This window comes from Peromyscus leucopus, chromosome 1 (genome assembly GCF_004664715.2).
Source record: "Peromyscus leucopus breed LL Stock chromosome 1, UCI_PerLeu_2.1, whole genome shotgun sequence".
Classification (NCBI taxonomy): domain Eukaryota; kingdom Metazoa; phylum Chordata; class Mammalia; order Rodentia; family Cricetidae; genus Peromyscus; species Peromyscus leucopus.
The window spans coordinates 74836128-74906052 of record NC_051063.1 but is presented as its reverse complement, the minus strand read 5'-3'; the positions used below and the strand labels follow the sequence as shown (position 1 = coordinate 74906052).

At 47.8% G+C, this 69925-nt stretch overlaps 2 long non-coding RNA genes across 2 annotated transcripts; both read left to right on the top strand.

Moving 5' to 3' along the window:
• Positions 1–9755: 9755 nt before the first annotated feature.
• Positions 9756–12452, top strand: LOC119088857. The gene is made up of 2 exons (XR_005092593.1): positions 9756–11026; positions 12299–12452. It is a non-coding gene; the product is annotated as an uncharacterized LOC119088857 (long non-coding RNA).
• Positions 12453–38247: 25795 nt separating this feature from the next.
• LOC119088856 lies at positions 38248–43951 on the top strand. Its single transcript, XR_005092592.1, has 2 exons — positions 38248–38904; positions 42293–43951. It is a non-coding gene; the product is annotated as an uncharacterized LOC119088856 (long non-coding RNA).
• Positions 43952–69925: the final 25974 nt, after the last annotated feature.

Here is a 69925-nt window from a genome sequence, read left to right as displayed (position 1 = left end):
GGAACTCTCTTTGTATCCAAACTCCAACCTACACTTTTTTTTTAAAAGGAAAAGAATGGCTTCCTGGTGGGCCTTTGGATGAGCCAGGTTTCGGCCCCATGCTCCACCTTCCTTTCCCACTGCCATTTACAGCGGCCACACTGCTCTGCCAGGCGTTTATCCTGGGGCCCAAGAATCATGGAAAGCAACTGTTCCAGACTCACACCCGAGGGTCCAGTTTGTCAAAACCTCTGGAGCCATAACAGTGGCTGGAAAAATCCAGTCTCTGGCCTCAAGCTTTCCAAACTTCTGGATCCAAGAATGCCTTTTGCCAATGTGGATATCCCAATCTGTGTTCCTTGGGATCACGACATCCTGTGAGATATTAGCAAACATTTTAAAAGTAACATGGCCAAATAAATTTAGGAAATGCCAAAGTAAAATTCAGTAAGTTTCTTTCCAGCAGACCCTTTTAGTGCCTTTATCATGCAAATAATTCATCCCCCCTCCCCAAGAAAACACATGACATTAGATATTCTGGGACTCTTGGTCCATTGAACAGGTTTTTGGCTTTTGCCCCCCACCCCCATTCTGCCGCCTTCTGTCTGTGATTGTCTGAACTTCCTCAGTGAAGATGTCTCTTTCTTCCTTTTCTCCTAAGCATTAGGGAAATCACCTGCTCCCTCTATCTGCCTTATACTCCGTGGAATAATGCAGTTCCTCAGCCAGCATCAAACCCAGCAGCAAGCTTAGTGTTTTTTGTTTGTTTTGTTTTTGAGGTGGGATCTCATGTATCCCAGGTTGGCCTCAAACTCACTATGTAGAAAGTTGTGAACTGCCATGTATGTGCTGGGACTCGAACCTAGGTCCTCTGGGAGAACAGCAAGTGCTCTTAACCACTGAGCCATCTCCCCTACCTCACAAGTTCACTTTTTAGGGGTATGAATGGCTTCTGTAATCCAGGTCCAGGCCACTCCTCTCTGGGATGCGGCTGTCACATCCCCCCCCCTGCACCCCCCATCCCCTCACCCCCTGTGATGGGGGTCAGTCAGCAACACCTGTGCTTCTGAGTATGCAGTAGTCATGTGTTGCTCTTGCTGCCGGTATACCTTTCCTTCTGTGTGCTGTGAAAGCTGGCACCCATGCCCTGAACTCCTCACCCCCCCCACCCCCTCCCTGCTTCTAGACCAAGAGCACCACACAGCTGACCCAACACCACAGTCATATGTAAACAGATGTTTCTGTCTGGCCAGCAACTCCCAAATACCTGGCAGCCACTTTCTAAATTACCACACAGAAACTTATAGTAATTATAAATGCTTGGCCAATAGCTCAGGCTTATATTAATTAGCTCTTATATTAAATTAACCCATTTCTATTAATCTATGTATTTCCATGTGGCCTGTGGCTTACCAGTCCCTCAGCATCCTGCCTCTTGGGCGGCTGGAGTGTCTGTCCCGACTCCATCCCCCTCACTTCTAGTTTGAGTCTTCAACCTAACTTTATCCTGTCTTGCCATAGGCTAAAACAATTTTATTGTCAACCAATGAGAGCAACACACATTCAAAACGTACAGGAGGATCTTCCCACAGCAGCAATGGACCAGTCAATGGGCTCCAAGCCCTGTGGCATCTCTGGCACTTCCCCTAGGCACCTGATCTTGACTCTATGAGCTAGAGTGTAGGACATGCCCAGACCATGCTGAACTAGAGCCTGAGGCTGATCCAGAGACAAGACTCCCGGGCCTAGGCACCACTGACTTCCACACCTTTTGCTCCTGCGCTGCTTAGTTAGCGTGAGGAAACTATTTCCCCCGGGCGTGCATCGTTTATGCTTCCCCTTCCTTTGCTTCGTGGAGTTACGTGTCTTCTACTTCGCACCTAGCGAGGTCCCTCCGTTGTCCTCTGCAGGCCTTTTATAAGCTTCAGTGCCATATGTGCTTCAGTGTGAATCTAACTTGTTCTCTGCATTCTGTTTCACCCCCCTTTCTGGTCCCTTTTGATTGGCATTTTTATTATCCCGGTTCCCTGCTCATTATGTTGTCTCTAGTATCCTTTCCTCCTTATGTACCTATTACCTGTAAGTTGACACCACTGTCCTTGCCTTGTCACACTCTCAGGTAAATTAGTGCTTTGCCCATTATCCAGAGAGCACAAAGGCCCTTAGAGAGCCCTGCTCCCACTCACCCCTCTTTTAGTTTACGCGTTGTTTTCACGTTTGTTCCTTCTTGGCCTCCGTCAGGACATCTGCCATGCTGCCAATAACTCACCCGGGTCGGCCAGTGCCTGAGTCCATCCCCTGGCTTTGAGATTTGAAAGACTTGCGCCTCTTGCAGTTCATTCCCTGCTTGTGCTTGAAGATATGAACTTGCAGTTTCCTGCTCCCACGGTGCCCCCCTGCCATGGTGGACTCCTCTCCCTCCCTCGGGCAGATACATCGTCTCCTCAGCCGTGGTGTTTACCACAACAGAAAGTAACCAACCGATGCACACACATATTCCCAAAGCAGCTTTTGAGCTCTGCTAGCTCTCTGTCACCTTTTGAAGGGTCCGCTTCAGTGCTCCGCCTCTCCTCGTCACTTTAAAACCCAATGAAGCCCACCTGACCACTTCCTGCTACGGGAGCCAATACAGGAGCCAAGATAACAGAGGCCCGGAGCTCACCTGGCGGCCCACAGCTGTGCTGTGCTCCTCCTGGACTTGCCAAATGAACATCCTCCTCCAAGTTGAGCAGAAATAGCAAGTCTTCTACAGACACACCAGAGGTTTTCACACTTCTCTAGTGAACGGGGCACTTGGAGACAGACAATGATGTTGCGGTCAACAGTTTTGTTTTTTTTTTTCCTACATCCGTTTAATGGTTAGCATGACTGTGAAAACAAAAGCATACAGTATCTCTGTTTTTTTAGCGGGGTGGCTGGTGTGGCTTGGCTAGCTCCTGGGATAGAAGGAGTTCACCGTCAGCTCTCCAATCTGCTGATTTTGAATCTGGCGATACCAACCACAGATGGGAAATACTTGAAAACAGCGGCATGCTGTTGCTTGGCATGTCCTGGTCAGTCAGGCACACGACAGTTGAGTCTACACGGGCACACTTTCTTGTCCAGGGTACTGTTCTCTGAAGGACATAGGCTGTGGATGTTTGCACAGCATTCACCGTGTGTGGGTATTGTAAGGACTGTAGAAGTGATTAAAAAGTCTACAGGGGTGGGATCCAGAAATGGCTCAGTAGAAAGAATTTGTGGGACAAGTATGAGGACCGAGTTTAGGGCACTAGAATCGACACTTTAAAAAAAGCAGGAGCAGCAGTGCACACCTATAATCCCAGCACTGGGGAGGTGGAGACAGGAGGGTCTCCAGCATGCTGGCCAGCCAGTCCAGTTGAATGGGTAAGCTCCAAGTTCAGTGAGAATACTGTCCTAAAGGAAAACATGGTGAGGATTGTTTGAAGAAGATACCTAACATCCACCTCTGCCCTCCACATGCATGTACATGTATGTGCACATGTAACTATACCTCTGACCACACATACAGAGAGAGAGAGAGAGAGAGAGAGAGGGAGGGAGGGAGGGAGGGAGGGAGGGAGGGAGGGAGGGAGGAAGGAAGGAATGAAGGAAGGAAGGAAGGAAAGAAGGATAGAATGAGAGAAAGAAAAAGAAAATCTGTGGGAAGAAGTGGATTAGTTGTATGACTGTGACGTCCATGACTTCTGTGTCTTGAAATCAGTCTCTTTGAAGCCTAGGGTTCATACCAGTGGTATCACACAGAACCGTGAACTTGATTTCTGTTGCCTTAGTAAGGTGCACACAAGGTTTCAATGGATCCAAACTCTTCCTTTTATGGAGAACTATACTTCGAAGGCTCCAGGGCCAGTGAGAAAATCAAGGGCTTGCAGAGGAGAGCAGGCCTAGTGTGCAGGGCATGGCAAAGGTGTAACACCTCTTCCCTTCCTGTGTGAGGGATAATCCCTGGGCTCTGGAAGGAAGGCCAGCAACAGCCAGCCACGCTGCTCCAGCTGACAGCACAGAAAAATTGGAGACCCCTGGTGTCAGATCTTTTGATCTTTCAAAGGGGCCTGGAAGTTCAAAGGACGATGCGCTCTATCAGATTTTTGAATACTGGCTTGACTAAAAAGAATCCACTGCAAGCCAAACAAAATACATCTCTGAGCCAAGATCAGCCTCGCGTGGACAATTTGTGCCTCCTGTGATCATAAAAGTCAGAAAGCATAGACACCAGGCTTCATCTTGCATCCCCAGGCTGCTCTACTCGGAGAAGCAAAGCATGCTAATACTCGGCAGTTTGCTGTCGCTGTGCATTCTGAGCACACGAGGGCTTCTCCTCGTGGCCACCTGAACTGAACCAGGTTTTATTTGTTTAGCTAAAGTCATGAGATTTACACCTTAGACTCTGGGGTTTATATAGTTCCCCCACATTGTCTTCATGGGCAGCCATGATGAAGTTTTTGTTTGTGTTCCACCTTTATTCCCATCAGCATGATAACGATCAAGGGCTGGTGTGTGCCTGCCTGGTGGCTGCCTCAAAGGCCATGGTGGCTGAGAGAAGATCATCTTCCTTGCAGAGGTCTGCAGACTCCCTGGCTCACACTTCGGACCCATCTCGGGGACAAGAGATAGGACAGCAGTCTGTCACCAAGTCCTCCTCCTGTCCGTCCCTTGCTGACTAGGTTGGACATTTCCCAACTTGAGCTGTACCTCTGCATCTTCTCGGAGAACGAAAAGCAAAATTCCACAAGCGGATTGTCTCCGTTTTTGTTATGGGATGCCCGACCAAAGCAATTTAAGGAAGAAAAAGTTTGTTCTGGCGGGCATTTTGAGGGTACTGTCCATCATCATGGGGTGCGGGGGGGACGGTTTAGTAGCAGGAGCTTGAGGCAGCCAGTCACTTCGAATCTGCATTTGGGAAGCAGAGGGATTGATGGTGCTCAGCTGATTCTTTTTTACTCGATTCAGAACCCCCACTCATGGAATGGTGCTGCGCACAGTGTGGATCTTTCCATCTGAATTAGCCCTGTATGAAACTTCCTCATAGACATGTCCAGAAATTTTTCTCCCAGTGACTCTAGATCCTGTCTAGCTGCCAATCAATGCTAGCCCTCACAGAACTGGTAAAGCATTGTTTTCTGGTTGTTCCTGGTGTCCACGTCTCTATGAGTGCTTAAAGGGATCTCTTGCTCCTCTAGAAAATATTGGCCCCATCTGATTCAAGCAGCCCTGGCCCTGAACTCTTCAACCTTAGGGCAGGCTCTCTCCCTACCTCTTTCCCTTCACGGGGTCACCAGAGCTTACAGAGGGCACCGTTAACCCCAACGTTGAGCCCTGGGGCCAGGTTTATTATAGAACATGGAGCTAGCACCTGACTCTGGGTGCTTACTACCATAGTGTGTAGAAAGGATTCTTTGAAGCCCAGTGTGGTGCTTATAGCTATAATTCCTGCATGAGGAAGGCTGAAGCTGGAGGATTATTGTGAATTTGAAGTCATCCTAGGCTATAGATTGAGTTCCAGGCCAACCTGGGCCATTGAGTGGGATCCTGTCTCATTAAAAAAAAAAAAGAGTCAGCTGGGCGATTGGTGGTGCCACACGCCTTTAATCCCGCACTCGGGAGGCAGAGGCAGGTGGATCTTTGTGAGTTCAAGGCCAGCCTGGTCTACAGAGTGAGTTCCAGGAAAGATGCCAAAGCTACACAGAGAAACCCTGTCTTGAATCCCCCGCCCTGAAAAAAGTCACTGGTCCTTGCTGTTGATGTGAACCCATTACACATCTTGTCCAATAGGTAGCAAGAGCTATAGCCCAGGCCCATCGCTCCCTGTCAGGGCCACAGATGGCTCTGGTCCACACTGTGTTCACACACCATCTCCTTGCTCCTCTTGGGTTAGGCTGTACCCACATAGGAGCCTTGTCTTCCTTCCTTCTGCCTCGAGTGTCCAAGTCACAAGGTGATGCCATCCTGGTCCTTGGGACTCCATAAGTGCACAGAAAATCTCTGGGAGCTAATGTTCACGTGGTTTGACTGGATTGAGACACTTGGGGATTAGTAAAATGACATTTCTGGATGTGTCTGTTGGTGTTTGTAGAGGATTAACTAAGGTGGAAGGTGAGCCCTGAATGTAGGTAGCATCAGCGTGCAGGCAGGGGACCAGAAGAGCTAAAAGGACAGAAAGAGTGAAAGCGCTAGAGCATCATCCTCTCTCTGCTTCCTGAGCAGCCCCTGCTGTATCCTCCCGAGACCCTCATAGTCTGCCTCAATCTCCTGCCGTAAGCAACGGATCTAGCTAACCTTGGACTCAAATCTCAGAACCTGGGAGCCAGAATAAAGTCTTTCCTAAACTATTTATGTCAGGAATTTTTTTTTCCACAGTGACAAAAATACCAAAATAAAGTTCAAGAATATTGCTACTGTCTTCTTAAAGTAGCCATATTATTCCTAAGGAAAGTCCCTCCCAGGGATCCTCTAGATCACAGAGTATGTTTACGGGCACGGAGCAGCCCAGAGGGATGAGAAAAGAGATAGATACCAGTGTGCAGTCCCTGCCCTTCCTGCCATACCTTGCATATCCCTTTTTACTGTCTAGTTAGAGGCTCTACCGATCATCTGCCCAATCCGGGCACCAGAAGCGGCTTCCACTTCTAGAGCAAGCAGGTAAGTATCTCTTAGTTGCCCCTGTCCTGCCTCCAACTCCACGGCTGTCTTTTCTCTTTGACTGGGGCTCAGCCTCGAAGTGTGCTATTCCTGCCCCTAACTACTATTACTACTACAACTACTAATACTACTATTACTACAACAACTACTACTGCAGCAACTACAACTGCTACTACTATAACAATTACTACTACTACAACTATACAATTACTACTACAACAACTACTACAATTTACTACTACTACTATAACAACTACAACAACAACTACTACTATTACAACAGCTACTACTACGGCTACTAACACTACTGTAACAATTACTTCTGTGACAAGAGCTACTACTGCCATCCCTAATCCTGCTCCCTCCTCCGTCTTATGTGTGTTCTGAACATGGAACTCAGTCTTCATGTTTGCACAGAAAACACTTTTTTATTGACTGAGCTCTCTCTTAAAACCTATATGAAGTCTATCAGTAAAACTATCCCATAATAAATGGATTTAACTCTAGTTGTAAAGGACTCCGCTTCCAGGGCCCCAGTCTTTGGAAGCGCCTCACAGGACCGCAGCTCGTCTGGAAAGGGTGAACACTGGGGGGGTCCTCATGCTGTCCAGAATCCACTCCCTGTCCATGCCCTCTTGTGTGTCAGAGCACCCAGAAAACACCTCCACCCGTTACAGTCACGGCTTGTTTGATGAAGCCAATTCATTTAAAGTGAGATTCCATCTTGGCCTGGGTTAGCGTTCCAGCGAGGCACATAGCAAGCCCCCAAGTGAAATGTTGCTGTCGGTACAAACGTAACTAACTCCTAGCTGAGGAGGAAGCCGGAGCAGGGCTGCTTCGGAGCGGTGAAGGAAGTCCCTGCCTACTGTGGGCACCAGGCTCTCCTCAGCACGGCTGTGTCGGAGATGCACGGAGCCTGTGTCCTAGCCAGCCGTGGACAGCAGAGGGCAGCAGAGATCAGGACATGGAGTTTAATCAGCACCTCACTTCCCAGAAGGAGAATTCAAGTCCACTAACCTGTCTTGTTGGGACCCCTGCTGGGCAGCTCAGCACTCCAGAACCATTAGCCAAAGCAGCAAGACATTCCCTAATCTCCACTTGCTTGCTTTTGTGACCAGGGTAGCCTTCCACAGGGTCTTGCTTCTGGGAGTTAGTTTTAAATCAACTGCAGAGCCTCTCTGTCTATATGGAAATGAAGGCCTGGAGAGGGAAAATGTGTCCCGTGGTCACATGCGGGTGGCAGGCTCAGGACAGGGCACAGAACTCCTCATGCTACCCCTTTCTAAGTTCACTTCTTGTCAGAGGGAAGTGGGTCAGTGCCTGGGGGTGAGAGTCCCTCTGGGGGAACTTGGGGGCATGGGAGAAGTTCAGGGTGCATGGAGAACAATAGTGAGCCCCCATGTGGGTCTCAGGAATTTCTCTCCATAGGCAGCTAGAAAAAGAGCCCTTTACAGAACTAAACAGTGATGATTCCCAGGCAGCACCTTCTGGTCTTCACACCGTGCAGTCTGGGGTGGTATTTTGTGTAAGCTCTAACAAATAAAGCTTGCCTGAAGATCAGAGGGCAAAGCCAGCCACTAGTTAACCATAGAGACCAGGCAGTGGTGGTGCACACCTTTAATCCCAGCACTTGGGATCTCATGCCTTTGCTCCCAGTCCTTGGGAAGCACACACGCCTTTAATCCCAGCTAGGGAGGTGGAGACAGGAAGTGATATGGCTGGGCGGAGAAAAGGAATATAAGGTGGGAGGAGACAGGAGCTCAACCCCTTTCAGGCTGAGGAGTTGGTGAGGTGAGAGGTGGCTGTGGCTTGTTCCTTTGTCTCTGATCTTCCAGCATTTACCCTGATACCTGGCTCTGGGTTTTTATTAAGACCAATTAGGATTTGTGCTACAGAAGTCGGCATTCATGAAGCCTCTGCACTTCTCCTGGAGTCATGGTCTCCATCCCTCCCAGTTCTGGAGTCACATGACCAAATAATCAGCTTCCCTGGTGCCATCTGCAGCCCCCCACAGCTGGTCTCATTGGCTCTGGAATCTATGCGTTCAGTCCCCTGAGATACAAGGATGGTGTCCTCCTGTGTGTGCCTATCAGGCCCCATTGCCCAAGTTTTGTGCCCCCCTGTGATGGTTAATTTTTGCTGTCAACTGGATTTGAAATTACTTGGGAGACAGTCCTTGGGTATGTCGCTGAGGGTAGGTCTGGGGTTTAGCTGAGGTGAGAAAATCCATTTTGAAAGTAGATAGCAGGATTGTGTGGGCTGACATCTCAGAGTCTCAAAGAGAAGGCAAGCTGAGCACCAGCGTTCATCTCTCTCTCTCTCTGTTTTCTGGCTGTGGCAATGTGGTACCCTCCTAACTCCGCTTCAGGCCTTCCCCAGCAGGAAGGACTGTGTCCCCTCAGACAGTGAGTCAGAATAAACCTTATCATGGCAATGTACAGCCTCCAGCCTGCCACCGCCATCACACACACACACACACACACACACACACACACACACACACGGCTGACAGTCACCCCAGGATATTGAAGGGAGCCAGGAAGAGGCACACAGACCTGAGGTTATGTAGGTGCCCCATGTGAGTTCCAGATAAAGGGGCACGTCCTGGTCTGGAGTCCCCCACAAACAGCAAGGCCCCAGGAAACGACACAGTCCCTACCACTCTCTGCGGCTCTGCTGACTCCCCCTGCCCTAAGATCTGGTGGCTCTGCATTGATAGCTGTGACCCTTGCAGGGTCCTACAGCCCCCAAGGACTGTGTTCATGTGTGCTGTGGTCCAGCTGGGACTCACACCTGTGACAGACGTGGACCATGGATGGGGGCGTGGGGCTGCAGCTGACTCCTGCGGGCTGAGTCTCTGCTCCTTCACCGAGGGCACATAGAGTATGCGGGAGGAGGGAGGGACTGTCACCCTGGGCCTTGGCAGATAATCTAGAAGGGGTACAGGTTGGGCAGGGTTGCTCATCAGCTACCCAGCTGCTCTGACTCTGGCCTCTCTCCAGTCAGACAGCAGCAGTTTGGGGCCCGGTGGCCTGCTTGGAGATGGGGCATGAGAGGGGTCTCATGATGAAAGGGGAGGGGGTGCCTATGGGATAGAAAACCTGCTCAGATGGCATTTTCTGGGCCCAGTGCCACCCTTTAGAATCAGTAGAGGCAGGCATCTCCATTTTAGCAACGCCGGCCCCATGCGTGACGCCCAGTGTTACGCTGTGCGTGAGTAACACAATTTAGAAATAATCTTTCATTCTTGCAATGGACAGGTTATGTACAAAGCACTTCCTTCCTCGGCCCTGTCCCGTGCCTGCCCCTGACACTGTGTGTGGCTCTGAGGCAGCTCTCCCAGAATTCCTCCCGCAGGTCTCAACTCCACTTTCACTTCCTTCTTTGGAGTCATCTTCCTTTCCAAAATGGCTGCCACCTTCAAGTTGCCTCTCCCACAGTCCCTTCTTGGATCCTTTCCCACAAACACGCATGAGCTTCGCCGCCGGGCTTTTAGTCGTGGATATAAGCCCCTCCAAGGCCTGTGGTGCTGAGATCACCTGTTTATCCTCAGGGCTGCTGGGATGTAAACTGCTCGAGAAGTGCTAGCTTGTCGAATAATAAGAGGGGCCACTCTGATACTCAGTGGTCGATTTTTCTTTTCCCATCATGGGACAAGGGGGCAGGCACCTTTTGGAGAGAAGAGGATATTTGAGAGGAAGGGGGTCACTGGGAGGAAGCTTCCAAACGCCAAGACCTGGCATGGTGGGCTGCCCACCCCTGTCTGTGAGAAGAGGAGCCCCTAGGAAAAAGCAGAGAGAAGGCCAGAGGTAGCCCACCTGGAGCGCCCTCTTTGATGAGGAAGGCCCCCGTGAGGAGACGAGCATTCTTCCTAGAGCTGCATCTGTCTGGACAGGTAGAAAGGAGGCCCCGGTGGGTTCCCGGAACCTCTGCAGAGCATGCCTGTATGTACTCGCTCTGCTGGCACGCCATGAATTGTTTTGGGGCTGTCTTGTTAGGAGATTAAGTTTTCTTTTAAAAAGATGAAGAAAGAATCTCTAGCAGGGGCCTGAGTGGAGCTGACCTCTGAGGAGGAGATGGCGGCAGAGGCTGGCTGACTGGCACTGCGTTTGTCTAATTAATCTTCTTGTCAACAGAGTTGTTCTTTGCTGGTGCCAGCCCTGACATCATCCTGCAAGCTTGTCACACCGGTTTCTATCCAGCTACAAAGGCTGCCTCTCCGTGCTCCCTGCTCTCACCAACCACCTCAGCGTGGCCTGGGGTATGGCGGTGTGGCACTGTGGCTGGGCTGGAACCCCTCTGGGGTGGAGGTGAGAGGGACCTTCCTTCCCCAGCCTCTGACTTAGAGGGTCACAGCTGATAGGAAAGCTGGTCAGAGACCAGTAAGGTAAGGAGCCCTACATACTGGAAGGAGCCTGGTCTCCATGAGGAGCTAAGCGCTGGCCTGTCGGCAGGGTTAGACTTGGGGGGCGGGCAGAACTGTGAGGTACAAAGCACACTGCTCTGGACTTCACTGCATTGCCCCAGCAGGAGCCCTGGAAAATCTGGGCGGCAGAGCGACAACATGGTGCCTTTAAGGGCGTTGGGATGTCAATGAGGCTGACCCAGGCTTCCCTGGTTGGGGGACACTGATCACTGTGTAAGTTTAGGGCCTTGAATTCAGGGCTTAGGTTTGCACCAAGACTGTAGGGCTCCTATGCTGAGTGGGGCCCCCGGGGTGGCCATGTGGTACCCTGCGGGGACTTCTTAAAGTCAAAGGCAGTAACACAAGCCCTTCCCTGTTGGTGTCATTGCTGGTGTCTAACTTGATGTCCCTCAAGCACGTGGCACCACCACATGGCTACTTGTGTACATGTACTTGTGTACATGTCTGCTCATTTACCAGGTAGTGGCAGCATCAGAGGTCCCTCTTTTCTCCTCCTTTCTCCTCCTCTCTCCTCTCTCTTCCTCTCTCCTCCTCTCTCCTCCTCCATTGCTCTCTTCTTCCCCTCTTCTTTTTTTTTAACCTCTTCTTCCTCTCCTTTTCCTCCCCCATCCTCCGCAGTTCTGGGACTTGACTCCAGGGCCTCCTGCATCAGATCCCCATTCTGTCACTGAGATACAACTCATGGCCCCTTTGTATTTTGATTTTGTGACAGAGTCACTAGATTACCCACATTTGCAAACCTCCGCCTCGGCCTCCCAAATGGTTGGAATTTCAAGCCTGCACCACCATGCCTGGTTCCACCAGGCTTCTTAACGGAGGAGGGCTGCAGAGACAGAGAAAGGGAGGAGGCCCTGTGAACTTGAACAGAAAAACACAACATCGTTGTTTTCCCTCACCTCTAACTGAAGTTTAGCATTTGATTCAATTACAATCTAGGCAGAGTGCCCTGGAGTATTAGCAGCGCCTGAGATGTTTTCTTTCCGCCAGCAGAAATCACAGCTACTTTCCTGTCAGATTACAGTTGAGCATTTATCTCAAAACATCATCTGGACTCATCACGATTTTGAGACAACTGGAGTTAACAGACGCGTCTTCAGATCTCGTTAACTCATATTCTAAAAAAGAACATATATGACGATTTCACAATTTAGAAACATTTGAAAACTGTACTGAGTGTCGTGGGTGTGCTTTGCATCCCTCCTGTCTTAAAAATGATTTTTTTTTTTTTTGCAGACATTCTGAGTAACCTCAGGACTTACCAGATTGGCGAGGGGGCTCATCTAACAGCAAGTTGTCTCTTGTTCTCTTCCCTGACATCAGCGCACATTTCCCCACCTGAAAGTAGGTGCTCGATAGTCTGTTGACTGAATAAATGAATGGAGGCTAGTGTCTTAGCCTGTCTTTGTTCAGGGTCAGGGGACCGCGTCTCTTCGCAGAAGCAGCAGATTCTCAGCGCGCTTTACTACCTGTTGGGTTCAGGGTGCACAGTAGAGAAGCACCATCCAGCCCACGAGCCCAGGCCTGATCGAAGCTGTCTGCTAAGCAAGACCTAATTGGCCCATTCCCTTGACTGATGTGACCACCCAGGCTTCCAACTCCTCTCGCTACAGACTGGGGGCGTTCTCTACCCTGGATGTTTCAGTGATACCAGGCTCACAGGGTCCCCTGGGAAGATTGGAGGCGCGGCCCCAGTGCGCTGCCCATTATGGCCACGCGATGGCGCCGTGCGCTCGGCCAAGGCCTTGGCAGTCCCCAGCCAAGAGAGCTGCATCTCTGGGAACCTGGCTTCGGACTTCAGGCTCCCGCGGGATTGTGTTCAGTTTCCATCTCTGTGGCCACTGGGGTCATGGCCTCGGGCCTCACTGCAGCCCCACTATGGTTAATCAGCAGCTGGCCGGTTATCCATCAATTATCCATCGGTTACCCATCAGTTACTCTCCAGGGCGGAGGTTAGAGAACGCTTGGGGTGAAGCCCCAGGATTCCCCCTTTTGAGTCACGAATTCAACACCCACACCCTTCTCATTTCCTCATATTGGGGCTCAGTGTGCCAGATGATGGTCACCAGATAGACTCAAGTTCTAATTCACCCATGTCTTAATGACGTCATTTTGTCTTTTGCGAAAAGTGGGTAAAAATGCCCCGAGCAACCCACAGATTTGAAGGTGCCAGTGCTTCTGCAGACCAAAAACACTTTCGTTAGCCCTGTGCGGCATGCTCGCCAAATGCCCCAGGCGAGTTACTGTCTGTGGTATTGATTTCCGCAATGCCAGCCTCACTGTCTGTCACCCGGAGAGGACAATGTTCACCCCCCCACCCCACCCTTGTTCGTCGGATTGTTGTGGAATGAACGCCCACATTTCTGTTCCCAGCTTGGCACTATGCAAATGATCAAATGCAGGTCAACCCTTGTACAGCTTCTCCCGTACAGGGACTGGAGTGGGCAGTTTAACAACTTCCCCCCAACCCCCCACTCCCACCCCACCCCCGGCCCCCAGCCTCCTCCGGCTGCTCTAATGTGTCCCCGTCCCAGGTCCCAGAGGATGATGGCAGGGGGAGGGGCCCATGCTGTGCCCGAGTCTTCGTGCTTTAGATGAAACCTGAGCAGGAAAGAGAGAGTCATCCTTGGAGGGTGGTTGAACATTCGCCCTTAATTCCGTTGAGATGACAAACTGACCCTTGGTGAGTGAGGCAAATCCTGGATTCTCAAGCTGAGACGGCTCCCGGACACGCTGCCTGCTTGCAGAGAACACAGAGGCTGTCTCACCACCCCCGCCCCCCCCCCCCCCGCCCCTCACACACCCCACACCCCACCTCCCGCCCCCAGCCTGCATCTATCCCTGGATCCCTTATCATGTCTCTGGCGCACCTGCTTTCTGGCCTTGTGCCAGGGTCCCCTGGTCACTGGGGTGTGGAGGCCTCAGGCAGGCCCTGTGAGATGGCCAGGGGGTCAGGGTGCCCATAATTAAGACACTCCACCACGAAGGTAGATTCCTGTGGTTCTCAAGCCAGGCAGAGTTCCCTGGGTGTCTGGAGACAATTGCCTGCCGTGGGGCTCTGAGAGAGCCAGTGTTGCCGTTTAAAGTGTTATCAGTTTAATGAACTGCTTACGAAGTGTTAAATGCGTGCCAGTGAAAGCACAGCATCTGGGCCTGTTTTTATTTGTAGACTTCAAGCTGGACTCTTAGTGTTTGAAAAATGCCAATTAATGCTGCAAAACTGGAATTTCAAATGAGGACCAAGGAAACTCTGTAGTCTTTCCTGGGCTATCCCAAAAGGCATCAGAGACACAGACAAGCACAATGCAACCACCGAGACCTCAGAGGTTATAGTCATTATTTGAATAAAAGAGGAGGATTTGGGCGGGGAGGTGGCTGTTCTCTGTGGCATGATTTGGTCGATTTCTTTTTCTTTTTTCCTCCTAGAGGAAAGAACCAAGAGTTGCCATTGCCATGAATTTTCCAGAGTTGATCTAGGAAATTTGTTGTTCCTACCCATTTGTTCTGGGTCAGAAAATAGATTGTGTGGAGGAATGTTTTCTGGGCTTCCATGAGGGAACTTTCTGAGCCACCCTGGAATCCAAGGAACCAAAACAAGCTGGATTTAGGGCAACTGGAAACATTCTAGAATTGCTCCCTCTCTCCCAAAGTTTGTAGTTCCTCTTACTTATGTGAAGTCAGTCACGCTCATCAGCAGCCATGTTTTCGCCTCATAGACTCAGCAGAATTTTCACCTGGCAACGGCGTTCCAAATCAAACCCTTCAGTTTCCAGGGAAAGTGTAGCACATGTTGAAATCAGTCGAAGTTAAACTAATGAGAGGAAGGGAGAAAAGAAATCCCCAACTTTCTTCTTGCCTTGTACAGACACTGCTTTTAATCTGCTTCATGCTTTGGGGACCCTTTTATCCCCATCTTGAAAGGGCTTCACAAAGCAAGGAAGCTCCTCAAACGCAGCGGTGTCTGTGGTGCTGTAAGAGCTCCGCAAACGCGCTTGGAAGGGAAACAAAGGCCGGCTTGGAGGATTTTTGCCTCCAGATTCAGACGGAGCTGCCTGCAACCTGCCTTAGAGCTAGAAGGTGCCCGGGACAGATGCTTCATTCTGCAGATGGGGTGCCAGCAGCGCACTCCAGATAACTCACTGGGAAAGCAGTGAGGAGAACCCGTTCCTAGGTACCTGACAGGTCTTTAATGAGCAGTTACTAGTCTTGTATACGGGCATTCCCCTGCCTAGCCACAGTGAAGATGACTACATGAGAATCGGCACTTTCAGGCCAGTACCCAAGGGTCTGCTTTCTAAAAGGAGGGTGACTGCACAAATTAATTTTTGACCAAGGCAGCCTTGCAAGGTTGGGCTTCTTCCCTTACGCTGCTCTTGATGCCCCCTCCATCTTAAAGCACCAGGCCAGGCTGAACAGGGGCAGAATATCAAAGGAATAGTTTCTGGAAGACCCTATTATCATGGTAGGAAGTGCGAGTCGGCTGTCTTGGGTCAACAAGAATTCTATGCAGAGTATGCCTGCAGTAGCCTGGAATGTTCCTTTTAAGAAAATTCTGGTAGCTTGATCCAGCCCAGAATATTTGCAGAGAGTATGTTTAAAGGATTCTATCACTGAGGGTAAAAGAGAAAGAAGCGATCTCATAAAGCTTTGATGCCGAAAGAAACCACAAACAGATGGGCTAGTAGAACCGAGTGTCTCCTACACAGGTCCTCACGGAGGTGATGGAGATAAGAAGCGAGTGCGTGAGAAAGATCCATGGAGAACGGGAGATTAGGCAATAAGTGATGTGAGGACCAGCCATGTGGGAAAAATTAGAGATAATCCGCAGCTCCTCCATATATCAGAATAAATTCCACATACATTTTACAACAGGTAAGCCTCAGCTCCGAGGCAAGGGCTTTCCAGACAGAAATGTTTAGAAATGGGTCTAAAACTAAAAGATTTTGAGGTTTGCCTAGAGAAATACTGACACTCTGAGGTATCAGCCATGCTAGGAAGACATCTGCGATAAATGTCACAAAAAAGAGAGCCGGCCAGGTGGCTCAGTGGGTAGACACCTGCCATGCAAGGCCACCATCCTGAGTTTGATCCCTGAGATAGATGTGAGGTTGGAAGGGAGAACTCACTCCATGAAGTCGTCCTCTGACCCACGCACACACACAGTGGGATGCACTCCCCCTCCACACTCACACACCAATATTTTTTTTAATTTAAAATATTGTAAGTAATCTTATTTTTATGTGAAAGGTTATTACAAAACAAGGCAAGAGCTGGCACCAGAGTAATGGGGGAAAGCCTGAGTGATAACAAAAATATAAACTTGGAAGGAATATGTAAAAACCTTTAAATCTGTTAATTAAAATTACAAATCAAAGCCAGGTGTGGTAGAATTCATGCTTGTACTCGCATTTGGGAGGCTGAGCCAGGAAGATGGAGAGGTCAAGGGCATCCTGGGGTACACAGCAAGACCCTGTCTCAGGACATGCACATATACACATTGGACTCACACTAAGTATAAATGGACATTCAGTTCACCCATCAGATCTCTGCAAAAATATCCATTCTTATCCATGGCTGGTGGGAGTTGACGCTGGCAGCAACGTCCTTCTTTCATGACGTCATACGCATGTGCACTGCTCTTTGATCCGAGCTCCCCTCCCCCATTATCCTCTCCTGTCCCTCTGTTTTGGGGTGACCCACTGAACTTGATTAGGGTTACCTGAATGAGCATGGGTGAGAGGTTATTTACCTGAGCAAGATCAATGTATGAGTAGGTACACTGCTGAGGAATGTGACTTCTCATTAGCCCACCATAAAAAAAAAAAAGTCAACCCATCTCTTCAAAACCGCTTAACAAAATTCCAGTGTGTTTCGAGTGGAGTCGAGGACTTGGTGTCTAAATGAAAGTGTGTCTTTCTGTTAATATGTGCTTTTGTGCTTATCTTGTTCAAACTTCTTAAGTCTTCGCACCTGCTTGTTTGCGTCCTGTTGGTGGAAATCATGGAGCATCAAGGGGTCAGTGGGGACCACAGGGGCAGCTCCAGGGCCCTTTATGACCTCTAAGCAGTACAAGTGGACCAATGGGCTTATTCCTCTTAACTCCAAGGTGTCCTTGACTAATTGCCCAAATCCATCAACTATTTCTGAAGATCCTAACCTATTTTGCTACTAGGACAGAGATGCACACAGAAGTCTGTACACATCTGTGTCTTCTTACTGATGGAATCCTCAAAATTCAGGTGTCCACACCAAAGACTGAGGATGTTTTTCAGGAGGACTCACTACTGTAGACGTATTGATGTTCATAGTTGGTATTATTTTGACTTTTTTCTCCTTACTCTTTGGCTCTCTGTGGGGATGGGGTGGGGTAGGGGGTGGGGTGGGGTAGAGGGGTGGGGTGGGCATCCAGCTCCCAAATAAATACACACAGAGTCTTATTCTTACTTACAAATGTCTGGCCTTAGCTTGGTTTGTTTCCAGTTTTTCTCAACCTAAATGATCTCATCTATCTTTTGCCTCTGGGCTTTTACCTTTCTCTATTTTTGTAGATCTTTCTTTACTTCTTTCTGTGTTGCTGGGTATCTGGCCCCTGGAGTCCTCCTCCTTCTCTTGATCCTACATCCTTTTTTTCTCTTTTTCTCCTTCTATTTATTCTCTCTGCCTGCCAGCCCCACCTATCACTTCTCCTGCCTTGCTATTGGACGTTCAGCTCTTTATTAGACCAATCAGGTGTTTTAGACAGGCAAAGAAGCACAGCTTCACAGAGTTAAACAAATGCAATATAAAAGAATGCAATACATCTTGCATTATTAAATAAGCATTTCACGGCATAAACACATGTAACACATCTTAAAATAGTATTTTACAACAGATGTTGACATGTGGTCGAGGAGATGTTTCTTGTTTATCAATATCATGTTTGATATCCCTATATTTCCTGGCCTCTTGGAAGACGGATGAGGCCATTTTGACTAGGGCCGACAACGAGCTCTGAGAGGAAGTAATAAATCTAACTTTCGGGTTGAAGTATAACTTCAGATTGGGATGGGATACCCAAATGCTCCCTTTCCCTTTCGTGGTAATCCTGGGAGCCATACATTCCAGAGAATTCAGTTCCAAGATGCAGGAGCTACTGCTATCCTCCACCCATCCTAGTGACTATGTAGGTCATAGAGCATAGCCTGCCCTGCAGCCCTGACTAACTTACCATGGGTATAGAATAAGCCTTTGCTACCGAGGTCCTGAGGCTTCAGGGTGGTTAGTTTCTGAAGTTAGCCCTGCCTAGCCTGATTGCTAAGGAGGTCCTTGGCCATGGGCTGGAGCTGGCCGTATTTTCTCACAGGCAGGCTGGGTGTCCCATCTTCGCAGGACATCCTTTGTGTGGCCCAGCTGTGAGACCCTTCCTCACTGGAGGAAGGCATTTCCTCCCTTCTTCTGCTTTAGGGAAAAAAGACTCCCAAGTCTAAATAGACCCTTGGTGGCCAACGAAGGGTGTTTCCTTTGGACACAATAGACACTTGATATTTGCAATTATTGTTTATTTTGGGGTCTATTGGTGATTTCAAGATCATGATCATGCATAGGGTGTCTATGAGCTAAGCAGCCACTTGGCATTTATCCTGAGAGGAATCTGCAACCATCAGTGTATGAGTATACCTACCTATAAGTTCAGAGCAAGGAAAAATTAAAGGAGCAAGGTTTTTTTTTTCTTTTCTTCTTCTTCTTCTTCTTCTTCTTCTTCTTCTTCTTCTTCTTCTTCTTCTTCTTCTTCTTCCTCCTCCTCCTCCTCCTCCTCCTCCTCCTCCTCCTCCTCCTCCTCCTCTTCTTCTTCTTCTTCTTCTTTTGAGGCAGGGTTTCTCCGTGTAGTTTTGGTGCCTGTCCCAGATCTCGCTCTGTAGGCCAGGCTGACCTTCAACTAATAGAGATCCGCCTGGCTCTGCCTCCGGAGTGCTGGGATTAAAGGCGTGTGCCACCACCTCCACCGCACTGTTAGGCACTGAGGAACACGCAGGATTGCCTTGTGCGCACCTCTGTGGAAAGGCACCTTCCTTAGCACGCACTGTTTCGTTGACGCTGACCTCAAGGCCAGCAGAGCTATAACCTGTGCCTGAACGGAGCTTATCGAACACATGTGGCTCTCAGCAGGTCACATCAGAGCCTTGTTGCACCTGGGAACATTAGAAAGGCCTTCAGCCGTGCAGGAAGGGGTGGGCATGGGGGGGGCAGGCATTCTCAACAGTGGATTTGTCAGGGAGAGTATACCTCTGGCTAGAATGTGAAAGGATTCTCGTGGACAGTACGAAAGCGGCAGCAGAAGTGTGTGTCCCCAGCCGGGTGTCGCCTCACTCGGTCTGTGCTGGCTGTGAATGTGTTGGTAGCCCAGAGTTCTCATTGCTTTGCACTTGAGTGCTATTGAGCATGAAGAAGTCTTGGTGTTAAGGTTGCAAATTAATTATAGGGAGTAAATGAATTTGCAAACATGGACTCCACAAACAGCGAGGATCGACCACATAGGTATTTGGGCAACCAGAAGAGACCTCATCTGCCCCTCCTTTCTGGAGAGGAGGTAGGTGACTTGCTCCTAAGTGAGTTAATAATTACAGAGAAGAACTCACACTGAGGGGCTACTTATAGCACAATGAAACACTAGTGTAACCACGAGAGGAATGAATTGATGGATATTTACTAATACAGAACATTGTGAAATGAAAATATTGTCCACCCACTGGCCCTGCATCTGTGTAGTCAACTACTCCAGATCAGAAGTATCTGAGGACTGGGGAGGTGGCTCAGCAGGTAGAGGATTTCCCCACAAGTCTGAGGACCTGAGTGATCGAATCCCTAGACCCCACATGAAGCTGGGTACAGTAGCACGCATTTGTAATACCAAAGCAAGACAGGGTGTGGAGACGGAAATCCCTGGAAGCGCTTGAGCCAGCAAGCATGGCATATGTAGCAGGGAACAGTAAAGGAGTCCTTGGGCTAGTGAGATGACTCAGTGGGTAGAGCTGCTAGATGCCAAGTGTCATGACCTGAATTTGATCCCTGGAACCCACATGGTGGAAGGAGAGACCTGACTTCCACAGGTTGTCTTCTGACCTCCACATGTAAACTGTGTGACATGCACACACACACACACACACACACACACACACACACACACACACACCTGAGATTGTCCTCCACACATGCACTGTGGCACACACGCCAACATGCTCACACATACACATGTCATGTGCATATAAAATTTTTGAAACAAAGCCCTTGCATCTGTATTGAGCATAGGCACCTATCATTTTCTTGGTATTCTCTAAAAAATGCAATGTTATATCTCCCTAGCATTCATATTGCATTTGTCATTATAGGCAATATAGAGATAATTTATAGTATACGGGAGAGTGTGTGAGGATTATATACAAATTAGAACACAGTTCCACTTCCTTGTGAATAAAAAAGATCTTCTTTAGGATATGTGATACAGACACACTTGGTTCATGGATAGGAAGATCCTGGACATATTTTAATAAGGTACTGTGTCTACAAATTGCAATGGTAGATGAATTCAGCCGTATCCCCTTTACTCGTTAGTGTTTTCCAAGTTTGTTTCCAGTCAGAGCCCCTTTTATAACTAGAGAAATGTTAGTTTTATGAGTATTTTCATGATGCTCACTGTATGCCAGGTACTAGTCTAACTTGTGTGTGTGTGTGTGTGTGTGTGTGTGTGTGTCACAGGACAATCTCTGTGTCCTTCCCTAGGCACCATGCACCATCCACCTTCCTTTGAGATGGGGTCTCTCATTGGCATCAAACTCTGCAAGTTCATATCCCTACATCCCCAGCCCAACTACTGAATTAGTAAAACCCTATTTAATAATAATAAAACCAGGAAAAAAATCTCCAGATCTTTAGCTTCTTTCCATAGACTCAGAGTGCCCTGGAGGGCCAGTTCCCTCTGACACATCTTGCTGCCATTCTGGGACCAGGAATGTGAGGTGGAGTCTCTGGCCCCAATCCCCCTTGCTCAGAAGTGCTGAGGTCTTGGTCTTCCCAGCCAGGGCAGGATTCCTGGGATTTGGCCACAAGGCCATGGCTAACAGATCCGGGCAGGAATTTTGTCTGTCTCCTTCTCTGTTTTTAAAAGAAATAAGCCTCTGTCTAAGCCGGGTTGAGCCTAATATTATCTGGTTTGCTTCAGCGCCCGAGCAAAGAACGCATGGCTGCTCTTCGGCGATGTGGCTGTCTGGGGAGTGTGGTTTCGGGGAGAGCATGCACTTTGCCCAGAGCCTAGTCTGTGGTCAGCAGGGCCCAAGGTTGTGTGGGATGAGTTTAGCAGATGTCGGCTCATGAGCAGGAGACTTGCTGCTTGTTTTGCTCCAAAGCGGTGCAGTGTTCTATACTCAACCTGTGTTTTCTCATAATTCAGAACAAAACTGAAGAACAACGGCCGAAGGTGTTCATGGGAATGGAGTTCAAGCTCCACTTCTTTCCCAATAGCATTATCCCCTGGTCTCAGCCTCTGCAGTGTGAGGCTTGACAAGCCTTCGATTGGTTGGCTTTTTCCTTCTATGCTACTCTTTGAAATGTATACTGCCTGCTGTGGAAGGTACAGGCTGTGGATGTGGGGTCTCCTGGGCCACACCTGCCTTTGTGACTGGCTACAGCATCGATCCTTTCTATGAGTCTCGTTGGAAGGTTGGATCTGAAAGTTAAGATCTATTATTGGCTTAAAGAGTGCAAGCTGTCGGACTGGGAGACGGTTCACATGTGTAATGCCCAGTTCCTATGTTTAAAAAAGCACTTGAGCATGGTGGTGCCCACTTATAATTTTAGCCCTCTAAAGGCAAATATAGTGGATCCCTTGGGTTCACTGGCCAGCCAGCTTAGCCAAATTGGTGAGTTCCAGGGAAAAGTGAGAGTCCCTGTCTCACAAAACAGCATGGTTTATGAGGAACTACAGCTGAGGTTGTCCTCTGGCCTCCACAGACACATGTACATATGTACACACACCTATACCTAGTCATGCACCTGCAAACACACACACACACACACACACACACACACACACACACACACACACAGGTCATGGCATAGCATTTAGGTCCCAGGTTGGACATCAGAGTATAGCCCTTTCCACGCTCTTTGATGGCAAAGCCCACACGTGGAATGTTTTGGCACTCGAGAAAGGGGACCGGAGGACCGCTACATTGCAGCATCAATGAGTGTGGCTAGGGAGGAATGCATCTCCATGCACAAAGGCAGGAGGCACTCCCCAGTCACACTTGGCATCCCTTGAGGCACTAAGGGAAAGTCAGCTTCCTTTTGGGCCGGGGGACATTGGCGCTCCTAGGATCACAGGGCAGAATTAAGCGGAGTTCAAGGGGGCTGATTCTCCAACATGATGTACACGTAAGTTCCGTGGAAATTCACTGGGGCCGCCGTGATCAAGTTCTCAATCCTCTCCTCCTCTTCCCCCTCCTTTCTCTCAGTGCTTAAGGCGATGCTGGGATCAGAGAGCACCACTCCAACCCAGCTGGGGCTCTGGGATGCTTACAGCTTAATTAGATCCCCTCCTTGCCCTGTCTCAATGCCTCTGCCTCCTGCTCGCTGGGCACCAGGGGCCTGACTGCCAAAGAATCCAGAGCAGCAGCCAGTTGTACTGGTTAACATGCTGCACGGTTTTCCTGACTGTCACATGAGGCTGCACAGAAGCCCAGCCCAGGAGGAGAGGCTTGAGCTTGCTGGCTGTCCTCACTTCCGCTAACGCAGAGCCAGCTCAGGGAGCTGCCTGTCTGGGCTAGCCGAGAGATGAGGTGCCCAGGAATGCTGTGGAGCTGTGCTAGGTGTTAGAGGCTGCAGCACCTGCTGGACAGCCCGGATCAGAAGGCTGGGGGCTGCAGGTGCACTTCCAGGGGTGCTCAGCGGGGTGGGGGAGGGGGCAGCATGGGAAGCACCTGGACTAGACTGTCTCATCCATCGCCAGTAGCAGTAGACGGGAGGATTATCCAGAGAGACAAGGGCTCCTACAGACCTCTAGAAAGGGCTTTGGACTTGTGCAATATTAGAGACAATTGCATAATCACACCTTGGGCCCCTCTCTAGGAAAGGAACAAATCCCCGAGTTGAGTTCTGAGACCCTGTGACTTCCCGGTGGCTTAAAGCATGGGCTGGTCATAGGATGACTAGCTGAAAGCATATTACCTTACCCCAAAGTGAATCCACTCTCCTCTTACCTGCAAAGGAGGAAAATGGGAGGAAGCAGGAAAGAGAGGCCGTAAGCCGGCCAACCGCTGACTTAACCCAGGCTCTGATAGGAGCAAACAGGAAGAGCTTCCTCCCCGTGAGGACCCACCCCTCCACAGCCAGCTTGGTGATCAGAAGCTGAGGTGGGGCTCCAGGCCCACAGAGGAAGGTATGGGCTTCTTTCTCAGAGACAAGTAGTGAAACCCCTAACTGCATGGAATTCATGTTGAATTCTGTCTTTGCACCACAGTGTTCTCTGCCCCAGGGTCAAAGCCACATACTTCTTCATCCATGTCGTAAAAGGGCAAAGTCAGGTGTGGTGCTGCGTGCCTGTGATCCCAGCATTTGAAGGGGGTGTAGGCAAGATGATCAGGAGTTCAAGGTCATCCTTGGCTACATGGGAAGTTCGAGGTCAGTTGAGGGAAAAAAGTGTTCCAGTATTAACAGGAATGTACTTTGAATTTTTATTGCATATTTAGTGTGTGTGCATGCACGTGTGTGCATGAATGTGCCACAGCATGTGTGTTGAAGGTCAGAGGACAATTGGTGGGATTCAGTTTTCTCCTTCCACCACCATGTGGTCCCGGGGACTGAACTCTGGGTGTCTGACTTGGCAGGAAGTGCCTTTACCTGCCGAACCACCTGGTTGATCCTGAAATGTATTTTAATCCAGTAAGTATCCAAGGCCCACAAGGCACGTAACATAGACCCAAAACCCACAAGAAACACTACCACTGATTCTAACTAAAGATGGAGGGCTGCATAGAGGTTCACTGCCGAGCTGAGTCTGTAATGACACAGTGCTCCCTGGGTCCTGCCCGGAAGAGGAGGAAGGGACTGGTGTGGGGGCAGAAGCTCAGAGCTGGACTGTGACCCTGAAGGCCACCCTGAAAAAAGGGGAGAAGGTCTCATTAATTCTGGGAGCCACAGGGCAAGCCTGTAAGTGCAGTTCATGGTTTCTGGCTAGAGTAGGAAATGGCTGGAAGAGCAAAGGAAGTCTTCTCCGGGGATGGCTTCTGCCATGTCGTCCCCACTTCCCAGTCACAGCCACGGGGTGTCCTTTGGCCCAGAGAGCCTCTGTGGTTGTCCCGTCCCGAAGCCAGGGCTATTCTCATAAAGACCCCAGCTGGCTTTGGCCCGAAGTCTGAGGCCAGCTGGAAATCCACAGGCCTAGTTACTCAAGATGCAGTTCAAGGTCTGGCGACACTAAGCAGCACAAAGACATTTATCACAAATGTGGTCACAGGCCTGGTGCCCAGGCCTCTGAAGCAGGAGCCATGGAGCATGTCATGTCATGGGGTTTCCTGGACTGAGGGACCACTGCCAGGACAGTACTGCCAGTGTGTGTGTGTGTGTGTGTGTGTGTGTGTGTGTGTGTGTGTGTACCCTTCTGCTCTCAAGCTCATGCCTGGGAGGGTCCCAGAGGAGCCAAACCAATCTGCTCTGGGTTCTGAGCAAGCCTTTAGCTTGGGCCTTCTTAACATTCCTGGCAGAAAGCCAGCCTCAGAGGCTCTCGGGCACATGGCAGCAGGTTAAAGAAAAAAAAGGGGGGGGGGGACAGTCCAGAGTCCAGGTGAGCAATTCATGCTGTGGCAAGCTCTGTGGGTTCCTCCAAGGAAGTGGCCCGCACCGGTGAGTCATATGCCTGTACCTGCCCATACCTACATAACCTGAGATTATCTGGATTTTCTTTCCATTTGGTCCCAGAAAGGAGCAGTCACACAAAGAGTTCGGCAGAGCAAAGTCACCGGCCTTGACTTTGGATAGAACAGTATCCACAGAGACAAAGAATACTGAATGCTGCCGTCGGGGGTGTGCCGGCACATGTGTGTGCAGGGGAGGGATAGCCCCAGCCTGCTGCTGTGGGTATAGTAGTGTCCCCAGAATGAGGACACAGATTAAAGCTCTCCTCTCTTAGCGATGTGCATGTCACAGTGTAAGAACAACATTTCCTCACATTCATGGCCTTGAACATTTGAAAATAATAAAAAGGGGGAAAAAAAAACTTTGAATTAAAATTTATGGCTGAGTCTGCCTGTCTGGGAGGACCTGGCTTAGTGGGCAGGACTGACGCCAGTCAGGCTGCAGAGGCTGGAAGAAAGGAGACCCCAGCGGAGCTGTCAGCGAGGAGAGATCTCTCCCACAGACCAGTATGGCCTCGGGGCTCTCAGGCTGGTGGACCCAGCTCTGCAAAGCTCCTGGGATACTTGAATGCTCCTGGCTGGTGCTGGAAGATGCTAGAACCTAGGCTATACTGCAGACCAAGCTGACTCTCTAGGGATGGAGCCACTCCCGGGAAAACGTTGTGAAAGGGTTGCTGGGTGAGCTTCATGTGATCCCTGACTTGAGAACAGCCAGGCACAGCCAAAGGCTTCGAGGTCGAGGAGACAGGGAAGAATGTTGTTTCATGCCATGCTGAGGACCACTACAGCCTGCAGGCTAGAGCAGTGACTCTTAGCAATCCACTGCTTGTGGGTTTCACTGACCTTTGAGGGCCTGGGATGGATAGGGAGGTGCATCCATGCACCTTCTGGGCTGTGCTCTGACACACCTGCCTTCCCCACTGGCCTCCGAGCCTGGTCAACACTTCATTTCCGTCGGCAGCACACTGCCTTTCTCTAGCATTCTGCGCTGACCTGACCGCATGTCAAGCTGTGTATTAGGTTTCTATTGCTGATGTAATACAAATCCCAGCAAGCGTCACTCATCCAAGATAGCAGTAGTTTATGTCTGGTGGTTCTGGAGGTCACAAGTGTTGACGTCAAATTGTAGCCAGGTCTGCATTGCTTCAGAATGGGAGAGAGGGCAGGGGAGTCAGCACATTTATGTTCTGGGGGTGTCTATTTCCTTTTCTTCTCCAGTACTGAGAGGCTGGCTGCCTCCCTTGGCTCACAGTTCCTTCCTCTATCACTCTGACCTCTGCATCTGTCTCATGTTCCTATGATTACATGGTGCCCATCAGCTTTCCAGAATAAGAGCTTTAATTCCATCTGCTAAGTTCCACTTGCTATGGAAGGTCACATTCACAGCTTGTGAGAAATCTATGTAGAGATCTTTGGAAGGCATTCCCTCACCCACCACACCATAACAAGAGTCAGGAGAGCCATTATGCAGCACTGCACCCATTTGACAGATGAGAACATGGTGGCCTAGCTGGAGGCTGGCGGGTCCTGAGCAGCAGTGGTATAATCCTGTACACCCCCACCCCCATCATCCTGCACCTGACACCATCTCTTGCAATCACTGACTTCTCCCCTCCCTCCATGAAGCTCCAGATGACTGACTCCTGTCCACCCGAAGGAGGTTATTTCACACACTTAAGTCGGACAGCTGCATGAGAACCCAGCTGCTCATGTAGAATCACAGTCAGGCATTGTAATGGGCCCAGGAAGGAAGGCCAGGCACATTCTGCTCTCTCTACATTGGTGCCCATGATGCCTGGGCTTCTCCAGTGTTCTTAAATAGATCATGTCCCTCACATCCCCAATAAGGAGCAGATTTTTCTTCCATGTGCAATTTGTCTTAATGCTACCATTCTTAATGTTCTTTAGTCATTAATCTTAGTCTTTCCCTCTCAACTCCATGAGGTCATAGGCATGCTCACGTCTCCTCACCAGTGTTGCAGAGTGTCTGTAGTACTTGGATGATTCTGCAACAGAAAAGGCCTCACGGAAACCCAAGGCTCACAGATTCTCTATGCTGTGGCTGAATGCATTAATGCTTTCATCGATTTCCTTCCACACATCCCCATTCACTGAGACGGGGTGACAAGCATCTTTCTTTGTCCATTTTGTATTTGGCCACGTGACTTGCTTAGGCCAATGGAATGAAAATGGATATAGCAGAAGCCAAGTCTGAGGAGCTCTGAAAGTAGTTACATGGATGGGCTCCACTTCTTATTTCCTACCCCTCCCTGCCCCCTGAGGAAAAAACAAGGTGACTTCTTAACATGTGTCTCAGAGGGAGAGGACAAAAGGGATGTAGTCACTTTTGAATGCAAACAAAATTGAAACTGTTGTTGCAAAACAAACAAACAAACAAACAAATAAATAAATAAAACTGGAGATTTTTGTTACTGCACCATAACTTTGCAAGTTCTGACCAATACAGAAATCATTGCCAGACATCTCAGGGCGCATTCAGTTTCCTTCCTCCCAAATGGAGACAGGGTTCCAGATAGAACCCTGGCCCTGTCACCTGCAAGATGTGGGATCTTTTTTAAAATTATTATTTCATTTTAAATATCTTTATTTATGTGTCTGTGTGTGGTTATGTGCACTTGAATGCAGGTACCCATGGGTGCAGGAGGCATTGGATCCCCTGGAGCTGAAACTATGGGCAATTGTGAGCTTTCTGATGTGGGTGCTAGGAACTAAACTTGAGACCTCTACAAGAAGAGTACATGCTCTTAGCCATTGAGCCTTCTCTCCATCTCTCTCTCTCTCTCTCTCTCTCTCTCTCTCTCTCTCTCTCTCAGGAAATAATAATTTCTTCGAAGGGGAAGCCTTCTTTGTTTTATTGTATTTACTTATTTGCAGTTGTATGTGTGTATGTGTGTGGGTGCATGCCTGCCATGGTGTATATGTGGAGCTTGCAGAAGCTGGTTTTCTCCTTACACCGTGTGAACCCTGGGGATTGGCTTCAGGTTCTCAGGCTTAGCAGAAAGCATCTTCATCTGCTGCGCCGTCTCACTGGCCTCGCCTGTCTCTTGAGACAGGGTCCTTCACTGGGATTTGCAGCTTGCTGATTAAGCTGGGCAGGTTGGTCAGTGAGCCCCAGGGATCTGCCTGACTACTTTCCCCATCTCTAGGATTCCTAGTGGATGCCACTCACTTTGCTTCTTATGTGGGTGCTGGGAATCAAACTCGGGTCCTCACGCCTGCATAGCAATCACTTCACTGACCGAGCTTTTGATCATATTAAACTTTGAGATGTATATTTTTACATCTTGTATGCTCTGAACTTGTATGCTTTAAGGAAAAGAGTGAAAATTCTAGAATAAAAAAAACTCAGAAAGCTGTACACAGGTATTAATAGTAGTACTATTTATAATCATCCCTAAAAATGGAAAAGGCACGTGTCTATCAACCAATGAACGAATTATTATTCAACCATTAAATAATATAAGTGATATATTGATACACTATGAAGGAACCTTGAAAATATGAGCGCAAGAATTCAGTTAAAAATGGCTCATACTGCATGATTCTAGTTGTATGGAATACCTCAAACATGCCAGCCCGGAAAGACAGGGAGCAGATTAGTGGATAGCTGAAATGCTGGGAGGCTAGAGAGTGTGGAGAGGCTGTGGAGCAAAGGCTAATGGGCAGGAGCTTCCTCTGAGGGCGATGGAAGTGTTTGAAGTTAGATTGCAGAAACGGTTGTACAATCGTTTCGATGTGCTAAAAGCCATTGATGGGCGCAGCTGACTGCCTTATGCAATGTACACATGTTAGTGTAGATTGTAGACTATGTGAGCCATGCCTCTCTATTAAAGAAAATCTATCTGAGGGTTGTTGGGGCTGAGCAGCCAGGGATTGATGGTTTGTGGAAGGACATGGCCATCTCTTACCTTGCTTTGATCTTCTAATAAATGTCTTGTCTCTTCTGCTGATGCCCCGTGCCCAAGGAAAGAGAAAATTTCTTATTGCTTAGCTGCAGGGAAATGGTTGGGATTTTTTTCAAGGATCAAGGAAGAGGATGCAGTGGGGGAAACCACTGTGCGTGTACAAGAGGACAGAAGTTGTTCTGCAAAGTGTATCTTGTGCTCATAGGCCCCAAGTCCTTGCACGTAGCACTGTCCAGAGCCCCGAGTGCCGAAGGCTTCATTTGGAAGCTCTGCACGAATTTTCCCACCTTCTTTCCCCCTTCTCTTTTGCACCAGTAAAATGGAGGCAAGGGGTGGGTGGTCCTTTCAGTATAGGTGGTCTTTTCTTGCCCTTCAGGCCAGGGAAAGAGGCATGGGTGAAGGAACGGCTGAGGCACACATGAAGATTCTCATGTCTTCCTTCCACACTGCGTACCCCATCAAAGGAGAGGGCTGCCTCTCCACGGGACAAATGCTTGGTGATAGTCCAGCAGCCAAGACAGCAGGAAACCCTAACTCCCCTGCTTCCTTCCTGCGCCCCATCTTCAGCCTTCAGTTCCACTGATCACCAAAGCAACTGTTGGGGTGTCTTCGCAAAACGGAGAAAATGGTAACTACTCCACCCTGGCATTGTGCATGAGCCTGGTGAGCTTAAGATCACCTGGGCAAGATGGTTCAGTGAAGCGCTTGCCTTGCAAGCATTAGGATATGAGTGTGGTCCCAGAACCCACCTTAAACAGCTGGTTGTGGTCACATGACCATGATTATCCTAGTGTGGGGGTGGTAGATATAGGTGGATCTTAGGGGCTCACTAGTCGGCCAGTCCAGCTTAACCGGTGGACTCTGGGCTAATGAGAAACCTTGCCTCAAAAAGAGAAAAAAAAGAGAAGGGAATAAATAGTAGATGGTGGCAGATGGCATCCAAGTTGTCCTTTACCTCCCCCACACTCAAACACCTGTGTGTACTTGTGCAAAAACACAGACTGGGAAATATAATGATGCTGTCCTGATGCTAAATTTGTGGTTTGGGTCTAGGCTGCTAGTACCTAGGCAACTTGAGCTGACAATCCCACACATGCGTGAGTAAACAATCACATCATCATTGGTGTTGAGGGTACTTCATTTTCCTGGACAGTTTTCACTTTCCTTTGAGGAAGGAGGTCTGGTGTTATCTATAGAGAATTTGGAATCTGAGAGCCTTTTCTCGGGGCTTTAGAAGCTTGTTTACTAAGCCCTCCAGTGCCCGGCTTGAAAGGCTCAGCAAAAGACACGAGATTGTCTCAGAACAATCCAGGACTCGGTCAATATTTATAGCCAGGGGCTTCAGCTCAGGTGGCTTCATGAGACTGTTTGAGCCTCCACTTAACCAGTGTACATTGATCATCTGCGGGAGACCTTTCGCCTGCTGGCTCCTCCATCTTTATTATACTGCGCAACCGGGAATACACTTGACTTTCAAAGGCTCAACCTGTGCCATTCAAAGGGAAAACTTCCACCTCAGTTTTAAGCCCTATCTTGTTCTCCTGCAGTCTGAATAAATATTACTCAACAGCCCAAGTTACTTAAGCATCAATCATTTCCACTTCAAGGAGAAGGTAAAGGGAACAAAGATGTAACAGCACGAAAAGCCTGAAACTTAACCTCCAGTGCTGGGCGAATTCCAAGCTTGTTGAGATTAAAGAAACCCTAGAGAGCCCATGTTACCTCAGGGTCACCGGTGTACTCTTTCTCTCAAGGATTACACTTGACAATGAAGCAAGGTACCCCGGAAACCCTGCGCAGGTGGACGGTGGGAGTGTTTACTCTCTTCTGAGAAGTTTCCACAGAGCGTTTGCATTCTTCTCCTCACCGCACTCTCCCTCAGATGGTCTCTAGCCCACTTTCCACCATAGCACCCCCTGGTGCAATCTACTCCCACCGCCTCACTCTTCAGTCCTTCCCTTCTTTGCCTCTACACCAGTGGTTCTCAACCTGTGGGTCTGGGTGACCCCTTTGGGGGTCAGATGACCCTTTCGCAGGAGTCACCTAAAACCATCGGAAAGTACAAATATTACAGTTCATAACAATAGCAAAATTAGTTATGAAATAGCAATGGAAATAATTGTCTGGTCGGGGGTCACCACAACATGGGGAACTGTGTTAAAGGGTTGCAGCATCAGGTGGGTTGAGAACCATTGCTGTCCACGTACCTTGAAGAAGAGTATAAAATGCCCTATAGAGACCATTTGGCCTCCAAAGCAGCTGCTTCCTCTGATCTCATGGATGCCCAGTTTGGGACTCTGAGATGTCCAAGAGCTGGGCAGAGCAGCCATGTTTTTCTACCTGTGCCTCAGACTACCTCTTTTCTACTCATCTGGGGAGCTGGATAACCACCTAAATCTCGAACCCCACCTACCTCTACTGAATCTCTATGTTTTACACAGTCCCAGGTGGGGCTCCTGCCTTTCGACGTCGTGGGTCTGATTTGACAGAGGGGGTGGTGTGTATTTGGAGCTGGAAAAACCTTGCTGAACCGTATTTTTTGGTCTCTAGGTTACAATGCTTTTAAACACAGCTTTCTTGAAAGACAATTCATTCTTGTACGGTGTACAAGTGCCAGGTTTCTAGTTCATTCATAGAGCTGGGAAAGATCTCTACAGTCAGTGTAGTAAACATTTTTACCACGGCAAGAAACACTGTATTAGCTTCCCTTCTTGTTGTGATGATAAGATATCCAAGAAGGAGCAACTTAATGGGGGGGGGGGTTCACTTTGGCTCAGCTTGAGGGTACCACACATTGTGGTGGCCAGGGGTACAAGACAGCTGGTTACATTGCACCCACAGGCAGGGAACAGAGAGGGCTGCTGCTCAGCTCTTTCTCCCTTTTATGTAGTCTGGGGCCCTAGCCCATGAAACATGCTGTCCATATTGAGGTCTTCCCTCCTCTGTTACCCGAAACTGACAGACATGCACAGAGCTTTGTCTCTCGGTGAGTTTAGATCCTGTCAGCGACAATCTATATTAACCACCCTACTCCCTGATTCACTCATAATGCCGCCTCCCAGCTCTAAGCAACCACTGGTCCTTCTGTCCCTATGGATTTGCCTAGTCTAGACATTTCCATATCGATTGAATCATGCAGTACGTGGTCATCTGTGCCTGGCTTCTTCCACACGGTACAGTGTTTTCAGTGCTTGTGTGTTGACATAGATCAGTGCTTCATTTATTCTAGTGGTTGAATCACATTACACTGAATGGATGGACCCTCTTTTTAATTAACCCATTAGCTGATTGGACATTTGGGTTATTTCTATTATGGGGTTATTATGAGTAAGGCCACTCTGGGCATCTGTACATGGTGTTTTGTATGGAGTCTTGCTTTTATTTCTCTTGGGTATATGCCTGTACACAGAGATGCCAGGTTCTGTGATAAATCTACCGGTGGCATTTTGAGAAACTGATAGGTTGTTTTCTGGAGGGAGGGTACCACTTCCTGTTGCCCCCAGTAGTGTGTAGAGATGAGAACTTCCCTGCATCCTTAGCAACACCTGCTTTTTTTTTTTTAAATCACAGAGTGGATGTGAAGAGCTATTTGTGTGTGTGTGGTTTTGGTTGACTTACACTTCTTTAATGAAGGCTGACACCAAGCATCTCCTGTAGTCAGTAGCCTGTATGTCTTTCGATGGGTGTTTACATGGCTTAAGAAAGCATTTAACCCCTATGAGCTTCAATGTCCTTGTGTGTAATTGACAAGGCAATCCAAGTGACTGAAGCAATGAAGCCAGGGTTGCTGACACATAGTAGGCATTAACAAAGGTTACCCCCTCCCCCCATTCTCCCTCCCCGTCCCCGACACACCACTGAGCTAGAAATCATAGGCGCAATTGTGATCCCCAGAATTTCCTTTCCTGTATGGTCCTGGTTGAGAGTCAGCGCAGGAGGTATCTTCAGGGTGGTTGGAATACGTGAGCAGATTGACAACTATTCTGTGGGCTCGCAGCTGTCCAGGAGCCCTAGCAGCTCATGGATAGGACCTGTGACCCACTGTCGCACCTTGTCGGCCTAGGATGTGAGGTACACTTGGCACTGTGTCAATCCCACCCAGGGTGTGGTTTTTAACTTCTCCTAATCCACTGTGGACACTGCAAAGAGCATGTTTCTTCAGCATGTCTCTCACACTATCAGTGTGGGGTGGGATCCCAGCCCGGGCTCCCACTAGTCCTTGTCGATCCCAGCTCCTCTTAGCTCTCCACTCGGGCTCCCATTTCTCCTTGTGGGTCCTGGCTCCTCTTAGCTCTCCATTCACCTTCAACTGTCATCCCAACCCCCCTTCCCTGCTTATCTGGCCCAACTAAATTAACTTCAGGCTCAAGAGTAGAGGCAACTTCCTTCTGGTACTGTATATGACCCACTATCTAAAGAATTCTTGTGCTTTCCACCACCCAGATGGATTCTGCTTCTCGCCTTGAGCCTGTGAGATGCCATCAGGAAGAACAGTTATGGTGCCTTCCTTCTCAAAAACCAAACCAAGAACCCAGGACATTTCCCCCTGGAGAAAGTAAACATGGTGATCTGGGGTTCTTTCCCACACTGGTAACCCCAGTCCCAATCCCAGGAAGCCCCCACTGCTCTTCTTGCATAAGTGTTCTGTGACTGCCAGGTCAACGACCCCGTGCCAAAGTCCCCGAGCCATGTGTTACCTTATACTTCTTTATGTCATTCGTCCGAATGGGTCTCACTGCTCCCTAAATCACTCAGGCATTCTCCCCAGGGGAAAGACCTTTGCTGGAGATGTGGCTGGGCAGGAGGTTTGAAGGCATCTGGTAGCCCAGAGCTCAGTGGAACAGGAAGCTTCATCTTGCCTTCCAAGTTATTCGGGGCACCTTATCCAAGACCATCACTCCCTCTCCACCCACCCCTCAAGGATACCAGGTTTGATCTCCAGGTGGAAGGCCTGGCAATCGCCTGATGTGCCCCAAGCAGGGCTTCGACCCCACTTCATGATGCCTACACTTAGTCTCACTCTCCTCTGAGACCAACTTCTCCCACTTCATGATTTCTGGCTTCCGCCCTTCTCTCCATCCCAGCCCCTCCCTCACTGTGTCTCATCTGACGGTCATCTTCTGTTTCCCTGCCCTCTCTAAAGCTATGAGGGTCGACTCCTCCGCTCCATCTCCCATGGGTCCTCGAAAGCAAGAAAATCTGCACACAGAACACACTTGATGTTGTACTCTCGCACTGGACAGTGAGTGTCACTGCAGAAGAGCTGACTCATGGAGCCACAGAAGGATGGGCTGTTCGCTGTCCAGGGCATTTATCACAAAGGGACACAAAGCTCAAGGTTTCTCTGGATGGAGTCATTTCCCAATGTACATGGAAAGGGTAACTTTGACATCCCCAATGCACCCCTGATTTATGAGGCTTTAGGAACAGGGTCAGGGGAGCATTGGCTGCTGCACGGTGAGTCCAAAGGCACTTCTATTGTGATAGGTAATAAAGATGGAGATCACAGGAGAGGGGTTTAGACTTAGGGTCTGATGTTCCCTCTTCCCTAGACAGGCGACCCCCTCCCCCAGCTCCGACCTTGTCTTTCTGTGTGCACTGTCTGCTCAATGTGTGTAGTTCTGGGCTCGAATTCTATTCCAGATCCGGTGGGGCGGTCACAGGCCATTTGAACACAGCAAACTCAAGTCAAATTCCCTCACCCCTGCCCTACGAGCCTCTTGTCACTGTCGTCTCTGAACTATTTGGGTCCCTGGCATACCTATCCAGGGCACTGTCACACCTCTTCCCCCCCCCCCCCCCCCAGCCTTGAACCCTCCCCCTCATTCTTTGGTAGTCACATCCAACAAAAACCAGCCCTTGATGCCGGCCATTGCTAATGGATCACGGCTTCCTTGTCCTCCCTATCCGACCTTCAGACCTAACGGCCAAGCTCTGGCTCCAAGCCTTCTGTCACCTGCTATAGATCTTTAGCATGTTTCCACAAAAATGTTGAGAACTCCATTCATCCCCCACCTACTCTTCCTTGAAGACCTCCATTCATCCCCCACCAACTCTTCGTTGAAGACCCACTGTACTCTGGACTTAGTGTGTTAGATTAGTGAAGGAGACTCTCGGGGACTCATGTCCCATAGGGAAGACTGTATGACATTGTGCTCTAGGGTAAGAAGTGCCACACATGAGAGAGGAAGGGGACAAAGCCTGGGGCCCTCAGCAAGGGCCCCCATTCTGTCCTGAGGGCCAAGGAAGGTCCCGATACTGGCAAATTAAGTCTAGAATGCTCAGTTACTTTGCAGTCTTATACATCCTTAACCATAGTCCCAGGCTGGCCTGTTCATTCCTCTTCCAGAGCAGACCAACAGCGTGCTTCTAAACATTTCCATTCGTTCTTCTTTCTTGCTCAGCTAATCCTTGCTCCTTTCCTTTCAAACCCCCACTGAGTCTTCAGAACTGTGGAAATCCCACCTCCTCCCTGAATTCACACCCCGCCCCACACGTAACCTCTCTCTCCCTTGCTCTCACACTTTCTAGATGGTATGCTGGAGTAGACTGTGTACATGTTCTTTGTCCCACTGATATGGACACAGGGTTTGTCCATTGATGAGAAAGACCTACCACAAGGGCGCCCATGAAGGTGAGAGTGAGGCAAATTGAGGAAGTTGCCCAATGGACTCTTCTGTCCCAGTCACACTGAAACACACACAGGCCAGATGTAGCAGACTTGGATCGTTCTGTGTTCTGTCACCTCACCTGCTTCCCGACCTGTCTCGGCCAAGTCTCCTTCATCTGACCCACTCACTGTAGGTCCACAGCCAAGGCTTCCAGCCCTGTCCATCTACATATTCCCCCTCACCCACAGAAAGTCTGAATGAAAGCATTCTGGAACGCGGGGAAGGGAAACTTAAATTTATTCCGGGACCAGCACTCTGTGCCATTCTTCTTGACCTGGCTGCTACATTGTTCTCTTTCTCAGCCCCCTGGCAATCTTCACCTCCTAACCTCCTATTTGGACTGGCTAGCAGCCCAATCCATATGACCTCGGCCCCTACTCGGCCTCTTGCACTTGGGCCCCTCTTCTTCAGCTTTGCTTTGGAGAAAGTTTACAAGGGCTGTTTTCCCTTATCTAGTTCAGTTATCTTGATCCCCATTTTCATGTTACATTGTGAGCCATTCTGCCTCCAAGTCTGACGTCGTCGGTGGGGGGAGGGGAGGAAGTTGGAAAGAGGTTTGTTGATGATGGCTATATTTTATTATGTGTGATGGTCATGGGTCTGACAGGCAGTTCATCAAGAGGCTGGGGACAGGAGAGGGAGAAGGACACTAAATACCATGAAGTCACAGGACAAAATATTTTTTCAAAGGGACATCAAAGTCTTTTTTTTTTCCATGCTGTCTTGCCTTGACCCCATTTCACACTGGCAAAATACAAACTGAAATTAAAATAAAAATACCAGGCTGGCTCCATGTAGCTAGCTGGACTGTGCAGCTAAGTCACAGACTCTATTAACATCACTAAATGCAAACATTCCAAGATTTATTTTCCTTGCTTATAATTTTTTTTTGCTTTTCCACTGTTGGGCTGTTTATTTCTAATAATTTGGTAGGAAAAAAAAACATTCGCTCATACCAGTGGAGGTCTTATATGCCGAGCTGCAAACCAGAGCACATTTTATTGTGGAATAAAACCCTTGGAAAACAGGCTCCAGGGGGGCCTGCTGACGGCAAGTTTACAAGCGTAGTACAATTGACGCCATTATAATTAGTTCCCCCCCAAAGTCTTATTTTTCAGGGCGGAGATCTGAATCTTTCTCTTTGCACACGAATATCTCTGGACCAGAGCAGAAACATTATGGAGGGTGAGTCATAGAGCAACTTTGGGCTTTAAAGACTAAGGCAGAGCCTATAAATCTAACCCACATTCTTTTACTGGGAATGACTGACTTTTATGAAAACCGAGGACTGTAAATCAGAAACCTAAATAGCTTACTTTGTGGCAGATAAATACGGATTTATGCAGTGACAGAGCCCTATGTTAACCCTTTCGTGGTGCCATAGAGGACTTGAGGGCTGTGGACGCAGACCGTGTTGCCGGACCCTCAGCCCTGCCTTTCTTCCTGGAGCTGGAGTGGGAGGAGACTGGAGTGGGAGGAGACCAGAGTGGGAGGAGACCGGAGTGGGAGGAGACTGGAGTGGGAGGAGACTGGAGTGGGAGGAGACTGGAGTGGGAGGGGACTGGAGTGGTAAGAGACCGGAGTGGAAGGAGCCCAGAGTGGGAGGAGACTGGAGTGGGAGGAGACCAGAGTGGGAGGAGACTGGAGTGGGAGGGAGTGGTAGGAGATGTTCTCTGGCTAAGGAGGCTTCCCACTGGTCCATCTCAGCTAGGCTGGTGCAGGCCTTCAGGATCCTGGCTCTGGTTATTCCAAGGCTCTACACTAGAAAGGGTTGTGTGGATGCCTGTGGTATGTGTCTCTTCCATCCTGGGCTTCCAAAACCCCCAGACCTCTGAAAAATCACCAGGCTTCCCTGGGCTTGAACCCTCTCATCTGCAAAATGGCATGCTGTAAGAATTAAATTAGCAGTTACATACTAATCTCCCCCACCCCCTGCCCCGTGTGTGTGTGTGTGTGTGTGTGTGCGTGCGTGCTCACCTGTCTGGCCCCCCACACACACCATTTTCCTTTTCTCCCTTTCTCTTTTTCTTCCTTCCCATTCTCTTTCCTTCCCCATCCTTCCCTCACTGGGGACTGAACCTACACCTCAAGCATGCTGGACACCTCGTATACCACCGAGATACATACTCAGCATCACCCCTCTGCCCTCAATAGGTCTCACTAAGATGCCCAGGCCTTGAATTCACTTTGTAGCCCAGGTGGGCCTTGAACTTTGATCCTCCTGCCTCAACTTCCCTAGCAACTGGAATTACAGGCCTCTGCCACCAGCTGGTGTGGCTCTGCATTTCTGGAGCCCAGGAAGGACATGATGCTGGGGTGCTGGGACCATCCAAGGCTGAATGGCAAGCTTGCTTGCAGGAACTGGCAAATGGTACACCCCTCCCAACCCCCCCCACCCCCCACCCCCCGCCATGTTTTCTTCCTCGGTCTTCTCACAGTGGAGTTTTGCAGCTTCAGGCTTCACTCATTCCACGGAAAGATCCATGCCACTGGATGTTCAAATGCTCTGAGCCCCCATGCTGCAGTGGCTACTGGGTTCCCTTGGCTGTCCCTAAGTCCCTGTAGCTGCCATGCACTCCCAGGGGTACAGCCCTGGCCTGACCGCCCAGCCTGGACTGGCCTAGCGCTTTTGTGTTTAAACAAGGCATACCCTGTGTTGCCCTTGCAAACTTTAAAGGAATACTGGGACCTGGTGACCCTGGGAGGGAGGGAAAGGGCATTTATCATTTTTATGTGGCATTTCAAAGCAGGAGACTCCTCTCCTTGGCCAGGAGACAAAGGCCCGCGCTTGGGATTAATGGAAGAACCCCATTTAATCATTAACAATGCTAAAGTGCTTAAAAGGCAGCAATGGACTCCTCGCTCAGCCCCTTGGTGCTGGGGATGCCCTGAGGGTCCGGTGGGATCAACTCAGGTCCTGGGCAGGAGGCTTTCTGCTTAAGCCTGAGGGGGCGGGTGGGTGTCACCCAAGTGACACCAAGCTGTGTTACCTAGCTCCCTTTGTCCTGCGATGGTCACAGCACCTGCTCACTTTCTAGGCTAGCCATGAAGTCCAAAAGGGTAGACAGCCCAAAGCCTAGTGTGCAGCTCGTGGTGTGACGGGAAGCCCCTGGCAAAGTCCCCAAAGCCAGTTCTTCACCTGTCCACAGCCACTGGGACAGGACATGTCACCAGACTTATCCCCAGCAGGGAGAGGCTCCACTCTGTGGTTCCTCTGTGCCACAGCTATCCCAGAGAGAAAGTGCTTCCTGCTGCATTTTCCCAGGTGTCTGGACAAAGACAGCCAGCAGTGCCTGTGGAGAAATCCACCTCCTCTGCCGTCCTCCAGGCCATCTGACCAGGAGGAGCTGAGAGCTGGGCAAGTAAGCTTCAAGCCCTGGGTGCACCTTCTGCGATCGGGGCCACAGGCTTAGGTCCTAACCAGGGGTTCCGGGAGGAAGTGAATAGTGCAATAATATTTGTTGGGTTTCTGCTTATTTTTATGTGTGTGTGTGTGTGTGTGTGTGTGTGTGTGTGTGTGGTGTGTTATTGTAGCTTATCACCATAGCTACTGTTAACTGGACACTAAACTGAGTTTATTACAATCTGAGCAACCTGGGAAGCCCGCACCTGATCCAAAGGCCATTTTCAATTTAGAAAACAATATCCTTTGTCTGTCCTACTCTGTTCCCCCACCATAGGAGGCCGTCCGGACTCTGAGCTGAAGAGACAGGCTTTACCTTATTAATGCATTGCCAATTTCAATAGGATTGGGAGGTGCCAGTACCCCCCTTCCCCGTCAGCTGACCCCATGTGACTGTGTGGAGTTGATTACTTGTTCTTATTGTTGTAGAATGCACATTGTACTCTTGTTTGTGGTCACTTTCTATGTAAAACACCCAGATATCGATTTTTTTCTGTCCATCTTTAACACTACCCCTTTCAAATTATCAATAAAACAAATGGCTTAAAAAAAAAATCATACAGCTGTCCTGGCAGAAGACAGCTGGGGCAAAAGTCATGAGGATGGTTCGCGCGAATCACAAGGTGTGGGATCTCAGACTAACCAACTAGTTCAAGGTGACGGGGTACCCAGACCTGCACCCATCTCCAGCCCGGAGCAGCCGCTCAAGCGGAAGCCTAGCCAAGCCTCCAAGTACACCTGATTTTCAGTAATCCTGCAGGCCAGGTCATGGTGGCATCCGTCACTTAGAGTCCTTGGTATGTTCAGAAAGTAGGAGCTGAGCCGCTGTGAGGGCCCCAAAGACACTCCATGGCAGAAGGGAGTGGGCCTGCCCCAGGGTGCCCAGCACACACAGCTGACCTTTTCTGCCTCCCTGTGGGAAAATTCCACAGCGGAGATAAGATCAGGTTGCTAGGGGCTTGTAAGGGGCCTAGGAGCAGGGTGGAGAAAACCCAGGTATCCTATTTGGGGCTCACTCTGGAGTTTCTGCAAAGCCTGCTGAGACAAGATCCTCCTGGTGCTAGCACCCATCTGGGATTCCAGGGGGCAGGAGGCAAAGGATGTCTGGGAGAAACTTGAGCTCCTGCTTTGGGCTCAAGGCGTATCCATTTCCCGCTTTCTCTCCCAGGACAGACCCAAGCAGCTATAGGTAGTATGTGTTTACCTTCAGAGTGCTTTCAATGTGTAGGTGCTGAATGACTCTTGAGAGATCTGACCACCCTTCATGGGATGGCCCACTCTTGGGAGGTAGAAAAGAAAGCTATGTTCTCTCTTGACAGCCAAGCCATGTATCTTCACAGTTCAGATATTACTTTTATGGTTCTTATTGCCCCCTTAGTTCCCCATCTCTGCAGAGTTGCCCTGGTGGTACACCTGTAGCATGAATCTTAAAGAGTCTTATTAATAAAATCAAACCTGAGGCCAGTTATTGGGGTGAATGCTGGAAGATCAGAGAAGCAGAACAAGCCACAGCTTCCTCACTTTGCCAGTTCCTCAGCTGGTCTTGTTTCCTCAGACTGGAAGTCTCTGAGTCCTCATCCAAATGAATCTCAGCTGAACTGTGCTGCTCCAAGCCTAAAAGCTTAACCAGCCAAATGCTTAACCAGCTTAATGCTTAACCAGCCAAATGCTGCTAGTTTCTGGTCTTCACGCCTTATATATTTTTCTGCTTTCTGCCATTACTCCCTGGGATTAAAGGCTCACTTCTTGGGATTAAAGGCGTGTGTCACCATGCCTGGCTGTTTCCAATGTGGCCTTGAACTCACAGAGATTCAGAGGGATTTCTGCCTCTGGAATGCTAGGACTAAAGGCATGTGCTACCACTGCCTATCCTCTATGTTTAGTATTGTGGCTGTTCTCTTCTCTGACCCCAGATAAGTCTATTAGCATGCACAATATTTTGGGGAATATAATACCACCACGTGCACCTGCTCTTGCAGGGCACAGGATGATGGGGAGAGCTGTTGCATTACAAAAAGGCAGGCCAGGGAACGTCTACCTTGAGCTCAGTTGCTTGCCTGTTCTAGTTCAGCTTTTCTTTGGAGAGAAGACAAAAAGCAACACACACAACAATAAAACCAACCAGAGAGTCTGGCTGCCTTAGGGTGTCAGGCACCACCCAAGTAGGAGGCACCATGCAAGAGTTTATTTCTGATGCAGTCTGCCAGATGCTTCCATAGGCCCTTCTCAGCACCCTCAGTAGAGACCCAAATCAGTATTCTAACAAATGATAGTGTGTGGGTGGGTGGGTGGGGGTGACATTCCTGCTCCTCAAGAAGCCTGACTTACAACTCCTGAAAGAGCTATTCTATTCTATTCTGTGACTTCCCTAACTTACAAACATGAGTTGACATTCATGTTACATAAAACATTGTCTTATTAAATTCCAAACAAGCTATAGGAAACATTTGGGCTTCCTGCCCCACACCTCTGTGTGTGTGCATGCGTGTGTGAAACAAAGGCCTTACACATTACATATGCTAGGCAAAGGGTTTCTTGTCTTGAATCCAGACTGGTCAATGGTCAAATACGACATTTTAGTTTTTATAAAATACTCCTTGTCTCAAAATGGGACAGTTGGTCACCCCACTTGAACTGCTGAATCCTATTCTGCTCTCGTTATTTTCTGTCTCACTCTAATTAGTGATGCATTTATTAGAAACTGTATTCATGACTTAACTTTCCTAATAATGCTAATACCAATATTGTTAATAGTAATATTGAAACCAACACACCTCCATTACACAGGACCGAGACAAAGCATTCCCTTTCATCTGAGTGCTAAAGTAGACCTGGGACTGACTCCGCAAATGAGTGTGGCAGAGTCTTGGGAATTCTTGCTGCTTGGGACACCAGGCTGCTAAGGCCTTTCTCTTCCCAATCAAAAACCTCATCACCACTCATGTAATTCCTTGGCCTTACTACACTCCCTAAACAAGTGGACCCCCACTGTAGGTTGTGCCCAGCTTGAATCGTTTTTCAAGAACTGCCATAAAACCATATGGCTCAAACTTAAAACCTTGTTGGCAGCCAAGGCCGCAAGGGTCAGACCTACTCATTCCCACAAGTCTAATAAACTTTGCAGGGGCCCTTGTTCAGATGCTGACAGCCGACATCTTTCCCCAATTTTAGTGAGGAGTTATCTGGCACTCACAGAGACCAATATTTATTTGTTTGTTTGTTTGGCTGGTTTGTTTCAATGAGCAGTGAGCATTTACCATTCTAGGAACCTGCTACGTGCTGGGTATGGTGTTCAATACGTCACATAGTGATTTCATTTAATCTTTTTGCTCTTTCTGTTTTTACAGTGCTGGGAACGGAATCCAAAGTCTCATGAGTGCCAGGCAAGAACTCTACCACAGAGTACATCTCCGGGCTTCATTTAATCTTGACAATAAGCCTTATTTTGGAAATGAGGATACTGGAGTTTAGGGACATTAAGTAACTTACAGAAGACGAAGCAGCTAGTTATGAAAAAGCAGATTAAAACCTCACTCCAGCTGGGGATGTAGCTCAACAAGCAAGAAGAATGTTCGCCTGGCATGCACGAAGCCCTGGGTTCAATCCCCAATACTCCATAAACCAGGCTTATGTGCAGGTCTGGCTTCAATCTCCAGAACCTCAGGGGGAAGGGAACAGTTCAGTGCTTGTCCTGTTTCACATGTCCTTTCAGTCTGCACTCTTGGCACTTTGGGGACTTACTGATGGCAGAGGGACCAAGTCCCAAAGACAGAAAGTACCCTGTGTGCCTGCAGCCTTTCATGACTGAGCCACCAGTTCAAGGCCTCTTTATGGAGCTCTTCTTCTGCCTTCAGGCTGCGGTTCTCCCACCCATTTCACTCCAGAGCCGTGGGACTGAACATGCCAGTATGGTAAACTACATACCCAGAGCCAGGAAAACAATTCCTGCTTGCCCATCTTGCCCCAGCTTAGCCCAGCAGGTCTGCTGGCTCCCTTAGAAACCACAGGGAAAGCTCCTGTACCGTCTCCTCCCGGATCACTGTCCATTCTAGCTAGTGAAGCCCAAGGGCCAGCATGAAATCAGCTCTGCTCTGCCACCATGATGGTCCCAGCAGCAACTTCTGTGGCACCGACAGGCTGAGTAGCTGGGCTGAAGCTGATGACGGGTGCCCTGTCTCCTCATGCCATGCCCACCATTTGAGTGGAGCTGGTGGCTTAGTTTCTTCCAAAGTCTAAAGTGGCCTAAAACTGCCTGTTTGCACATGGGCCTATATACACAGGCCCATGTACATAGGCACGCACATGTGTGCACAGACGTACACATACATGGGCATGCACACACACACACACACACACATACACACACACACACACACACACACACACACACACACACACGCGGAAAAAGAAAATGGGGCTCCATTCAGTGTCCTCCTGAAGGAATGATTGGGGATAATGCAGAGGACAGCCTGGCAGACTGTTAGAGAGAGGAGGAAGGGGCTGGGAGGAGGTAGGAGGGGCTTCAGCAGCTCAGCAGGTCACAACTGGCTTGCAGTTTGTTTTTGAAATTATGGTCTTATTTTCCATGTAGTTAAATCCTCTCTTTGTGGGATGTTTTAGGTATTCATTTGTATGACCATAGGTGCCCTCAAAACCCGGAGCAGCTGTACAGCTCCTGCTCATTTTGTTCCTTTGAGCTCCTGCTTGATGCCAGCCCTGTCCCTGCGAACGCTGATCTAGTCCTCGGATTTCACCTTTTCCAGGGTGCCCAGTAAGTGGACTGCTGCAGGTGACGGCCCGCTAAGACTGATTTCTTCCGCTTAGTGCCACACATCTGAGATCCAACCAGGTTGCTGCGTAGGTCAGGGAAGGTTCCACTTTACTGATAAGTCATGTCTATTTACTGTTCCCACTTTAGTACCCAGATTCTCACCGGTTGAAGGAGATCTGGATTATTTTCAGTTTGAAGTCTTTTTGAATAAAGCTATAATTGTCTTTGTGCAGAACCTTGAGTGAATGTGTTTCGTTTAAACGTCTCAGTGCAATCGATGAGGCCTCAACCAGCTACAAATTATCACAGGACAAACTTTCAAACAGTTTTTCTTTTTCTTTTCTTTTCTTTCTTTCTTTTTTTTTTGGTTTTTCGAGACAGGGTTTCTCTGTAGCTTTGCACCTTTCCTGGATCTCGCTCTGTAGACCAGGCTGACCTTGAACTCACAGAGATCCGCCTGGCTCTGCCTCCTGAGTGCTTGGATTAAAGGCGTGCGCCACCACTGCCCGGCCAAACTGTTTTTCTAGAGTGGCTGTGATGCTGTGCCTTCCCCTTGGGAAGGCAAGAGAGTTCCAGAAGCTTTGCAGCATTCCAGCACTTAGGATTGCCATTGGTCCTTTAACTTCCAATAGAAGCACACGGATTTATTTATAAGATTAGTTTGCAGAGAATGATGACGACACATGCCTGTAATCCCAGAATTTGGAAGCTTGACGTAGGAGGGCCACACGATTGAGGCCTGCTTGGTCCATGTAGCAACTGCCTATGGAACAATCAAATTCCTGGACAACCAGGGCTATGGAGTGAGACCCTGTCTCCCAAACAACAAACAAACAAACAGAAACAAAATATGATAAAAAAATTATTTAAAAAGAGACTAGAACAATGTAAGCTAGGCATGGTGGTATATAGCTATAACCCTGGTGCTCAAGAGGTTGAGGCCAGAGGATTATGAGTTTGAGGACAACCTTGGCTACTTAGTAAGGTCCTGTCTCAAAGACTAGGAAAAAGTAGAGTAAAGTACTCTACTTTTGTAAAAAATCAGTTTTACAAGATTCTATGATACTATGCCATGGATCAAGTGGCTCGCACTTCAGAGGTTTGCTGTCTCAGAGTTCTGAAGTCAGAGTTCAAGGTGTGAGCGGTCTTGTCTCTTGAGGCCTCTTCTTGTGCCTCGAAAATGGCTGGCTTCACATGGGTGTCTGTGTGTGACTCTGTTGTCCCACCATGTGTCCGGGTTCTCTCTTTTTATAAGGGTGCGAGTTATGTTGGACTGAGAACCACCTTAAAGAACGGGGAACTTCTTGAGCTCTTTTCAGGCTTTGTCTGCAAATACAGGCACCTTCTGAGGTCTGGGGGCTTCAACATACAGATTTCAGGAGGATGGGGCACAATTCCAGCCGTAACGAGCAAAGTGAACGCACCCCAGACCAAGCACGCAGAATACGAGCGCAAGGGTGGCCTTTATGCGGGGAAGCTGGAGGAGCACCATCGTTCCTGTGGCTCGGGGTGGGTTCCATCACCTGGCTGGGGGTGAGGGACACACAAGAGAAGCTTGACACCATGGTTCCCTGGCCACCGTAGCCTAAGGTCACCTCTTCTGGAAGCCACACTTGCGTGGTCTGTAACAGGAGAGAGAGAATAAGTGACACTTGCTTCAGAGCCAGATGACAGGGAGGAGCGGTCACGTGCAGCCATGTCACCGGCTGACACGTGTGAGGCCCGCCGCTCCCTGTGCTACTTTCGGATTCATTTTGCGCTGCGATAGCTGAGCTCCATAGAAGCTTCTGGCATTCTTCTGGACTCCTGGGGCTATTGTTAAGGTCCAAGCGCTTACTTAGTAAATGTCAGCGTTTGAAATTAAAGATTCTGGCTAAACTTGGCTTCCGCAGTCTCCAGTGTGCACAGAGATTTATATGTGATCAGAAAACGTTGAAGCATTGTAGAAAGCAGACATTGGGATAACTGGTGAAAGTCTCAGACACTCCCTTCACCCTGCTTCTTCCCATGTGTCCCCTGAGCTTGCCCTCTGGTGTGGAGGCCCTCTGATTTTCATCCTTCAAGTGCAGATGTGGGAGTTCTACCCCTCAGTGTGGAGGCTTTGAGGGGAGGGACTTTTAGAAGGAAGTCACGAGTGGGACAGATGTCCTTATCAGAGACAGGGAAGCTTGCTCACTCTCTGCTTGGAGGACACAGCAAGAAAACCACCATCGCCAGGCCAGAGGTGAGTTCTCACCAGCACCCAACCATGTCAGTACTTGGGTTACAATCTTTCCAGCTCCCAGGAGAACTCAGTATGGCTTGTTGATGTCACAGAGTCTCAGGTAATCTGTGACAGCGTCCTGAACAGACTAAACCACCCATCCCTTTCTCCAGGAAATATGTAGCAGGTCTAGTGAAGATAAACAAGACCCACTCCTATCCTAGAGTAAGTCACATGGACCAGAGGAAGCAAGACACATAGAGCAGTGAGCGAACGGAGAGATTGAGTCGGGCCTTCACATTCCAGAAAAGGTCAGGCAGCCACGGGCAACAAGACACCATGGGGAAATGTTTAGCCTTAGGACCACGAGGCAGTGATTGGTGCACAGAGGCCCAGCTTGAGAATTTATAGACTGGAGAGAGCATTCCAGGCCATGGAGGCTGGCTGAATGAAGATGGGTAGGGCAAAGAAGAGCATGGATGGAGCCCTGGGGTGCGGACGGCTCCGGCTGGTACACAGCAGCAAGAGAGGAAGTATCGAGGGGAGTCCTGGAGGATGCTGAGTCCCAAGTGCCGGGAAAAGACTCATCCTTCTTAGGCAGTGGGAAGGTGTGGCTGGCCAAACCCAAGCTGTCTTTGGCTCATGCCTGGCTGTTCCTCCACCCTCAGAAACCAGCTGGCTTTAGTGGTCACATGTTCTTCAGACAGCCAATAGGAAAAGGTCTCTGATTTTAGTGGCATGTAAGATTCAGCTGGACAGCCTGGAGACAATCTGGGCTCTTTCCCATCCCAGGGACTTCACTGAATCCTGTCTGCAGATTATCCCTTGTAGGTTAAGGTGACATGGCCATGGATTCTGTGGTGGGAATGTGGATATCTTTGGTGGCCATGACTTTGCCTACCGTACTCACATGCCGGCAAGTTCTAAGTGCTCACAGGCACACTGGTTGTAGAGAGACCACTACCTCCAGGCTGGCCCCATGGCCTCTCCCTTTGGCTAGTTCTCGAGGCAACTGATTTTCTGGCCTTCCCTACTGACAAGGGCACACCCTTCTCTAGCAGTGGCCATTTTCAGGCCAGTGTCTCTTGTCCTGGCTTGGGCACAGCCATCACTTCTTGGCATTCAGAGACTTACCCACTCTCCAACTCCACATGATGGCTGCCACCTCCCAGGCTTGGAGGACACAGCATCAGACTTCACCAGCACTCGTAGCTCATTTCCACAATGGGTCCAGACTCCCGCTTGTCCTCTGAGCAAGCCTTGACATTTCAAATCCTTGGGAGCAAGAACTGAGGAACTAGAGCCCACAGCCCAGCCTTGACTTCAGTACTGGGGTGTGCTTACCCCCCTATTCTGTGCACAAAGACCCCCTTTGCTGTGCCGCCAGGATTAGGCTTCTTCTTCCTCAGCTCAGCTCTGAGTGGCAAAGCCAACCCTGTGAGGGCTTCGGCACTGGCACAGAAGAGTTTCCCGGGGCCTTTTGGTCTGGATCCTATTTGAGAAATGTGGGAAAAGCAAGAGTTCCCACAAACAGTGCTCACAGCTGTGAGGACTGTCCTGGGCACAAGCCGCCTTTCCAGAGACACATGCCACCTTGCACTTGGGAGGGGGGGGTGTCTCAAGCTCCAAGCAAATCCGTCGTCACTCCCAAACCTGGCCTTCTCTCTCCTCCAAGTCTCTGTTCACCATCCTCTCCACCCCCACCCCATGTAGTTCAATAAACTTCCTGACAGTAGCTTTCCCAGTCCTAGGCTGGGCAGCATGGGCTCACAGGCAGAGCAGGCGGGGACTTACAGACCAAATCAGATGCCCTGTGTTAAGGACCAAGAAGGTGATACATAGGCAAATGAGAGGGCAGCACCCAGCCCATCTAAAAGACAGAAGCACTCAGGAGAGGCTTCCTGAAGGAAGAGATCCATGAACAGATTGGGAACTCTGCCCGGCAGACTCAGCTGAGGGTACTCTAGGCAGAGGGACTATGCATTCTTACCTTCTATTGCCCATCAGGTTCTATATGGAGTCCTTGCCCGTGGGGTCTGGCAATCTCCCAGTCTCCTTCCATACAGGCTCCCAGGGTGGTGGTGGTAGGTTTAAGATTTACACTGAAACTCTGCTTTGGTCTCTGCTGTTGGCTAGCACTGCTCCACGGGGAGTTCCCAGCCGCCTTCCACTCTGCTGAGTGTCTTCCTCAAATTGAACAGGCTCAGAGCCAGTCCCCAGAAGATGCCGCAGCAGGTGGCCCTGAGACGCCACAGAGCAGTGAGGTGGTTGTTCATAGCAAACCTGGAACCCAGGCACACCTCCAGCCTGGTCCTGGCACTGTTCTTTTCAGTCAGAAGACCTCAGGCATGTCTTGTACCCTTCCAGAGCCTCTATTTCCCAACTGCAAAGCTGGAGAAATAATAGCGTTCATCCCCCAGGGTGGGTGAGAGAATGATGTGGAGTTCGCCCTCAGCTCAGTGTCTGGCTTGTGTCAAGCCACAGTGAATGTACTTCAAAGAGACCATGTAAAGCCACTTACCAAGTGTCAGAAGCAAAGAGTTGCATGATGAGACATTCTCTGAATCAGGACAAGGGGCTGTCCTGACCACTTGGTTTGGAGACACAGGAAGGCAGGAGATGTAAAACAAACCAGAGGAGAGGTTGTCTGGACCTTCTGGAAGACTTAGAGATGCAAATGGGAGTTTGAACGAGGGCCTGGAGGAGGGAGATAATCAGCATCTTGGACCAGCCCAGAACACTCCACAGAGAGAGCCTGTCTACGGGTTTCCCTTGGACAGAGGGATCTCCTGTTCTCAGTCCCAAAGTGGGGCTGAGCAAAGGGGTCTGGTAGAGGTCAGAAGGCTCCTTCTTATCTGAATAAGAGCAGGAGTCAAGCTGGTCCAGGGATCACTTCAGAATGACATGCCAGAGCCAGCTTCCTATTGGATCAATATCCACTCATCTCCATCTTCTAAGAACCAACTGTGTCAGCCTGTGGGGTACTTAGGGAGGTAGCTTTGGGTTTAGCACGTGTTAGAGAGACAAAGGTACATGCACTTTATTTTAGGACAAGACAAGCACCAAAGGACAGTGCTGGCGACAGCATCTGGACTCCAGGGGTGAACCAAGAGATGCTATGACTGACCCATTGGCAGGAAAGTGTTCGCAGCAGTCACCGGGCAACAGCTATGGCAACCCCCTGCTTTCAGGGAATGCCCTGACTTCCTCTTTGTGGGGAATGGAGCCAGGTCTTCTTGATTCTATCCAGAGGGGCGAAGGGAGACGAGGGAGCTCCAGGAGCTGGCAGAGTGAATGCAGTACTCTCGGGAGTCACAGGCGATCTTAGGACACTGTTCAGGTGGGGGACACTCCTGTCCCTTATACTTCCCTCACTGCTGTTGGCCACCATGTCGACCCCAGCCATGCCCAGAAGGGTTCCAAGGATGATGACAGATCCAGAGACAGGGCCCTAACGGAAGTGGGGACACAGACCAGGGACAGTTAGCAGCATTGCCTACAGAGAGCCTAGGGGTCTATTCAAAGAAGAACTCACAGCCTGAAGCTGGCCCCTTTCTGGAATTTGTAATGTGACTCCCCGTGTGAGGTACAACCGTGGAGTCACACATCACTGCTCAGGCTCCCAGGCCACCTCCCAGCCTTGGTGCCTCACCACCCTTTTTAACTGAGTTGACTGAAGTCTTGCCTCACTCTGAACGAAATGCCAAGGACTTGGGTCTTAAACAAACTCCCCTTGTCCTTCGCTGGTCATTTGAGCATCCACTGCTGGCTTTCTGGCACGCTCCAGGCTCTCCTGCTGGCTCTGGCTTGGGATCCTCCTTCTGCCTCCCAATGCCTCCCACTTCCTGTCTCTCCAACTGTCTCAAGGAAAATGCAAACCTTCTGTGCTCAGCACAGGCATGTCCATCAAAGTGCAACTCATAGACTGAAACATCATCTTTGTGGGTGGTTTCAGAGCCTGGCTGCCAGAGCTGAGGCAGTCAATGGGACTGACTGCTGATGGACTTTCTTCCGCTTGGGAGAGGAGCAGCCTGTGCCCGGGATCCTGCTCAGGACAAGGGGTAGGGAAGGACAGAGGCCTTGCTCCGTGCCCGTGTTTGTGTGGAGTCTTGGACGCTCCTTCCAGTTCACTGACTTCCTCACCAACAGCCTGAGAGGTGGGGTTTGTTTTCCCCAGTTTTACAGGTTAGCAAACCGAGGCTCGGAGAAGTCACATGACTTTCCCAGCTCCTCTCTCCCATCCGGCACGGTCAGGACTGGCTTCCCGGTTTGACCCCAGGGTCTTTTCTCTTTGACAGGCCTTTGGGCACGGTGCTCCACCTGACCCGTGGGGAGGTCTCCATCAACGACACAGGTACCAACCAGGACCCATAATCAAATACAGGAACAAAAGGTTTGAGACCAAGCATTCAAAATACCTGCATACTTGACCTAGAGAATTTCCTTGTTGGGTGCCACCTGCAGGGGTTAGTGAGAGCCTCGAGCCTCCGTGTGCCCCTGGGAGAACCGCACCCGGAGTCTGTTGTCACCTCTACGTGGGGTAGGCTCCACCCACAGGTGCAGGAGGCGGCGCTGCGGTTGGCGCGCCTTTACGCCCATCTCTCCCTGTTCATCCATGCCGGCGTCGTTAGTGTTTTCTCCCCATAGTCTCACTGCTGTGCACACAGGCTTCTGGACTCTCCTCCCGCCATTCTTTCTTCTGGCTCTGGACCCTTGGCACCTGGCGCTGCCACCAAGGGGCATCTCCGAGCCCAGCAGTGCCAAGTGCAGGCACCTGCTCCAGGAATATGTTTGCGATGCCATCTGTGGAGCTCTGTCCTGATTCCATAAGATGTCTCTGCTTTATAACAACTAGTGAAAAAAATGGTGTGAAGGAGGGTGGAGAGGGGATTATGGGAGGTTTTAGAGGGAAGAAATGGAAAGGAGAAATGTAATGAAGTTATAATCTCAAAAATATTTTTTAAGTTTCTGTTTTGTATCTATATAATTTCCTGAGTTTCAGGGATTGACATCCTAGCAGGCCCCTGGGTGACTCGGGAGCTGGTGGTGTGGGCACTGTACTTTGGGGAGCTGTAACCGGCACTGAGGCAGATTAAAGCTTCGCAAATGGCCTAAACCTTGCTTTGAAGACAGGAGGAGGAAAAGCCACTGGGAGATGTAGGGATTGGCTGGGACACAGCGTGAAGAGGTGCTGGCAACAGAGAGAACTTGGCAGAAGTAGAAGTTGGTAATTCTACCTATCACACCAGCCCCAGTCCCACAACAGCCTTGCAAGAGAAGCCTCGTTAAACTCTACTCACAAGGGAGGGAAACAGAGGCTCAAGGAAGAATCACGGTTTCCTAGGTGTCAGTGAAGACCCAGAATCTGAAACTACACACACCCAATTCCAGAAACCAGTATTCTGCTGGACCCACATCTGAGCAGGGACCCATTGCCGGATGCTTTTCTGTAGGGCTGGGCATGGAGTCAGTGTTCAGAGCACATCGTTAGAGAGAGGAAACATGAATGAAAGAAAGAATGAATGAATGAGAAAACAGAACCCCTTTGAGAACCTAGAAACCAGGCCAGGAGATTCCCCTCTATGACCTCATGCTCCAACGTCTCCTCCTACCGTGTCTTATCTGAAAGGTGACCCCCATTACACTTGCCCAGCTGATAAAGCCAGGCAGCACACCTGCCCCTGTTACCCAAACCTGATACCCAAATAGGAAGCTGGCCTTAGATAAGGCTGAGGAGGGCAATGCCTGGAATCACGGGGTGGGGCTGGCCACTGGCTTGACGCCACAAGTGTCTACCAGGCCTCTCCTAAGGGCTGAGCTCTGTGCCAGGCTCCTTCAGGGTGAGGCAGGAAGCCACACAGCTCCTGCCCTCCTACAGCTTATGGAAATGAAACAACTGCAAACAGGATGTGGGCCGGGGAAGGGAAAAGTGGGAAGCAGGTGGTCCCTGATCCCGACAGGCCCTGGGAGTCAGCACTGAGAGATGAGAAGAAATGAGCCAGGAGTTAGTGATGCCAGGGGAGGGGCCTGACCCTTCACACTGTAATTGCTGAGGAGTAAGAGGCTCTTAAAGTTTGGCTCACACTCTCCCCCCCTCCCACGCCCCCTCCTGGTCAATGGCTCTTCACAAGTTCAGGCTCTGCTTCCTGTTTGTTCCTTCTGGCTTTATCACAGGTTGGTCTTCTGGAGCAAGGGCCCAGTCCTTGGATTTTTCACTCAGGCCTCCCTCTCCTCTACCTCCTTCCCATCCCTTACTCCTTCAGCTAGGTCCATAGAAGCCTCCTGTGGCCTGGCATGTGAGTGCTAAACTTGCAAGGACTTTGTAGCTGGTTAAACAAAGCCATGCTAAAAATGAAGACACAAGTGTGATGGAGTAAAGCATGCTGTGTTCTATTAAAATCTAAGATCCTCAAATCCTAAGTCTAAGGTCCTCAAATCCTGCAGCTTCTGAGCTCATTTACATTTCATGTTATGTAGGCTACCAAGGTAGTTACACATATTGCATCCTGTAATGGGAATATTACACACTATGGTATTGTGCATCTCTGCCGTTTTATGCTCACGCATATCACCTGAGTTGATAGATGCCTTAGTCCATTTTGTGTTATTACAACAAAACCCCCGAGACTGAGTAATTAATTTTTTTAAAAGGGGTCTGTAGGGCTCATAATTAATCTTAGAAGTACAAAAGCATGGTGCTGGCATCTGCTCAGCTCTGGTGGGGGCATTCTGTCTGTGCCACAAGATGGAGGGCAGCGTTGTGTATGGATGCACATCAAGTGGAGAGATCGCATGGCCAGCTAGGGAGCAGGAGAGATTCAGGGACCAGGCTTACCCTTCGTGCGACAACCTGTGCTCATGGGGATCTAGTGTCATTTTGTCATGATCTAGATGACAGAAACAACCCGAGGGACAAGAGGTTTATTTCAGCTTACAGTGTGAGAAGTACAGTCCACATGATAGAAAAAGCATGGCGGATGCTTCATCCACGGCAAGAGAAGCTTGTTTTCATGAACTCTTACGTGGTACCAACTAGGAAGCAATGAGATCTTGGCCCAGAACTGGATGTAGATACAATTTTCAAAGTCTCATCCCTAATGTCCATGTCTACCAAGCTAGGCACTAGGTCTTAAAGGTTCATCAACCTCCCCAAACAGCACCACCAGCTGATGACCAAGTGTTTAAACCCATGGGCTTGTGGGGGCCATTTACATATCTGTGGTGGTCAGCTTTACTAAATGAACACAACGTAGAATCAGCTAAGAAGGGGGTCTCAGTGAGGGAGTGTCTACACTGTGTTGACTAGTGAGTGGGTATGTCTGTAGTGATTATCTTTTTTTCTTTCTTTATTTTTTAATTAATAAATTTTCCACTCATCCCACACATCAGTCACAGACTCCCCCACTGTAGGGGTTGTCTTAATTAAGTTAATTGATCTGGAAAAAACCAGCCCACTGTGGGTGGCACCATTCCCTAGGCAGAGGGTTCTGAACTGTGTAGGAGTGGGGAAACTGAGATGGGCACAGGCAAGCAGACAAGACAGATGCAGTCATTTCTCTCTCTTCTTGGCTGTTGCTGTGACTATGACATGAGAAGCTGTTCAAAGTGCCTGCCTTGATTTCCCCACAATGGTGGACTGGACTTGGACTTGGAATTGTAAATTGAAATAAGCCCTTTCTTCCCTTAGGTTGCTTTGTGTCAGAGTATTTTATCACAGCCACAGAAATGAAACTTGATCAGCATCCAAACTATAATAACACAGGGGTCTTAAGAGAGCTATGTTACTCCCTCCCAAGGGTGGTGCCCTCAACGACCTTTCCCTAGGCTTCACCTCCTGAAGGTTCTACATCCTGAATGACGTCATGCTGAGAACTAAGCTGTTATCATGCAGAACTCTGTGGGACACCCTCAACTAGTAACATAACTTTTAAAATTTGGTCATAATAGACATATTTACGTTACAGGATTCAGGGTGATTGTGTGCATTGTTTGGCTTTCTGGTTCAGTAAGATGGAGAGAATCTAGCGGAGAGAAAAAAGTTCAACTTAAGGGTATCATGTGTCATAGTTGTATGGCGAACTGATCAGACACCTGAGGGGTTCACCTTTCAGTACTACAAAAGGTAAACAGAGAGCTTTCTCTAGACAAATGAATGGGTTCCCAATAGACATCCTCTTTATCTCTCTCTTGTCTGGTGAAATTCTAACCAACCACTCTTCCTAGGCTGTCCATTTGTTGAGATTAAACACACCAGTTCATTGCGTGACTCCCTCTACCTAGCAGGCAAGCAGACAAGCATTTCGTCATAGCCTGCTTGTGTGGCACCATGCAGTCTCTTTGATGGTGGATGTTGGAAGAACTAGGAAGTACCGGACATAGAGGGGACGACTTACTATTGGTAATGTGTGTTGTGATCCTTCATATTGGCGCAATCATAATAACCTTGGGATCACATTTGTGAGTTTTACGTTGAGAAGAATGCTACCTTGACCCCTTTGCTCGGTAGCTGTCCCTGCAGTCTACGAGCTTTTATTTTAAAGGAAAGGCACATTTGTCTTCCACCACAGAACCAGAGAGTTGGGGTAGAGGTGCTAATACCTTCTGGAGCAAACCTTATATCCACAGAAAATATGGCCCTGAGGACGTTAGCTGGAGTGCTGGCATTACGACCCAGACACTTGCCTGAGCCTCTGAACCCACCACCCTTCTGTATACCTACCATTGGAAAAGCACAAAAGGCCCATCCCTTTCCTTCGGTGTTTGCTTTAAGGCCTAGAATGTTTCTTCTAGAGGAGTTTGGAAGTTTGTAGGAAAGACAGAGCTGAAGGTACTCAGGCTCAAGGATACCACAGATTGTGCCTCTGCTGTCTTTATTCACAGGCAGCATGGGCTTCTCCTACTTGGATGATAAAAGCTTCAGTTAGGTCTCTCCAGAAATCATCAGAAGCATGGCAAAGTCTTCTGTGAGTCAGGAGTCCACAGTGGACTCATTGACTTGGGGAGCAGAGGACAGGTCTGAGTCATAACAGCTACCAGGCATCTAAGACTCCCAGGCATTCAGGGTGGTCCCACCTATTCTGATGGAAACCCAAGCGTTGATTCCTGTACTCATGCTGGTAAGCAGGGGAGGACTGTGGAGCCCAGCCCAGAGGGCTCCACAATTTACTGGGGGACCTTCAGCAATGAGTGGAGACACAGAGTTCAAACCTGCTCACTCTTGCAGCCCTGATGACTTGCTAAGCAGATGATCAAATCCTCTTAGATGTCACACCTCTCATTGTGGAATGTCTCCAGGTACTGGGCACATTAGTTTAGACGAATCACTCCTTTAGGTATCAAAAGACGCAACCAAAACATGAAAAAACAAGAAGACATAAATACAACAAGCCTAGCTGAGAAAATTCAAGCCTCAGACTCAGAGAGAAATCCTATCTCATAGGAATAGCTGTGTTTTAATAGAAGAGAGTACTCCATGCTCTCTTCTGGCCTCCATGTGCATATATAAGCACACATACACTTCCACATACATGTGTGTATACACTCATGCAGACAGATACCTACACAACAAATAATCCTATAAAGAAGCCCAAGTAAAAAATATATAGATGTGCCTGCCATACAGAGTCCGTGGAGTCAGCACCATTTAATGATGTATGAGATGACTTTGCTACAGCCCCCCAGAAGGGGGGTTTATAGAATATGTCCAATCAACACTCTCATTTGTTATATCACCATATTCTGACCTTAATTAGAGCTACAATGTCATCCACCTTCTATGACATCCATTTGCCATATACATTCCACTACCCATGGCTGTGGAATACTACTTTAACTATGTAAAGACGTGTTATATTTGTTTATGCTGCATTTGTTCAACGATGTAAAAGGTGTGTTGCTTTTCCTGCCTAAGGCACCTGATTGGTCTAATAAAAAAGCTAAACGGCCAATAGTTAGGCAGTAGAGGGATAAGCGGGGTTGACGGGCAGAGGGAATAAGTAGGAGGAGGAATCTAGACTGGAGAGGAAAAGGAGAGAGAAGAGAACGAGGGAGAAAGAGGAGATGCCTGGGGCCAGCCAGTCAGGCACCTGCCAGGCAGGCAGTCACGGAAGAAGCAGGCAAAGTAGAACATACAGAATGACAGAAAGGTAAATGAAGAGAAGCAGGGGACAAGCATAAGATAAGCCCGGGCATTCATAATTGATAATAAGTCTCTGGGTCATGATTTGGGAGCTAGTTAGTGGCCCAAAAGAAGGCCAGCTACAATCCATCCTGATTTTCCTCAGCAGAATAGGCAGGAGACCAGGTGTCTATGGACCACTCTGGGGACTCTACAGTAGCTAGGAGATAGGAAAGTCTCAGTGCTAAGTAGCTAACTTCTCTAGTCACAGCAATGGGAAACTCATGGTTTTCAAGTACTCATTGGGGTGTTGTAGAAATGTTTATTTAAATAACACCTTACTAACTCAAGATATAAAGCAGGCTTTGCTATGAATGGGTTGAGTTGGGGTTGGTTAAAGGCTGGGGTTTAAAGCTAGCAGTGGTTTAAGGCTTACCTCATCCTCAGGGTCCTGCCAAGCCTGGCGTGAGAGCCCCAGCTCACATTCCAACCAGTGTGGACGCCTGAAGACTGGTGGATTATGTATTCATCGAAGGTGACTGTCCATAATGTCTAGGACACACAAGATGCCTTGGCGTAAAGGCTGCATCCTATCGGCCTCTATTAAGCAGATGCAATCATTTCACAGTGATGGCAGTTTAATGGGGCGCTCCACTGAACCCTGAGATATTGCCGATATTGCTTTCCACGGATCAAACAAGGCAGATCAAAGTGAAAATTTTTCAGAGTCCTCTTGCAGGAAGAAATTCCTCCAGGCAAAGCTTTGAGGTTTTCACAGTCCTGAAAATGAGCCCTGACTTTCTTCTGGCAACAACAACAAAAATTCCTTTTATTTGTGCCAAGCCAGAATACATTTCTTCTCTGAAACTATTTTATAGATTTTTGTGTCATTTTCTACTTTCTGTTTCATCCTTGAAGTAATTACCTGCATTTAAGAAAATGTAGGCCCAGTGAACAGGAGGCATGCTTAGGCAGATAAGCCCTGCTAGGCAGCCCCAGGGGATGGGAGTCGAGCTATGTCTATAACGCTTCTAAATTTCAGGATCACGTGGTTAAATCACAGAGCAATGGTGTATTCAAAGATCCAGAGTCAGGCAGCCAAAAGCATAATTCAAAAAGAACCTCAAATCTTACCTAGGCATCTCAAAACTGCAACATGCATTCAAATAGAAGAGTCTGTAGCAAATGTACCTTCCTCGTGCCCAGACTGTTGAGTTTCTTAGCACCTCTCCACACAGGTCTCCAAAGTCTGTCTCCTACCACTCAGGTAGCAAACATGGAATTCTCTTTTGGTGGAGAAAGGATGGGCATGGAGAAGAAGGTCTGGCTACCTCCTCTCCTTAAGAACTTTGACTTAAGATTGGCTACGTTCTAAATTTATGTCCCTGTGGTGTCATTTTGTGCACAGCGTGAGTAAATGATCCAACTTAATAAATGATGACAATCTGAATCCAGCTAGCTCAGTGGAGTGATGGTTAGTCCTGTTTCCCAAACAGCAAAGAAAATATGACCCCAGTAACAATAAGAGAACTGCCATGACCAGTGTTTCTCATAGGCTAATGGGAGGCTGGTGTAATTTTCTATTTGCACAGGGTTAAGCCATTATAATTAAGGTTAAATAAAATCGAGGAAGTTGTTAGTGGGAATGCAACAAGAGACTTCTGGTTTCAGTAGTATGTAAAGATCTTAGAGGAAACCATTGTCCTAACCAGTAAACAGCTGAACCACCGTGAAAAGCCACAGCACTTCTTAGACCCACCAGAAGATGAGGACAAAGCTGTCTCCTAAGCTGGAGCAGACAATAGGCAGATCCAGAAACTCTCAATGTGCTGGGACAGAAGGTCTCAAGCAGTTGCCTCTGTGGGAACAATGGATATGAAAAGAGTTGAGAGAAAAACTCAACAACCTAAAATTCCACATCCTGTGAAATTATCCATCAAAAATGCAGCGGGGGTGGGGGGTGGGGGGGCAGGGCGGGGCGGGGGGCAGCTGTGGGATGGGAATGGACCACGGTAGAATACCTGCCTAACATGCATGGATCTCTGGCTTCAGTCACCAATACCAGGTGTGGTGGTGCAAGCCTGTTATCCCAGCTCTTGGGAGGTAGAGGCAGGGGAACCAAATGTTCAAAGCCATTGTCAGCTATATAGTTAGTTCAAGATTATGTTGAGTTAGAGACTTGCTCTTAAATTTTTAAAAATAAATAAAAATGTGCAGGCGAGGGCTGGAGAGATGGTCCTGAGCTTTAAAGTGCTGAGTGCTCTTCTGGAGGACTCAGGTTTTGTTCCCAGCACCCACATGGTGGCTCACCACCTCTTGTAACTCCAGTTCCAGGGATCTGATGCCTCCTCTGGCCTCCGTGGGTACTACATGCACATGGCACACATTCATAGGCTCACATGTATATATCTAAAATTTAAAAAAAAAAATTTTTTTAAGTATGCAGGAGAAATAAAAGACTTTCCCCAGTAAAAAAAAAAATGAGGCAAATGTTGCCAGGTGACTCTCTATGCAAGAAAAAATATTACAGAGATTCTTTGGAGAAAAGAAAATTCCAGAAACCCAGAGTACACTAAGGAAAAAGGAATATTAGAAAAATGATTAAGCAAAGGTCAGAGAAAATGTCTCATTTCTTCTTCTGGTTGAAGTAACAGTGTTCAAAATGATAATCTCAATAATGTATTTGATCAATATTTTTTTATAGATGTTCCTAAATGATGTGAGTGACAGCAATAATGTAAAGATGGGAGAGAATATTTTGTTTTGTTACCTGAGTTACCCATGCAATGGAATTGTGGCTTGAAGTACCAAGGCACAAGTGGGGGTGAGGCTTGACAGTGGATCTGGACTGCTTATGATACATAGTGCAAATTCTCGAACAACCATTCAAAAAATAAAACAACAAAGAAAAGAATAAAAGGAGAAAAGTGGTCTATCTGTTAGAAAGAGAGAAAATGGAATCATATAAAATGTTCAGTTGTAACAAGGGTAGAAAAAGTTCAGAGAAAAAATGGGGTAAAGAGAAAGGGGAGTAAATAGAAAACAGTATCAAAAATACCAGATGTGAAGTCAATTATATTAATGGCCAGTTGAGACGTAAGTGGTCTAAATACAGCAGTTAAAAGATAGGATAGGCCTGGAAAGAGCTCTGAAAAATGAAAGGTTTTCTTTTACCTTCACTTTCATGTGTTGCAAGCATGAGGACCTTATTTACATGCACAGAACACATCTAGGCATTAAGAATAGCCAGATGTGGTGGCACAGACTTATAATCCAAGTACTGAGGAGGTAGACACAGACTGATTCCTGGGGCCCACTGACTGGCCAGTCCAGCTTAATTGGCAAATTCCAAATCAATCCATGAGAGACTCTTCCCAAAAAACAAGGTGGATGGCTCCTGAGGAGCAACACCTGAAGATGTTCTCTGGTTTCACATGCATGTATACTGGCACACACATGTGTATATGTGTATCTACATGTGCAGGTATGCACGCAGGCGCGCGCGCGCACACGCGCACACACACACACACACACACACACACACACACACACACACACACACACACCACAACTGTCAATATGGATAAAAGCACAAAACTCAATGAAATATTATTTACAAGAAACCCAAAGGCATGGGTTAAAGAGTTAAAGGGATGAAAAATAGAACACATGGACACTGGTTAAAAGAAATTGGAGGTAGCTTACTTATTTCAGAAGGAACCAACTTCAGAGCAAGGAATGTTATTATGGCTGAAGAGGCGAATAACAGTGTGAAAGAATACACAGCAATTCATAATGTGAATCCCTAGCATCAAAAAGAGCATCAAACTGTATCTGGCAAGAAGTAGATACATCTACTATTATAGTTGGAGGCTATAACACCTCTCTGTTACAGAAGGATCACTTAGGCAGAAGTTAGTGTGGGCATGGCTGAGCTCATGACATCACCCATCAGCTGGATGTAATGGACAGTTATAGACTATTTTATGCAACGACATCAAATTACATTTCTCAATCTCATAAGGGACATACCGTGAGACAGACCACATTCTGGGCTGTCAAAAGAATATAACTCAGACAGTGTCAGCACTCAGACCACAGTAGAATTAAACTAGAATCAACAACAGATAGCTAGAAAATCCCATATTGTTTGGAAGTTAAGCAATACCTTTCTGCATAGTACATAAACCAATGAAGAAGTCTCAAGAGAAATTCTAAAGTGTTTTGAAATAAATGAAAATGAAAATACTACTTTTCAAAGCTTGTGAGAAGCAGCAAAAATAGTGCTTATGGGAGAACATTTGATGTGTTGAACGTAGTTTTGGAAAAAAAAGAAAAACCTAAGAATAAATAATCTAAGACTTCACTCTAGGCAATCAGAGAAAAAGAGAGAGAATTGAAACCAAGGTATGAAGAAGAAAATAAGTAATAAAAATGATGCAAAAATCAATGAATACAAAAAATGGGAAAGCAACAAACCCCAAAGATAGTTATTTAAAGGATTAATAAAACCTGGAGCACAACACTGAAGTCTAGGTCCAGGTCTGTCCCGATGTAATCTAGGCAATCCTCATCAGACTCTTCCCCTTTCTTTCAAAGGAAGGTGATAAAGCAGATAGCCCCAACATCCATGAGCCTTGAGCTGCGCTATTCTACGCTTTACCTCTTCACAAAGTGAAGTGCATTAAAATTCCAACAGAAATTCAAAATCAGAGATCAGTAACAGCTATAAAAATTGAAATATAGTCATAAGAGAAACAGAATCAAGTTAAATACATCATTGAACATTCTTTCAGCCTAGTTTCATATTCTGTAAAGATTTTCATGGTCCTACCCAGGTGATATCATTGTATAAAAAGTAAAATATAATAGTAACAAAATCTAAAATGGGTCAGAGGATAGTGAGATGATATTTTTATTTTGCTCTAATAGTAAGAAATTAGAGAAACTGAGAAATTAGCAATACTAGGAAAGAGAAATCTCTGAAACTTTTAATTAAAGACTACCTGAAATAAGAAAAATTTACATTATTCATTGAGCTACATCTATGGCAGCACTGAATACAGGAAAGGTTAAGGCAGCCATTGGCTTTAAGATGCTCCCATTCCAGGGGCAAGCAGACACTGATGGAAAAGCAGTGTTGTGCATCATCTGTGAGGCAGCTGGTGTTGCAGAAGGATCAGATCAGGGGAAGGGTCCTGATGCTCCAGTCTAAGGGATCAGCACACACAAGATCTGAAAAATGTAAGGATCTATATGGTAGAGTTAAGACCAGGAATACACCAGTGAGGCTGGAATATGGAAAGCAGCACAACAAGATTGTGGGTGGAGGTGAGGATTTACAAGGTAAACCCTGGAGGGAATCCCTGGAGGACAACAACCAGAGTGGTACAGCTGGAAGAAAATAGTATAGCTAAATGAATAAAAACAGACTAAGAGGGCACATTACCCTGTGTGACACAGACACCACATCAGCTGCCAAGACAACCAGAAGCCACACCTTCTTAGATGCCCAAACATTCCACAATCCTTTTTTTCATTGGATCTCACAAAAGGATTAAAATATCAGGCACTTGATTAGAGCAGAGATCCCAATTTTCTAAGAAACAAAAAGGAAGAGTTTTCCATAAATGGTCAGGAGAAGACATCAAGGACCTATAACTGTATGTGTTTAAAGAGGCACATCTCTAGCTGCATGCATGCTCAAAGCATGAGACAGATGAGGGAGGAAGATAAATGAGAGAGTGGCTGATGAGATATCTAATCTCTCAGAAAGAAGATGAATAGATGATAGATAGATAGATAGATAGATAGATAGATAGATAGATAGATAGATAATAGGCATGTAGATAGCTAGGCAAGAGATAGATGATAGATAGATAAATGATAGATAGATAGATAGATAATAGATAGATAGATAGATAGATAGATAGATAGATAGATAGATAGATAGATAGATAGGTTGGTAGGTAGGTAGGTAGATAGATTAGATGAATATACAGAGGTATCCATAGAATTCATATCATCTACACCCCTCTTAGAGCCCGATTCTAGAGTCTTGTATTCTTTCCTCTTAACATAGTTGGGAACAAAAATATGCCTATTTCATCAAAGGATTTCTTCTTTAGATCCCGCCTTCCAGGGTGGTTCTGGATCCAACCCAGTCTAATAAAAACATCAACAAGTCCAAGTGGTATGCCTTCATCTCTGAGTAATGGGGCCACCCTCACTGCCTCCTGGCCATCCACCTTAAAAAAATGGAGTGTTATGGCAAGAGCTCCCCTTGGGATTCTGCTCAACAATGCTTCTGAGCCTGGGGTTCCTGGACTGTAAAGACCGTCCATTCCATTTCTAAGTGGTGATGAGGGTCCCTAGAGCTCAAATTCTTCCATGGTACCAAGTTCTTTGGTGTTTGGAGGGCTGCATAGGTCTTTTGGGAGAGTTACAGTGTGAAGAAACTGTGTTCAAGCCTGCGTACACAGCACACTCTTTTCAGCAATAGAGCAGTGATCTCATGAAATACTTTACAAGGAGCTAAGACCATGCAAGGCACCAATTAAAACCTTCTCCTACCTTTTAATTTTTATATTAGCTCTTACCCAAAGAGCTTCCTAAAGACCACAGGAGAATAAACACAACAATACAAACCATACATAACATTGTTTGAGTATATTTCCCTGGCTTTTTAGTTGTTGATTTTATTTTTTAGGTTTTAAATTATGGTGTGTGTGTGTGTGTGTGTGTGTGTGTGTGTGTGTGTGTGTGTGTGTGTATACGTGTCTTGTCCTATGACAAATACAGAGACCAGAGGACAACTTATGAGAGCCAGTTCTCTCATTCCACTGTATGGGTACCAAGAATTGAACTTAGCTAATCAGGCTTGGCATCCACCAAGCCCCTTCTCACCACTTAGAAATGGAGTGGACAGTCTTTGCCACCAGGGAGAGGAAAATCTTCTGAAAGGCCTTGACAACAGCGAGCATCAGTGTCTAGAAATCAAAAGTGCTGGTCTTTGTCTGAGGTTCTTTGTGTCTAGATATCCTAGGTACCGTCTACCTTTGCTTCCCCTTTGACAAACATCCTGTTGACAGGTGTTTAACAAACATCTGGACTGATGTTGACTGAGCTCCTCTGCTTGGTAAAGACAGTGCAGTCTGAGGGCCTTTTCTCCCACCTCTGTTGGTGCCTGGGGCTTTGAGAAAGCACATGTTCTATCCAAAGAAACCACCATTTGCTACTTGGGCCTGATTTTAGCAATTAATAGAGCTTTAAAATGTCATGTGAGGTGGGGAAGTGGGGGGCTGGATACAGTACTTGAGACGTCAGGGATCCCAGCACTCATCTAGAGAGGCAGGAGGTGGAGACAGGAGAATCTCCAGAAGCGTTTGGCCAGCTAGCTCAGTGGTACACAAGAAAGACCCTGTCACAAAGAAGGTGAAGGAGAACACTGACGTTTGAGTTTGTCCTGATTTCACCTGTGTGCTCTGGCGAGCACATGCTCACACCCACAAAGATACACATAGGCACACACCACACACACATTATACACACACAAAATAAAACTAAAATACTGTGGTTGCCAAATTGACTGTTTCTATGACCTCCGTCCTGCCAGAACAAATAAGTATCTTCCTGGAATAAGCAATGACTTGGCCTCTGTATTAGCTATTGTCTACATGTATTGGACATAGAAATCTTTTGACAGACACAGTCCACACCACCTTGCTTTTCACAGATACATGTGTGCCCACATGCACAAGTGGACACTTACTGGTCCCATGCAGTCCCGAGATGGGTGCTGATAACTTCCTGGGAGGTACATCAGAATGAGAACACCTGTCAGTCACACAGCGCCCCTAAGAGTCATGTGTGCTCACGCCTCAGACTAGAGATGACAGCAGGTGACCTGTGGCTGTTCCTTCTTCAGTGGTAACTAGAAAGGCAAAGCCACAGTGGCAAATGGTAGTCATCCATTAAAGCGATAAATCCACAGGAGTCTGTTTCAAAAGGACTAGGGAAATTTATTAAGGTAAATTGAGGAAACAAACTCATGAATACAGAACAGAATAGACAGCTGAAGTCATCCTCTGATCTGACTGGGAACGAATCCACCTCACAGGCAGGAGCAGGGAGAAGGGACATGTGGGTGGAGCAAATTCCACTATAATCCAATGTTCCACACAGCAAGGCAAGAAGCAAGACAGGAAGGAATTATGGGATGGCCAGGTGTTAGGAGCTGGGCAAGGAGACTTGTAAGTGATGCCAGTATTTGTAATTGATATAGATGGAGACATGAGCTAAATGTAGGGCCAACTCAAGAGTCTAAGTGGGTTTCTTTTCTGTCTTTTTAATCTTCAGAGAAGCCACACCATGAACAGAACTCAAAGGACTCTTTCGACCAGGTTGGTGTCTTTCTTGAACTCTGAGGAATTTAAAGTGTGATCACCCCCTCCCTGATTTCTTTGTCTTCTCTTTTATGGGTTTCTAATTAGAACAAGGCTGAGACCTTGGTATCTGTCCCTAGGACTTTTTTTTCTTCTCGTGACTTCTTTTTGTCCCTTTGAACTATGTTCTAGGAGAAAAGAAAAGAAGCTGTTCAGTTTGATCCTTTACTGGCTCTGTTTTAAGATTAAATTGAACCTTTAAATTGTGGTCATCATGGTTCAACTCCCAAGAGGTCCACTCGTTTTATTATAGCAGTGTGCTCTTGTTTTATAGTCATGATAGCCTCTCTTAATCCTTGGAAGGTCACAGCTTTAATGTGTCTTGTTTGTCCTACTATATCAACTTGCTTAGGTTTGAGCCCTTGGTTTATGGCTTACGTGTTTGCTATGGAGTTTGGGGGTTTTCTTCCGTGCTGTGGGTTTCTTCACATGCTACTGTTGCGTGATTACAGGTTGTGTTCGACACCTGGCCTATTGATGCTCTTTCTACACTAGGCCTCTGGTGGCAGGGATGAGGCAATCTGCAAAGCAAACTGTATCCACAGCCAGATGCTACCTACCAGTATCTTCTTACTTCAGTTGGGAAACTCTTTTATGTTTTAGCTTTCAAAGATTTCACATATCTATACAACATAAAATGATCATATTCACCCCCATTCCCCTTACCCTCTTCCCACGCCTAACAACCTCTTTCTTCTTCCCAACCCGTCCCCTCCTATTTCTCTGTGTATTTTCTCATGACCCACTGAGTTTCCTTTGGGCTGCTCAGGAACATGGGAGAGATGCTATTTACTGGAGCATGAACAGCTTATCAGTGGCTACATCACTACAGAAAATGACTCTACTTCCCCCTGGCAGCCATAAACTCCTGTAGTTTCTCAGGGAGGGGGGCCTTACGAGCCCCTTCCTCATCCACAAAGGAAGGTTGAGGGGTCCTATCTTGAGTGAATAACCACAATTTCTGTGTATTCAAGACTGCAGTGATCATGCCATATCCAGAAGAGTGTGTTCCAAAGCTCCTTTTATTTGGTTCTAAGTATAGAACCTCTACATTTGACAGGCTAGTATTCTACCATGGAGCTATACCCCAAGCCCTTTAACTTTTTAAAAAGTTTGAGACAAGACCTCACTAAGATGCTCAGGCTGGCCTTAAATTTATTCAGTAACCCAGCCAAGCCTGGGACTTGGGCTCCCTTACCTCAGCCTCTTGAGGAGCTGGGATTCTGGGCTGGTATCACTAGACATATCTTTTGTTCTTTTCTTCTATTTTCAACTTTTATCAAAAGATCCATCATGTAGGAGTGTAGCGGCTGGAGTGGGACCAGAGGCTTGTTGTAAATAGAGCGGTACCCAGTGTCCCACCCGTAGCCCAGGACAAGGCACACTTGGAGTGACTTGAGATGGCCTTTGGCTTTTCCTATAGTTATCCCTTGCTATGTGTGGGGATTTGTTTAAGGGCCCACCACAGACACCAAAATCACCAGATGCCCACGTCTTGGTCATCTGTGTGCAGTCTCCTGTATACTGTAAGCTTTCTTTGGTTACTTCCGTTATACAGAGGAGAAACAGTCATCTGCTATACTATACTGTTTAGGCAAGGATGTCTAATTCCTTGAACATAGATGGTTTTTTTTTCTCCTGAATATTTTCAATCTGAGACCGTTTGAATCCCAGTATGTGGAATCCTCAGGTACAGAGGGTCAGCTACGGAGGTACTAGAGTCCCCTCCCTCCTATGACAAGCATTACAAAAGAAGAATCCACATTATAAAAGATGAGGGGCTTAATCTTTCTTTCTACCCTACCTGCAATCCCATCACACAACATATACACACAAACATACTCATACCCTGTTACTCTTTCTTGGAAATATTATTATATTTATTATTATTATTATTTAATTTTAGTTAGCTAGATATATGGTACTGCTGTTATTCTGATCATATAGATGCTATTCACAACTGAGCCACATAATGTAGTATAAGTACTGTCACTTGGGGGAAATTTTTTTACACTATTTATTTTTCTTTTACTTTTCCTTCTCTTCCTCCCTCAGGATCTCCTTTTCTCCCTTTATATTTACCTACTTTTTTCATCCTCCCTCACTCCCTCCTCCTCTCCACCTCCTCAGAAATCATTGCTAGTTAAACTGCAGACTTGGTACGGATGGTACAGAGATCTTCTGTGCATGGATCCATTGACAGTTTTGTCAATTCCAGCCTGAAGACATTTTTTTCCTCACCTAGAGTTTCTGACCCACACCAGGGCAGACCACCTGTCCACCACCCCTGCAGCACAGGTGCCATCTTGAGGCCTCCCTCCAGCTGCCTCATGGAACCCGTTTTCTCTCTTTCTTATAGGGAGCGGCTCCTGCTCCTAATATGCCACGCTTTCCTCTTTCCTGGTTGGCATTCTCATTTTTGTGATGTGCGTTTTCTACATCCACCAGAGAGAGCGTGCAGGGTAGGCTAGCATTTGAGTATTTGAGGCTAGTATTTTGAGGTGGAGAGGAGGAGGAGGGAGGGAGGGAGAGAGGATGAAAAAAGTAGGTAAATAGAAAGGGAGAAAAGGGGATCCTGAGGGAGGAAGAGAAGGAAAAGTAAAAGAAAAATAAATAGTGTAAAAAAAAATTCCCCCAAGTGACAGTACTTATACGACATTATGTGCACACTCGTGTGCGAGAGTGCAGGCACATGCGTGCCACTCCGCTTGTGGAGGTCAGAGGACAATCTCAAGTGTTGGCCCTCTCCTTCCCCTTCAAGGCAGGGTCTCTTGTTTGCTATGGCATGCACCAGGCCGGCTGGCTGGGGTGCTTCCGGATTCTCCTATCTTGCCACAGAGTGCTGGGATTGCAGACACATGCTACCGTGTCCAGCTTTACATGGGGAGTTCGAATCCAAGTCCTTACACTTGTGCACGAGGGCTTTCCCACTAAACCCTCTCCCAGTTTCTCATCTTTCCTCACAGGTATTTGACCTCGTGGCCGGATATAGAATTTTAAGATGGAAATAACTTTTTCTTCAGCACTTTGAAGATGCTTCTGGGTTGTTCTTTTGTCCTTGTGGTTCTGGAGCCTCTGTAAGGGGTCTCCCCCTTACTGTCCTAGCTTGTAGAATCTTCTCTTCACCCCTGGGTACTCTGATCTCCACAGGTCTGCCTGGGTCTGCTTTACACCATGGTGCTGGGTACTTGCTAGAGCAGGATGGTGTAGAAACCCAAATCGATCTTTGCAAACAACCCAACGTGTCTGAATTGCTTTGTTGATGATTGCTTTGTTTCTATTTTCTTGGTCTGCAAATTTAAAGCTCAACTGTCTGTACTGGACTCTAGTCTCCCAGCCTCTTCTCTCCTATTGTTAGTCTTCTGGCCTAGGTGCCTTTTGTCCCGAGATGCTCCTTAAGCAAGAATTCTAGTCTTCCTACTGGTTTCAAGTATCCACCTCCATGTGTGTATGTATTTATGTGTGTATGTGTGTGTCTGCATGTACATGCATGTGTGTGTATGTGTGTGTCTACATGTACATGCATGTGTGTGTATGTGTGTGCATGCATGTGCGTGCATGCTTGTGTGTGTGCATGCATGTGTATGTGTGTGTGTGTGTGCATGTCTGAATGTACATTTATATGTGTTGACTAATGAAAGTTCTTTCCATTCTGTAAATATTCATTTTTAGTTTCTTTCCTTCTTCTTGTATCTTTGAGGATATTGATGATGCTATTTTTAAACTTCCTATTTAGCCACAGCAATTAAGACAACACCGATGTAGACGCAGAGGCAATGAGAAAGACCGCTCTAGAAATTGACCTATACTAAAAAGAGTCAGTTGATTTTTGGTGAGGGTGCTAAAGTACTTCAAAAGGTAAAAGCCTACGCTTTCCAACAACTGGCTATGTGATAACCAGACACTCATAAAGAAAGCAACAACAGTAACCATTACAAGCCTCAGTCCTTCCGTGGCTATAGTGCAGACATTACAGGACTGGATAATAGAGGTAAGTGTTTCAGAATATAGAGGTGTAAGTTTCAGAATCAAAGAAGAAAACCATGTCAGCCCTAGGGGAAGTGAGAGTTTCTGAAACAGGACACCAAAAGCCTAAAACAGAAAAGGAAAAGAAGAGATATTTGGCAAGGTGATCCAGACTCAGAAAGACAAATACGGTATGTTCTCTTTCATATATGCATCCTAGTTTATATATCTACATCGAGAGAGAGACAGAGAGAGACAGAGACAGAGACAGACAGAGACAGAGACAGACAGAGAGACAGAGACAGAAGTGTAAACTGGAAAGGGGACGATGAGGGGAACTAGGTTTTGAGGCAGGGGAGTTGAGGCAATAGAACACAGGTGACATGAAGTGGGAAGGTGGCAGCCAGGGGTGGAAGGATGTGGGGAGTGTCTGTGATGGGGGAGAAACATGGGAAGAAAATCAGCAAAAACAAATTTTGTTAGAACATGCCACCATGGAACCCAATACTTTGTATGCTAATTAAAATGAATAAGTAAATAAACACACACCAAAGAAAGTGCAGGGTAGCCTACAGAAAAGGAAGAATGGCAGACAGTTTTAGTGACGTGGTTCTCACTTCCCGGGCTTTCAGTGTGTGTATCAGTGACATCACAAAGCTTGGAGGAGACCAGCAGGCTTTCCTTGGTTTTGAAATTTGAAAGGATTCTTCCTTACCCTGAGGAGGGCATGTACAATGAATGAAGAAGATGTGAACTCGGGACACCATGGCTGGAATCCTGGCTCCCTTCCTGCAGGGTTAAATGATTTTAAAAGTGGATGAACCTCACAGAGGATATTAATTTATTTATCACAAGAGTGGTTAGGCTTGGCTGAGTTGATACACAGAAAGCAATTGGAAAAAAGGAAAAGATTACCCAAGGCTGTGGGCAGATTATCTCCTAAGACTTGGGGAGTTGGGAGTTTAGTCACCAACTTAATTTGTTGCTAGTGTTCTGAGGTGGGTTTTGGAGGAGGTAATTTGGTTGAGATGAGATCATGAAGACAGGGCTTCCATGGTGACTTTAATGGCTTTGTAATACGAGGAAGGGAGAGCTGAGCTGGCATGCTGGCCCTGTCTGGTCTTGCAAGGGCCTCCTCCATGTCTGCTGTAAAAAAACTTCCTAGGGGCTGAGCTTGGTCTAGTCCCATGCTCACAGACGTCCCAGTCTCCAGAACCAGGAGCTGGATGAACTAGCCTGTAAAAACTGCCCAGTCTCGAGTACTTTTAAAATAGTAATAGTAAACACACCAACACAATCAATTTCTAGCAAAATCAAAGACTTTTGTTCTTTGAAAATTTTCAGTTAGCAATTAAAACATAAGATTTACCCTAAAAGAATATAATCAGTATAAATCTCTGATGAAGAAGTTATGTTCAAAATATATAAACAACTGTTATACTTAATAAATTAAGAGACAAATATTCTAAAGCTAAAACA